General features: G+C 51.1%; 2 protein-coding genes across 2 annotated transcripts; one reads left to right on the top strand and one right to left on the bottom strand.

Moving 5' to 3' along the window:
* Positions 1 to 31,635: 31,635 nt before the first annotated feature.
* Positions 31,636 to 34,272, top strand: LOC125437210 (basic proline-rich protein-like; the record flags this gene model as incomplete). Its single annotated transcript, XM_048504649.1, has 2 exons — positions 31,636 to 32,745; positions 33,778 to 34,272. Coding segments are annotated over 2 exons (1,605 nt in total), but the record flags the coding sequence as incomplete, so codon positions are not given.
* Positions 34,273 to 34,816: 544 nt separating this feature from the next.
* Positions 34,817 to 69,920, bottom strand: NUGGC (nuclear GTPase, germinal center associated). Its single transcript, XM_048504636.1, has 19 exons — positions 69,860 to 69,920; positions 67,803 to 67,937; positions 65,170 to 65,239; positions 60,944 to 61,045; positions 56,610 to 56,715; positions 54,983 to 55,205; positions 50,856 to 51,119; positions 49,314 to 49,505; positions 48,047 to 48,222; positions 47,533 to 47,551; positions 47,116 to 47,209; positions 43,010 to 43,065; positions 41,025 to 41,139; positions 39,140 to 39,192; positions 39,042 to 39,101; positions 38,236 to 38,400; positions 36,524 to 36,681; positions 36,115 to 36,253; positions 34,817 to 34,966 (listed from the first exon to the last, which is right to left on the bottom strand). Exons 3-19 carry the CDS (start codon positions 65,234 to 65,236, stop codon positions 34,817 to 34,819), a joined length of 2,139 nt encoding a protein of 712 aa, XP_048360593.1. The 5' UTR covers positions 65,237 to 65,239; positions 67,803 to 67,937; positions 69,860 to 69,920.
* Positions 69,921 to 71,202: the final 1,282 nt, after the last annotated feature.

Genomic DNA, 71,202 nt, shown 5'->3' with positions numbered 1-71,202 from the left:
TGTGCAAGAGTAAGAAACAAAAATCAGTTGGGCGCATCATGGAGGGTTGTCAGTCTCCAGGTACAGCCAATCTTCCAGATCTCCAGGCTGCAGAGACCCATTCCCCTGGAGAGAATGGTGGTTTAGGGGGGAGGGGGGCTCTATGTCATTATACCCACTGAGCTCTCTCCCCACCCCAAACCCTGCTTTCCCCAGGCTCCACCCCCAAATCTCCAGGAATTTCCCAGTCCATAGTTGGCAACCCTAAAGTCACAAGCTATCCATCTGTCTATCTGTACACGCCACGTTATGAGCCTGCTGAAGCAAGATCTCTGGGGGTATTCAGGAAATGAATCTCCGGTTAACGCCTCTGCCCATCCGGAGTGAAACTGAAGGTGTGATTTTTCTCTGCTGTTTTCATTCTCTCCTTTGCTGGGCTATTACAGGCCAACAAATCCAGTCTGAGTGGTCACTCTCGAGACAGGAGAATAAGCCTCTCAGCCACATCATGACCACCTTCTGCACTGAGACGCTAAAAATAGCCACAGACGGGGCTGCCATGGGGGGAGCGATGGCCTCTTGCAAATGGACACGATGTGCCAACTGACTACGTCATCTGCCGATGTCTTCTCAGCTGATGGGTTCAGGATGAGGGCTTGGAAGAAAAAGATTATGCTATTGCAAAAAGCATACTTTCTGGCCCACGCTTGGTATAGCCCAGGGGTCTGCAACCTCCGGCTCTCCAGATGTTCATGAACTACAATTCCCATCAGCCTCTGCCAGGTTGCAGGTTGCAGACCTCTGGTATAGCCAATGCAGATGCCCAAATGTATTGTTGAAGGCTTTCACGGCCATACAGAACATGGCCATACAGCCTGGAAACCACACAGCACCCCAGATGCCCAAATGTTGTATTTCAGGTTTTTGCCTAACAACTGGGGATTGTGGTGTGTTTGTTCAGTGGGGATGCGCAACATGCTGGCCAGAAAGCAGAGTGGCAGCTGGAAGTCTATTTGGTCCGACGAAGGGAAGGATGTCTAAGTCTCATTCCCCCAGCCACCCGTGCCCCGGAGTGCCCCAGATAGAGGGGAGGCTTGTAAACTCCAGGTTACTCTTCCTCTCACCAGGCCCCTCCTGCACAGACTAGAATGAGTGAGGTCATGGCTCAGTGGAAGAACCTCTGCTTTGCATGCAGAAGGTGTCAGTTTCAATCCCCGGCATCTCCCGTTAAAAGTACCAGGCAGAGGGTGATGTGAAAGACCTCAACCTGAGGAACAATACTGATCTTGATGGTCTAATTGTCTGATTCAGTACCAGGCAGTTTCATGAGCGTTCACTCCTCACCAGCCCCACTCCCCAGCTGTCTTAAAGGCAATATAAAGAAGAGTGCTAATGAATCAGGCCAATGATTCACATAGATCACTAAGACCCAACATCTGTCCTGGAGGGTTGGTGCCTCCCTCTGCTGTTGCTCCCCCTAGCAATTGGAATTCTGAAGTATACTGTCTCTGAACATGGAGGTTCCATTTAGCCGCCATGGCCAGTAGCTATCAATGGACCAATCCTCCATGAATTCACTGAACTCCCCTTTTGGTAACCACCTGCGGCAGTAGCCATCTTTGCATCCCCTTTCCCAGATTTGTTTGTTTGTTTGTTTGTTTGTTGGTTAGTTGGTTAGTTGGTTAGTTGGTTAGTTGGTTAGTTGGTTAGTTGGTTAGTTGGTTAGTTGGTTAGTTAGTTCTCTCTCATACTTGATATACCGCCCCATCCCCCAGGGGCTCTGGGCGGTGTACAAATCAATAACAACAAATCAACAAACCCACAATAAAACAATAAATAACCGTTAAAATCATTCTAAAATATTCCAGTAACTCCAAAAACATTACAATTTCAGTAATTTCAGTATTTTGGTAGCCCAGCTCAACGGCGATTGCTTATAGATATAATTCCAAAGATGGAATGGAATATAGAGGACGGCACCATCAGCGGCACCATATTCTCTAACTGGTAATGCCAGGACACCAGAGAAGCCAGCAGACCTGCTGGTTCCCTGTAGATGTGTCATTCTCCAGCATTTGTAGCCACATCGGCTGCCAATTAGCCCTTCCCAGTCAGCCTGGTAGCAGAAGGATTAGCTGTGTAGTGTGAGCTAAAGGGATTAACTGCCTGTGTACACAATCAAAGTCCATTTATGCTTGCAAAAAAGAGGTCAGAGGCACAGATCAAACCAGAGCGGCTGGTGAGCAGCTGGCAGGGCCTCAGCCGCTCTTTGCCCAGAATAAAATATTCCTTTTATTGAGAGACTTCATTTCGCTGTCAACTGAGAGGCTATCTTTTTTCCCCAGCAGAATCTCACGCAGTTCTTGATCACACTCCCTGTCTTCATCAGAGGTTCTTTCCCCCTTTCGCTGCAGAGATGGCAGCATAGTTCAAGAGAGTCGCTCATTAATCGAATCCTCTCATGTTCCAGTCACTACTGGCAATTGTGAAGGTTTGTGGTTCTTATTTTATGCATCTCAAATAGATTTGAAAAATATGCTGCATGGGGCACCAATATGGAGTTCTCACATACTTTAAAGGACAGCTTAGAGTTCCTTTCTCTTGGACAATTTAATGAATAGACTGAAGAGCAGCTGTACCAGGTAGACGGTATCTCAGACATAGCATTTTACACACAAGTGGTCCATTGAGTTCCTTCTACTTCTATGGCCCTATCATTCTATGATTGGCTGACTGACTTTTTTCCATTTCTATTCTGGTTCATCACATCGGACAGGAAAAAATTCATAATAACATAATAAACTCATGAGAAAAGAACATCCAGGCAGTTTCAACTTCCAGTAGCCTAAATGTTACATCTTCTCTAAGTTGTGTAGTGGTTTTGTTCCTAAAGTATTCATTCACAGGTAAAAACAAACAAAAATCTGTTGACATTTTTTCTTGCAAATTTAAGGCTGACATGACCTAGTGATTTTTCTTCTTCTTTGTAAACGAACTCGTTCTGCAGCTGACCTCATGCAAAGCTTATCGAACAGAATAAGACTTAAGCATACACTTAAGTGTACACTTAAGCGTCCTTATGTGTACCACATGGGTCACAATAACCACAAGCCTGCTTGCCTCCCTTCCTACATTGGCCAAATAGCCAATGTAACTTGCCCAACCTCTAACTGCCCAACCTCAGGCACCCTTTCGCCTTTTCCCTCCTTCCCGCCATCCCTCCCTGCAGCCCGGCTTCTGCCCTCCCCGGAGTCTGGGGAAAGCAGAAACAACTGCCAGGCTCTGGAGACGTGCTTTTATAGGCATGGAGGCTGGGGGCGGGGCTTGGGGTGGGGTCACACCCCCAAGCCCTAACTCAGGGGTGTGGTCACACCCTCAAGCCCCGCCCCCAGGCTCCTTGCCTATAAAAGCACATCTCCATAGGCTGGCAGTTGCTTCTGCTCTCCCCAGGCTCTCGGGAGTGCAGAAGCCGTGCTGCAGGGAGGGAGGGAGGGAGGGAGGGAGGGAGGGGAGGGGAGGGGGTGGGGGTGGGGCTCAGGCTTAGGGGTGGGGCTGCACCCCTGAGCCCCACCCATAGGCACTGGTGGGGCTGTCTGGAGTAGGTTTGTCTCCGGTCACCATTTCCCCCCACACACACACCTCTGGTCATTATATTAACTCTTCCATGCATAATGGGAGGGATTTGAACCCGTTGAACCCACCCCTTACCTACGTGCCTGCTTGCACCTACTCTTCCAAGAGAGCAATCAACTTGCACTTGCTGCAGGTGCAGCTACCCACATCCTCCAGCAAAAAAACAAACATACCACAGCTGTTGCAGGTGACTGCAGCAACCCCATGAAAATCCATATTCAGTAGTCTTAAATGGTACAGAAACAGATCTCTGGGCTTCCCCTTCAAGAAGTCACCCACTAAACTCCCCCACAAAATGAGATTTTGCCTTGCCCATTTAGCCCAGCCCTGTGTGCTAAACTCTTGCACACAAAGCTGGCGGGCAGTCTAGAATCTGAATTACCCTAGTGAGAAATGTATAACTTATTCGTTTTTCAAAAATCCACTAAATATAAATAGTGCTTTCTTTTGGGTAGCAAAAGATTTGGGAAAATTCCCAGTCTAAGATTGATGAGTTCCTTGTCACCTCATTAGTCTTAGTCATTAGCAAGAGAAAGGGAGACGGTGTTTTTGATTTCCTCTGGACAAATTGCCTCCCACCTTAGAACGCCAGAGGTAATAGATGTGGTTGTGCTGCCAGCTGCCTTAGTAAGCAAAGCACACCACTGCTACCCTCGGGCTCATTACAGGGGGAGGCGGAAGAATCTGATTACAACTTGACCCCCTCTCAGTTTGGTTCCATTTATGAAAGACTTTTGGGTCCCACTGAAGGGGAAAGGAATGCCTGCGCTCCCAGCTTGGTACCTGCCAGCGTGGTTCTCTGCTCTGTACGGCTACGGAGACGTGAAATGAACAATGATCCATCTGCTCACCTCCTACCTGCAGAGGGTGGGCAACTTCCTGTTGATACTTCAATCATTCCCCTCACCTCCCCACAACTTGAAGGAGCAGTGGGGAGGGGGAGGAATGAGCAGAAAGCAGTGTGTCTTTACCAAGGAGCGAGGAAGAATTCTCACAGCATTGTGCACTGCAGCCATGTCACTTCCAGGTCTTCACCAAGAAACGATATTGATGTGTTGCATGACGCTCCCCTGCCCATGTCTCTCCCCCTGTGGCTGTGGGCAAGTGGGCAGAATCCTGGAAACTGTACTGGTGCCAGATAGGCCTGTGGGTGCTATTTTTCCTTTGGTTTTCAGGTACGTGGGAAAATGAAAACCCTGAGCTGAGAGTCCACAATGTAATAATAGCAAATAGTTTTCAGTCAAAAGTGAGATGAGCTGGGGATGAAACCAGCTCCAACCACATGGCTTTACATTGGAATGGAAAGACCCAGCTTCTCATCCCAAATATGAACAAACAGAGTCAGCGGTCCTCCTGACCATCTTTCCTACTCTGACTGGCAGGAGCTGTCTAAGGTCTCAGGCAGAAAGTCTGGCATCTTTTAACTAGATTGGACCTGGACGTGCTCCACCTCTAAGTTGCACACCCACGCGCATGCCCTGTAACGTTTACGCTGCCCTGCATGAATCTAAAAGGAATTTCTGGGTGGCACCTGTTGTAGGAGGGCTGTTTCCCACTGCAATCCCTTCAGTCTCTTAAAAATATTGCAGTGCTTTGCCACACCTAGGCCATTTCCCCACTTTCAAAATGACATTGTTTTCGTCTGGTCCAGGACCTTTTTAGCGCGGGGGTTGTGTTCCCCAGGCTGCCCCACGCAAGGCGCCATTTTGAGCAGCGCCAGAAATGACGCGCGCTGAGGGGGCGCGAGAGCAGCAGAGTCAGGGCTGCTGCGTTGTCGCCGCCCCTGTAGTGGGGAATGCCGCTGGACCCCGCGTTACTTGGCGAGAGTAGCGCGCAGCAAACGGTGAGTGGGGAAAGGGCCCTAGTCAGAGGGAAGGAGAAATCCACAGTAATTAATGAACCCCTCTTTTGCACATGTGGAAGTGCTGTGTGCTTGTGCACATTGGTGCAGTTGGGTAATTTTCAATTCATACCCTGTGCATCCACCTGCTCTGCTTCAGAGGGCAGTGAATCCATCAAATGCAGAGGTACATTCTGCTGGGGAGGAGGAGGAGGAGGATCTCTATCCACTTCCCTTGCAGACGTGTCCACATTTCCCTATTTCTCCATGAGGGAAGAGGCTAGAGAATTTGTTTTTAAATGAAAGCTGGGAATTCAGAGAAGCTGCTTAAACTATCAATACAATTTTACAGGGCTATATTGCTATTTTTAGGGCCTTTAAAAAAACCTGAAATCCCTAGGGTTGGGGGAGGGGGGAGTGGTTTAATGAGGTCAGGAAGGCTTCCACTATCCTGACATCCCATTAACTGTGCAAACAAAATTGTTCAGGAGGGGATTTTGACAAAGGTAATAGGTCAATATTGTAATAGAACTGTTCAGGAAGTTGTTTTAATGAAGGGAAAGAAAATGTGAGCTTTACTACTGTGTAGAGTACACAGTATCTGTTGCTGTATGTATTATCCTACTTTGTAATTCCTGCATGTTAATACTTATGCTTTGTTTCAGCTTCATTTCGGACTTCTGCTTGCTTCCAGATTTCTACAGTCTAATATCTAATCCCATAACATTGCTTACTGGACATCCCATCTTGTTGACTGCGTTGACTTACACTGCGTAATCCACCTTGAGTTTCATCACAAAGGCAGACTATAAATAACGTGAATAAATAAAACTACATGCCTCCTTCTCCTTCGCGTGAAAGAGAAGCTGCTGCCGTCACTTGAAAGGACAAGAGAAGAAAGTGATCACAGCAGCACTGGAGGAAGGGTGGAGAGATATTTTTAATTCCAGCCTGAGTGACCTTCTCCCCACTCCTGAGCTAAACGGTGCAACAATCAGCAGGATTAGCATCATTTTTTTTTTGCTCAAGAGTTTTAATTTGTATGCTTGTTATGAATTTGGTTTTCCCAACAACAGGGTTTGGGATCGGTATGGACAACCATCTGTTGGAGCAAGAACAACAAAATCAGAAATCTAAGCAACGGCAGATCAGGAAGCGAAAAGACCTCAGTTTTAAAGCTCTCCCTTCAGTGCCTTTAAAAATCCAATAATGTCCTCTTCCCGGCTGCCATCTGTTGAAATTGATCGCCCATAAACTGTCCTTGTCTGAATAAAAAAAGCCACAAATGTGTTTACACAACTATAGTCAGCATGAAGTCAGGTAATGATCCTCAGAGACTCACTCACTCCTTCCTAAGGGTTCAGTGGTAACACCGTGTTTAATCTAAAGCTGTGATGATGCAAATGTGCTACATTTCAGCATGCACCCCTGCCAAGGGCAAGTGCTCAGAGCAACAGATGAATTTTCATGGGGCTGGTTTATCACACTAATGACCACAGCCCGGTAACATTGTGAGCCGTAAACAGAAGTTTTAGAAACTCCGGAGCATTGTCAGGCATTGTGGGAGCTCTGCAGATCAGAACTGGTTCCCTATGCTCCAGGGGCAGCTGGCCAGAAGAAAGAAGAGCAGGGAGTTTCATCTGAAACCATCAACAATAATCCTCCTGGCCTGGAGTGGGGAGGGGACCGTGGCTCACAAGTGGAGCATCTGCTTTGTTCCAGGTTCAATATCCAGGTTCCAGGTTCAGTATCTGGCATATCCAGAGGTGGGATCCAACCAGTTCTCACCACTTCTCTAGAAGTGGTTACTCATTTTTTCTGAGTGCCGAGAAGGGGTTACTAAAGTAACCTCCCTGCCCAATAGGGACTGGAGGTGCGTGTGTGCGGCGCCGCCACTGTTTGAATCCACCACCATCGGAACCTGTTATTAAAATTTTTGGATCCCACCACTGGGCATATCACCTTCTGGGATTCAACTGGGCAACTTGTTAAGGAAGGTTTTAGGCCTCCAGACTACACCCTTTTCCACCAAAAGAACTTAGGAGACATGTGATTAATTTGCCGCATCTTTCTGGATCTTCTTTTTAGTGGAATGCTCTCCTAGGGTCCTAGTGCCTGCCCCCTTCCAATTATCTTTCAGCGTTTAAGAACATTATGCAAACACTGCTTTCATCAAAACCATTATTCCCTGCACTATTGAACATAGAACTTTGAAAAAAGAGCATTTATATTGCCTTGGACAGCTATTAGCAAGACTTACTTTTTCTTCCCTGCAGCAGTTCCAATTGTCTACAAGCCAGCATGGGCAACAGGTTGAAACTCACACTGAGTGTGTCTGCCACTCTCCTAAATCCACACCAAAGTCAGCTGCAAAGTGAATGCCGCAATTGGTGACTTCCCAGCAGCATGCAAAATTGCAGCCGCTGACATCCACTGGACCATACTCCCTCCTGCACCAAGAAGAGCAACTCTTTGGCCTAGTTAGTTAGTTAGTTAGTTAGTTAGTTAGTTAGTTAGTTAGTTAGTTAGTTAGTTAGTTAGTTAGTTAGTTAGTTAGTTAGTTAGTTAGTTAGTTAGTTAGTTATGCTGCTCTTCCCAATGCAAGCTCAGGGCACCTCCCAACAGTTCATAAATACAACAAAACAAACACAATCTAAATCAAATGGTGGCTATATCATATTAAAGTACCAGAGGGAAGTAAAGGTGGGTGGGAAAGCGGGAGGCCAAAGATGGAAACGCGTAGCTTCCTCAACCATATATCTGGTAAAACAACTCTGTCTTACAGATCCTGGGGAATGTTAATGTCTTGCAGGGCCTCAGGTCCCACTAGACGGAGTGTTCCAGTAGTACAGATAATGCCCTGGCCCTGGTAGAGGCCAGGATTACTAACAAGTTTTTGTTTGCTGACTGCAACAATCTTCAGGGGATGAATTGGGGTGAAATGTGCACAGTAGGAAAGCAAGGGATTCCCAGTGGGACCGGAACGTGGGCTGGAAATCAATGTAAATATGGAAATGTGTCATGAGCATTTCAGTTTCCTGGTGATTCGGGCCTTTTTAAGGCCAGCAATATTGGATATGTTGCAAAGAAATCAATCCACTTTTCAAGGCAAGAGGAGGAAAGCTTCCCAACAGGAAGTGCTTTGCTATTCATGTCTGCCTCTCGTTCCCTGTGAAATTCAGTTGAATATTTGGTCATCGCAAGGGTTCTGCTTAGTATGCATCTAATAGAACCGATGCTGCACAGTCTCTCAGTTAAGGGATTCTCTCCATCCCCTTAGGAGGAAGCAGGCAGATTGTGATGGCTAGAGGGCATCTCAGCTCAAAATCCCACAAGTGCAGTATTTTATTGTGACAAACAGAGAGATTCAGCAGGCCCTTGCACTTCACTTAACACAGGTTGACTCCCATTAGTAATTTCCGACTTAGTACCCAGGAACAGATGGCTCAGCTCAAACACTGCATGAAACTGTGGTTTAATTACACTAACAACAGACCCTTTCAGACATTACAGCCAAGCATTTCAGGAGCTTCCCAAAGCTGCATAGATGATGATGAAGAAGAAGAGTTGGATTTATATCTCCCCTTTCTCTCCTGTAAAGAGACTCAAAGGGGCTTATAATCTCCTTGCCCTTCCCCCCTCACAACAAACACCCTGTGAGGTGGGTGGGGCTGAGAGAGCTCAGAAGAACTGTGACTAGGCCAAGGTCACCCAGCTGGCGTGTGTTGGAGTGCACAGGCTAATCTGAATTCCCCAGATTAGCCTCCACAGCTCAAGCGGCAGAGCGGGGAATCAAATCCGGATCCTCCAGATTACAGTACACCTACTCTTAACCACTATGCCACTGCTGCTCCTTCTGATACATGTGGCTGATGTGTTGTCTAAACAGGGCAAGTAGTAACATACATATTTTGAACACATTTTGGTACTGGCAAACTGACCACTGATTTTTCAAGGTCCTCTGATTATCCCTGTACCAAAGCACACACAAAATACTTCTGTTGCTCCTGTTCAGTCAAGACGGGGGCATGCCTATTGAGGTCACGGTAGGTAGAAATAGGGTTACTATTTCAGATCACAGGGTCACTGGGAACCAAGTGCATTTAGATGTTTGAACAGGACTAAAGATACGATGGTCTGAATGCAGGCTGACCCACTAACTCTGGTAAATAATAATAATAATAATAATAATAATAATAATAATAATAATAATAATAATAATAATAATAATAATAATAATAATAATAATAATAATAATAATAATAATAATAATAATAATAATATACAAATTGAAGAATGGATGACAACAGGGAAAACGTTTCTGATAATGAAAGACCAAGAAAAGGGAGCAATCCCTAGCAATTACAGGCCAATCACTTGCCTACCAACAACCTTTAAGCTTTTTACTGGCATATTAGCTGATGCAATACAAGACCACCTGGAAGGAAAGAACTTGCTGCCCCCAGAACAAAAAGGAAGCAAACGAAACAGTAGGGGAACAAAAGATCAACTGCTCATAGATAAAATGATCCTTGAGAATTGCAAAAGAAGGAAAACCAACTTGCATGTAGCTTGGATTGATTACAGGAAAAGCATTCGATTCACTGCCACACAGTTGGATACTTCATTGCCTGGAGATAATTGGAGTCAGTGAAAACATCAAGAAATTGGTCAAGAATGCAATGCACACTTGGAAAACAGAGTTAATAGTCAATGGAGCAGGAATAGGGGAAATCAACATCCGAAGGGGAATATTCCAAGGAGACTCCCTGTCCCCACTACTCTTCATCATTTCTATGATTCCGCTCTCTATAATTCTGAAGAAAACAGGTCAAGGATATCAGATAGCAAGAAGCTCACCAAAAATTTCACACCTTCTATACATGGATGACCTAAAGCTCTATGGAAAATCAAAAGCAGAGATTGAGTCACTACTGAACACAGTGAGAGTCTTTAGCACTGACATTGCAATGGATTTTGGACTTGACAAATGTGCAACTTTGGAACTCAGTAAAGGTAAACTTGCAACATGTGAAGGTGTGAATATGCCAAATGCCATAGAAATAAAGAGCTTACCAGTGAATGAAAGCTACAAATACTTGGGGATACTGCAAGCAGAGAACATCAAGCACGCAGAAGTCAAAGGCGCAATTAGGAAGGAATATCTTAGAAGGGTAAGAAAAATTTTGAAATCAAAGTTGAATGGAGGAAATACAATAAAGGCAATTAATACTTGGGCGGTGCCTGTAGTACGCTACACTGCTGGCATAATTAACTGGACACAAGCCGAATTGGACATCCTGGACAGAAAAACAAGGAAAATTATGACCATCAATCGAGCACTGCATCCAAGAAGTGATGTAGACAGACTCTACCTAGCAAGGTCAGAAGGAGGAAGAGGACTGCTCCACGTCAAACAATCAGTAGAGGAAGAGAAAAGAGGCCTGAAAGAATACATCCAAGAAAATCAAGAGCCAGCATTGAAAGAAGTCCTCAAGGCTGAGATGCTGAAAGCCAAAGAATCAAAAGAGTATAGAGTCCAACAGTTTAAAACATGAAAGGAGCAATGGCTAAACAAGCCACTCCGTGGGCAGTACTTTAAGAACATTGAAGGGAAGGTTGACAGCAAGCAAACATGGGAGTGGCTCAGAAGGGGAACTCTAAAGAAGGAAACTGAAGGCCTGATTTTTGCTGCCTAAGAGCAAGCATTACGGACAAATGCAATAAAGACACGAATCGAAAAGTCCTACAATGACCCAAAGTGCCGTCTCTGCAAAGAGGGTGATGAAACCGTGGAGCACATCATCTGCTGTTGTAAGAAAATAGCCCAAACTGACTATGTTGAACGTCACAATAGGCTAGCAGCAATGGTGCATTTTGGGAACCTTTGCAAAAAGTACGGGCCTGCCCTGTAGAAAAGACCTGGTAATGCTTGAGCCAGAGAAGACCACAGAAAATGAAGAAGCAAAATACTCTGGGACTTTTTAGAGCCATACAGACAGACAGACAGACTCTGGCACACAACACCCCAGACATAACAGTGGTAGAGAAAAAACATGTTTGGATCATAGATGTTGCTGTGCCAGTTGACAGCAGGGTAGCGGACAAAGAGCTGGAAAAGATCACAAAATACAAGGACCTACAAATTGAAGTTGAACGATTGTGGCAAAAAAGAACAACAGTAATCTCACTAGTAGTCGGTGCTCTAGGAGGAACCCCAAGAAATCTTGAAAAACATCTGGAAAGCCTAAACTTGGACAGAACATCAGTCCACATGCTGCAGAAAGCAGCCCTTCTAGGAACTGCACATATTCTACGCAAATACCTCTAATATCCTAGGTCCTTGGGAAGGACTCGATATTCAGAGATGAATTCCAGACACTTGTGCTGTGTTGTTATGTGTATAATAATATAGCTTTTTGTGCCACATATGTACAAAACAACTACTAATCTATTTAAAAACAAAACTTAGTGCATAGATTCCAAACTGTGGAGAAGGCCTTCAGCAAAAAATCACTGGTTGAAGGGAACAAATCTTACGTACTGGAATCAGAAGACAAGTCTACAGATCACACCTTCCTGAGGGTTTGCAGTTTGTACCTTTCTTTCTCCAGCCCACCTCCAGCATGCAAGGGAGGGGTTTTCAAGGTGAGGGGCAGGGGTGCCATGCAAAGGAAGGAGAGGGAGGGTGGAGGGTGAGGGGTGGCATGCAAGGAAAAGAGAGGGAGGGGAGGGAGGGAGGGGTGGCTCTGAAGCGCCTTCCTGCTAGCTTTCACCAGCCAGGAAGGGCACGGGTCCCTCCCCTCCCTTGCATCCTCCCCTGAAAAAGCTACTGAAGAGTTGTTTTCAAATTTAAAGTATTGTGGTTTGAGATTCTGAAGCAGAGAGGCCAAGGACTGAACATGAGATTTTTCTGCATGCAAATTATATGCTCTGCTGCTGAGCTATGGCCCCTCCCCATTTTGCTAGAGGTGGTTTTTTTTTTTCTGGTCTCTCTTGGGAGCCACGGTTGTTCTCTTCTGCTGGAAGGAAGAAAATGACTGAGTTTCCTGGCATTTCTCATGAAACGAAGTTGATGGATGCATCACCCGGAACAGGGGAAGTTGATGAAATGAAGGCTGATCCTGACTTTGTGTGTCATCTGCTATTTTTTCTGCTCCACATCCAAATCTTGCCTTTTAAAGCCTATAAATTGAATCATCTCTCACTCCCTCCCTCACTCTCCTGCCCGTCTTGAGAATAGACTGCCTGCATTTTAAGCAAAAAGAACAGAGTTGTCCAAAATAGGTGTCATGGAAAATCTCCAGGTATCTGTTCATCTCGAGTACATGCATTAGCTGCTCTGAACTGGCAAATCAAATTATTTGGGACGCCTGTTTCCTGGACCGGGGAGAGGTGGAGAAGTAAAAAGAATGGGATGTTCCATTAATGAAGAGCAGCACCACATGCGCTGATTAATTATGACAGGACAACGGAACCGCCTTCCTGAATTATAAACAGCCGCAGACATCAAGGCCATGGCAAAGCTTTTAAGTCTAATTCTGAAGCGCAAAAAAACAGGTGCGCACCAGCAGCTCGGTCCGAAATCACCCAGGAATCGCTTCCCTTTCAGAAAAACAAAAACATCCTGAAAGCACCAGACCCCAATAATCACATACAAGTAGGGGGAAATCAGTCAATTGTATTGACCATAGTGCCCCTATGACTTCATTCTAGTGTGCTCTTACTGGTCTGGGAGGCGGTGGGCATAGACTTGCCATTTGCCCGCAAGCTCACAATCCAAAACGAGCGCTTGTATGGCTAATGGTATCAATGGTCCAATATTAGTCTACTCATTTTCAATATACGTACACTTAAACAATTATGAATAAGCTTTTATACTGTATAACATAAACAATATCTACATGGGCTTATTACTGTATTATTTGCCCTCAGGAAGCAGACAAGCCCCTGCCCTTGATACCCCATCCTCAATAATTTGAGGAGCAGCGCAAAAAAAGGGAGTGATGGTGTTGATGGGGGTTGAGGCGGAGCGAAGGGAAACCGCACACGGAGCGCACATGTGCCCTGTGCCTCTGCAGCATCGCCTGCTCTGGTCCCACCCCAGAATGCCCTGCCACGCCCCCTTGACGGCCTGGCCACACCTCCACTGCTGCTTAGCCTGGGGCGTCATGCCCCCCCACCCTGTGGGCGCTATGCCACTAGATGGGGGTGCTCTAGGAATTCTTCCTAATTTGTACTATCTTTACCACAGAGATTAGTGGAAATATCTAGTCCATCACCCAGAAATGACATCACTTCCTCCTGCAACTCCACCCACCCCTGTCATCCCCAAATCTCCATGCATTTGCCAGTCAAGAGCTTGGAACCTTAGGTGGGCAGAACAAGGTAAGGTTCCTAATACCCAGGTAAAGTGAAGACCAAAGACAGATGGTCACAGATCTTAAGAGTATTATGTAGTTATCATGTCAGTCACATTGCTAGGACCCCCAGTCCCGCAGGATTTTAGGACTTCACTAAATATGTTTTCCCCAGGGAGGTCCAGCATAAACTTCCCAGGATAAACTTGATGTATCATCTGACCAGTTTTAAGAGCTCAGTGTAAAATGGCAAATTAATCTTGCAAAATTATTGTGCTCATTAATCAGAAAGCTCCACCACAAATAGTTAATATGCCAGAAGACCAGATCTGTTCTAGTGATTTCATTTGCTGCAAGAGGAAAAGACAGTATCTGCTTTATCAGAACTATTGTTTGGGTGGGGAGACAGCAGAGCAAGATCACTCTGAACAGCTGCTCTTTATGGTCCCAAAGCAAATATTCGGAGGGTGGGGTGACACCACAAGCCACCCTTTAACTGGCCTGTTCACCTGCCCTTCATCCTTTCTCCACAACCAGACGCAACAAGTTAGGATGCAACCCTAGCCCAGCAAAAATTCTGATTGGCCACCTGAAATGTGTAGATTTTTTGGCAGCAGGTGCCACCGCAGCACAAGGAACTACATGGCATTATTGAAGTAAAGCCATTATAACGATTTTGTGGCTGACTCCGCCTCCCGTGGCAGACATTTTGAGGAAGCCATTTTGTTGCTGCACCCACTATGCTGTGTCAGAATTCCAAATGCGGCTGCATGCTCAAAAAGGTTGGGGACCCCAGACGAACAACCTGTTGCTTGTGAGCCACCAACTAGATAGTGGTGTATCTAGTATATAAGATATATACTGGGGATAAGCCAAAGGTTCTCCATTGCTGCCCCTTCCAGAAACTGGTATTCAGAGGCATACTACCTACTGATGAGGAAAATAGCCATGATGACTAATAGCTATTGATACACTTATCTTTCATTATTATTTTTTTCAAAGCCATCTAAGGTTATGGCTGTTACCACATCCTGCGGCAGCTGGTATAATAATTTAACTGTGCATATTACAAGCAGGTACTTTCCTTTGTTTCTTACCTGAATCTACTCTCCCCCCCCCCGCCCCCCCAGTTGTAGTATTACAAGAGAAAAAAAAGTTCTCGCTTTCTACTTCCCCTATGTTCTGCATAAATATACAAATATCAGGTAAACTTACCTGAAAAAATAGGCAAACTTATGGATTTCAAAGAAACCAAGAACTTCCTAATTCTATGTTTTTGTCAAAAGGTAAATGTAGAACATGGAGGGGGGGCTGCATACTAAATTTGACGCAGCAGAGGTGTGCTTGACCATTCCCTGCAAAAGCTCTTTCTCCTCAGGCCATTTGACATATTTTCCTCCCCCCTCCCCCTCCCCCTCCCCCCCCCTTCACAACTGACTTCTGAAAATAGAAGCCAGTCAGGTAATGGAAAAAGTGGTTGGAGGAGTGTAGTGTGGAGATAGCAAAGTAGAGACAGCTGACTCAAGAAGTGTTAGGCTTCCTCTCCCTCCCTTTCCATTGTGACCCACAAAAGCCAAAGGATCGTGTATTTCCAAACGAAATTTCCTCTGAACAGACTTCTGGGTAAATATACACACTATCAAGTGATTAAGAGGTCTTCAGTTTTGCCATTTCTTAATTTCTTCAGGTGGGGATGTCGCCAGCTCTTCTTTGCAAATCTGAGCTACAGACTTTTTTATTTTATTTATTTATTTTTATTTTTCAAATTTATATCCCGCCCAACCCCCGAAGGGCTCTGGGCGGCGGACAACTTTGACTTTATTATGGGCACCTCCACCTTCCTGGAGATTCAGGGAAGGGGGAAGAATTATTTATGGTGCTGGCACATCATGATCGGTTTCACTTTTCCATAGAACAAAATTCAATGCAGAAACAGTTTTTTGGAATGATAATTAGGAAAAAGCCATGCCGCATTGGAGATGTGTGAGCCAAGCTAAGCTGAGCCCCTCACAAGACCTTAGCGTCTCTTCAAATCAGGAACTGGCAAGGAGCTCAGTTTCAAGAGCCATTCATGTACTTGTGGTCTTCTTCTCATTGAGTCTTCATACCCTTGGGGTTGGATTCTCTCCCAAACTCACTGTGCCTCAGATCAGAGAATCACCATGGTTTCTGAGGCTCCGAAAGCATGACTTTTCTTCTCCTTTCACAGGGAGAGAGAAGGGAATCAACATGCATTTCACTTTCGTTAGCTTTTCTTCCTCCTCCTGGCTTTCCCCAGCCGCATAGCAGCAGCCCCCCCCCCCCTTTCTAGGTACCACTTCAGAAGGTTCAAAAGGGCTGTTGTTGTTTCATGCAGAGGGTCTTTCATTTGAGCAATAGACCCTTGAAATTGGTCTAAAACTTACTTGAAATTGACCTAACACCTAGCAAATTAATTTTAGACCAAAGAAGGCACCCCCCACAAAAAAGGCAACAGGCAACTCAATCAGCTGGAGGTTGCATTGATAGAACAAGGAAGAGGGGTGGGCAAAGTGAAAGATTAACTCAGCAGGGGATACACTGAAGTTGGAAAAACTCCTGTTTAAACAAAAAGAAACTAAAAAGAAAACCCCCTACAAAGCAAATAGCTGCAAGGTAAGCACTGCATGCATAAATGGCCAAGGTCATGCATATGGACCTTCTTGCAAGATCTTAGCTAGACTGCCAGCAGGCTAAGCAAGGGCTTCCTTAGCCTGGATATTGTTTAACAGATGAGGTACTGAAATCCTCAGTTCAATCTTATGGTTACAAGAGATAGCGTAATGTTTTGTTTTTTTATCCCTTTAGCCTGTGTTTAAGAATGCAGCTCAAGCCTGCCTTTTTGGCTTCAGGGAAGAGAAGAAGAGGCATCTAAGGACAGTTCCAGATGTTGTCAGCAATAATAGTGCTTTGCTGGGTATGATTGACTTGCAGCCAGATCTCAGTTATTCCAATCACCTTGCCGATTGTTTCCATAGCCAGATCAAACCTGCCATCGGGAACAGAGTTCAGGCCTGGCAGCTATACTTATGCGTAACCAGAGATGGAGGGTCTGTGCTGTTCCTGGAAATGGTGCTTATTTCACTTTCCCAGAACCAGCTGGTGCTACTGAGGAAGGTTCTGCTTATTATTTTCCATCCCACTTTTCTCCCTAATTGGTTCTCCTTCTTCCACTTTATATTCACAACAACCTTGTATGGTAGGTTAGGCTGAGAGATTGGGATGCACCCAAGGTTACCTGGTGGACATTCATGGCAGAGAAGAGGTTTTGAACCCAGCTGTCCCAGGTCCTATTCTGATACTCTAACCCATAGGTGTCAAACTCACAGCCCTCCAGATGTTATAGACTACAGTTCCCATCATCCCCTGCCAGCATGATGATGATGATGGGAACTGCAGTCCATAACATCTGGAGGGCCGCGAGTTTGACATCTGGACCCAAACCACTATGCTGCACTAGCTGTTTGCTGACATTTTAATGTGAACTCGTGTTTTATCTGCTGATTTTATTGGCTGAGTATTTTTGCAGCTACTTCACTGTTTTCAAGATTAGTTTTCAGTTCTTGGTACTTAAAGATCACAGTGAGCTATCTTGAGCATTTTTAATGGACAGAACAGCTAGGGGGTATTTTTAAGGCACACACACACACCCCACACACACCAAAAAAAATCTGGAAATACCTTCCATTTCCCTCTCTTTGATTTTGCAAACTTTGACCATCTGGCTTCTCATTGAGACTTAAACACAAAAAGGTTCAATGGGGTCATTTACCAAACATGATCCCAGAACCATGGGCTTATTTACCCACCTTGTCCCTGTTCTCCCGTCTCCCGTGTTTTTTCTCCAAACAGGTAACACGTGACTGAGGGGGCCGTGGGAGAAGAAGGGGAATCAGAGTATCTGTGTGCGTCAGACTCTCAGCTAGAGCCTTTTGCTCGCACTTGGATTAGAAAGGGATTTAGATACTTTTGATTAAAAAAGAGTCATCTCCGGCCAGCATAAATGGCCATGCCACTTGTGCTGTGCAAAAACTAGTCCTGGGCTTTATTTTAGAAGGGTTTGAGGCCTAAGAAACATAAGAAACCAAACCAAAGGAAAGGAACACACCTGATCTTACTTGCATTGACTTTGGGTAACCAGGATTTTCTGAATCCCCTTTTCTCTCCTGAATAAAGAGCTTTTGCAGCAGCTGATAATTCTGGCTTCCTTAAAAAGAAGTCACTCATAAGATGATAGGAGGGTTTGGAGGGGTCTTCCTCCCCACACCTGCTACCTGGTCTCCATTTCAGAGAGAGATAAGTATGACAAGTCAGCATCTAGCTGAGCTTCCCCAGGAGTTGGTTTGCCACGACAAAGCAAAGCAACTTTACCTCTGCATTCCCATAAACTGTTCAAAACCTGACTTGCTAATCCAAGCTACCAAGGGCTGCATCTGTCACCTCCTCAACCAAGAAGGGGGTTGCTGAGCATGACCTTCTAGCTTGGTCAAAGTTCTTCCCAGTGTGGTGTAGTGGCTAAGAGCAGGTGGATTCTAATTTGGAGAAACAGGTTTGATTCCCCACTCCTCCACCTGAGTGCCGGAGGCTTATCTAGTGAACCAGATGTATTTCCACACTCTACATTCTTGCTGGGTGACCTTGGGCTAGTCACAGTTCTTCAGAACTCTCTCTGCCTCACCTACCTCACAAGGTGTCTGTTGTGAGGACGCAGCAGAACAAGGTGCTGAATCCGAACTTCGCGTCTTCCTCCTCATAACAGCGGGCATAGATTTCCTGAGTTTTTAGCCCTCAAAAACTGTCCTGGTTTTACTTTCCCCAACCGCCTAGAACTGAGTTGCAGCTGCCTCCCTTTGACTGATGGCTTAATTGCTGATTAAAAAGCTGTGGTGCAGTTAGCAGTAGCTTCTTGTTGTCATGTTTAATTCGTGTCTCTAATTTACCTTGGGAATAACTCGTATTAAGAGTGTGGGCTGGATATGCCTGTTCTGATAAGAACATAAATCTCCCCCCTTTGGAATGCTGAAAATGTGCAGGTGTGGAACTCCAGCTAATTTGGCTGGCAGCTAATTTGGCTGGTCTAAGGAGGAACCATGAAAGAGATAAAGGGACACTTGGCAGAGGTTTATGAAATAAGGCAAACGGTAGAGAAGGTTAATGGGGAGAATAGTTTCTCCCTCTCACTGAATGTTAGGATTTGGAGTCACCCAGTGAAACGGATGGAAAGTAGATGCAGAATGAGTGGGAAGCGCCTGATCTCACCAGATCTCAGAAGCTAAGCGGTATCAGCACTTGGAAAGGGAAACCTCCAAGGAAGACTCTGCAGGGAAAAGCAATGGCAGCCCAGCTCTGCTTCTCAACTGCCTTGAAAAACCCCTGCTGAGGTCACCATACGTTGGCCGCAACTTGACAGGACTTTACACAGAGAGAGAGATCCACAACAGAGAACCATTAGTGTGTTATGCTTACCTGATTGCTTCCCCATTCTTTCGCAATGATGCGCAACTGATATACTCATCACACTTTGTATGTCAAGCATGCCAGGTAAGCATCAACAGGCGAGCCTTCCTAAAGTATTGTGTGAATTGGTGCTTTCCCCAGGCCACAATGCTGCATTGGCTGCACAAGTTGGGAAGGAACAGGTCCCCGTCCAGAGTCCAAGGCTGCCTTGATTCTGGTTCTTTGAAGCGTCTATTAAACTAGCTGACTGGGTGAAACTCTCTGATTCCTGACTATCTATGTTATAATAAGCCAGCAGCTTTGTGAAGCACGTGTGCAAACAAACACACAAGGCACTACTAAGCCAACTCAAAGTTTCCATCATGGGCTTTCTCTTCCCTTTTGGCCACTCAGTGGAGAAATAGTAAAAAGCTCCCCCCACCCCTCATCCCGCTGGCTGGGCCAGGAGCTGATCTTATCATCTTGTTATTTTCCACTGGTTATAAATCTCTGGCCTGTGAGTGTTTGTCTTTGTATCTCGGATGAAGGATTATGAAAAATGAATACAATTCTCCACATCACCAAAGAAGGAGAACGTGATGGAGCCTGAAAGGAGTGGCTCGAGATGATGGTGGCAAAGAGAAACTGTGTGAATTTGGAGCAGGTCTAATTGCAGTTCTCCCCACAGCACCTGTTTGTTACAGGGTTATGGAATAACACTGCAAGGCCAGGCCTTATAGGGGCAGCACGTTGCATCCCTTACCTATTAGCAGAGGAGTTTGCAAAGCATCTGTATGTACAGTCAAGGGACTTAATCCAACCACAGTCCAGCCTTTGGAACCTGTTTTAAATGCCAGGGTTCTGCCCTGGAAGCAATTATACAGAGAGGAATGACTGTGGGCATGCACAAAGTGCATTTGTGGCAGCTCTGAGAAACCACAGCCCACCTTTGCACTTTTGGGATCATGGGAAAAAGCTGCCAGGTCAAATTGGTGAGAACCCTCACATTTCTCCATTTAGAAATTAAACCCACATTCAAATAACTTTACTTTAAATTTAATGGCTCCCACGTGACTCACTGATGGAAGATATTCTCCAACAATGCTGACCTGGCTAACTGGATAAAAGTTCACAATTTTGATTTTGCTCACCTGGAGAGCCATCCTCCAAGCAGTTTAGAAGGTTGGGGACGTGCTTACCTTTCAAGCCCCGGAACTTCTCTTATTGCAACGAAACACTAATTTTGGATCTCCATTTGTAAAAAATGGTTTAAAAGTAAAGGCAAGTACAAGTATTTCAAAGTCTTGGATGTAATTGTAACTCACCTTGCAAATTTAAGATGACCCCCTTTTTGAGAAGAAAGAAAGAAAGAAAGAAAGAAAGAAAGAAAGAAAGAAAGAAAGAAAGAAAGAAAGAAAGAAAGAAAGAAAGAAAGAAAGAAAGAAAGAAAGAAAGAAAGAAAGAAAGAAAGAAAGAAAGGCCCCTTCCGCGCAAGCAAAATAATGCGTTTTCAAACCACTTTCACAACTGTTTGCAAGTGGATTTTGCCATTCCGCACAGCTTCAAAGAGCACTGAAAGCAGTTTGAAAGTGCATTATTCTGCATGTGCGGAATGAGCCAAAGAAAGAAGTGTTTCTCTTTCTTCCAAAGCACTAGAACTCAAGAGCCAATCTGTGAAAATGGATAGGTGGAAAATTCCACACAGACAAAAGGAACTATTTTGTTGAATAACTCAAAATTCATTTGCAGAACATGCCATTACAAAAGTTGCTGATGGCCCATGTGTTTGTGTAGCTTTGCAAAGGGATAGACGAATTCAGGGTGAGATCTCCAGGGCTGTTAATCCATTATAGCTAAATGGAACTTTCATGTTCAGAGGCAGTTTACCTTGGAAAAGCGAACAGTGAGGATTAACCACAGGGAGGGCAGTGACCTTCCTTCCCTGCTTGAAAGTTCCCTAGAGCATCGGGGTGGTTGATGAAAGAAACATGCCGGAATACACGGAACTTGGGTCTGATCCAGGCAGACTGTTCTTGGGCTTTTAGATTAAAGCAGAGCAGGGCCTTGAACAACGAGTACCCAGATTTCAAGCTCCCTGACCTGGGAGAGTCATTCTGTTCTAAACTGAAGACAGACAGCAGGTTGCTGTGGATTCTCCCCCATGCCCCATCCCCCACCCTCCTAAGAGATGGTACAACAGAGCACTTATTGCACACGGTGTGGTGGTCCATCATTCATTTTTCTCTCCTGCTGTTTCTGCAGGGTTAAAGGGAAAAAAACCCAATTCTGTATGGCCAGAGACATAGGAACAGAAAAGAAATGAGCTTGCATCCCACCTGAGGCCATGCTTCTATTATACTGGCTCCATCACTCCACAGAGAATAAGCAGCTATTCCAGCCTGAGGTTTGTAGGAGCAGTCTGTGGTTACTTAGTGGAGAGGGCGGTGCACCCTGCACATGCTCATGGGCATGCTCTGCTTTCTTATTGTTGCTCTACACATTTCAGAGCCAAGTTCTAGTACTCAAAAGAGGCCCCAGGGCTGAGCCCTGCCTCTGATTTGGGACCATGCCTTCGTACCTTCAATACCTATGGCTGTCCTATCACCTATTCGAAACCAACGCCTCTTCCAAGCGCTCAGTGCCCACTGCGTGTCACACAACAGAAAGAGTTAATCTGGATCCCCTGAGCTCTGGCATGCAGCCCTCACTCTCCAAGCCCAAATACAAGGCAAGTTTGAAAATAGCCTTGGCAAAGGCCTTTTAGTGTGTTCCTTCCCCCACCCCCTTCTTTTCCCCCTCCCATCCTGGCCTCCCACGGGTCACGGCCCAGGGAGGCTGACTGCTGAATGGAAAAACCATTTATCTCCAGGCTGAGCCCTTGATGGTTGTGAGGGGGAGAGCAAGGCAGCAGCAGGCACTCGGCTGCTTGCAGTTTAGCTGGAAAAACTCCGCTCCAGGTGCAAAGGCAGCTGCGTCAGCCAAGGATGCGTCCCCAGGGCTCGACCCACCTCTCCAGATGGGGGGTCCTTCTGGCAGCAAGAATGAGACTGAGCAGGGAGCCAGACTCTGAAGTGACTGATGGACCAGAGGCATGGCTTGGATGGTGAGGATAAGCAGGAAGGGCTTGAGGATCACTCTGCTAGGAGGCTCATCATATAAGGCTGGTTTGTCAAACGAGGAACTGTGAGGAGAGCCACATGTAAGAGTCACATGGAGTTGCCAGCCTGCAGGTGAGGCTCAGGTATCTCCCAGAATTACAGTGGCTCCTAAGGTCAGTTCCCCTGGACAAAATGGCTGCTTGAGGTGGGGGAGGTGGACTCTGTGGCATTATACCGCACTGAGGTCCCTCCCCTTCCCAAACCCCATCCTCCTCAGTTTGATGGTGGAAAGTGCCATCAAGCCACAGCTTGAAAGTGTTGTCAAGCCACACAGTCAACCCTTGGTTTGCCATTGCCTGCCTCCACATGGGTTGAGAGAGTTCTGAGAGAACTGTAACCGGCCCAAGGTCACCCAGCAGGTTTCATGTGGAGGAGCAGGGAATCAAACCCAGATTAGAATCTGCCACTCTTAACCACTACGACACTCTAGTGGCTGTCACCCTCAACAGTATCCACCCTCATATCTCTAGGAATTTCCTAATTCGGAGTTGGCAATCCTGACTAATCCTCTGAATTCGCAGTTGTTGTCCAAGGCTGGCAGGCCTCGTTCAGTGCTTGGGAACTGCACATTTGACAAGTATGATGAGAAGTTGTTAGGCAACACTGGAACTGGGATGGAGAGGCTATCAACAGTACTAAAATAATTAAGTGAATGGGGCAACAGTGGTGGTAGGCTAGTGCTTTAATGACTTGCTTTTAAGCTTCCCAGTGGCATCTAGTTGCTCACAGTAGGGAGAAGGATACCTGAGTAGACCCTTTGTCTGATACAGCTGAGCTCTTCTTCAGTAGTTCCTTATATAGCACCAGTCCACTATACAAGCAAGGTCAGAATTATGCTTGTGTTAGCTCTGACTCAAGTATCAGAGGAAGACATTATGCATCACACTAATGCCATCGGCTCAAACAATAATGACATTTTGAAGATGAAGATGAAAGAATCTGAAGAGGAAATAGTTGAAGGAGGCAAGATTTTTTTTCCGGAGGCTTCTATAGCTACATGTAGTTCTGTTACAAGACCTGGGAGTGACAGAATATAAAAGTTTTGTCAGCTGACCTTGTGAGATCTCCGTGAGGAGTTTAAGGCCTCCTCCTCCCATATATTCTCACCCTTGATCCTCTGGGAGGGCTATACATGCCCACAATGGTAGAAATAGAGGAACCAGGGCAGCCAGCATAATGGGGAGCATCTTTTCTGTCTATAGAACGTCCTTGCTGAGGATTTTTTTTTCTGGTCTCCCCTCCCTCCTTTGCTTTTTAGTGGCTGATATCTTTGTTGTTTTGAAAGATGTTCAGCAATTGTAGTGAATTTGCAGGAACTCATTTGGCACTGCTATTTACATTGCCACTCTGATGAATATTTGATGTGGCTATTTTTTGTTGAGCGCTGTAATTTCGTCATGTTTAATTTTTGTTGATTTTAGGAGTTTTGTTTTTACCCCTTCACTTGTCGTTCCCTTTAAATGGCGTGGTGCGTGTGTGCGTGCGTGCGTGCAGTGCCATCAAGTTGCTTCTGACTCATGGCAACCCTATGAACCAATGTCCTCTAAAATGTCCTATAGTTAACCCCCTTGCTCAGATCTTGCAAACTGAGGGCTGTAGTTCCCTTTACCAAGTCAATCCACCTCATATTGGGCCTTCCTCTTTTGCTGCTGCCTTCAACTTTTCCCAGTATTATTTTCCAGTGATTCTTGTCTTCTCATAATATGACCAATTTATGATAGTCTCAATTTTGCTATTTTAGCTTTTGGAGACAGTTCAGGCTTTACTTAATCTAGAATTCACTTATTTGTAATTTGGGGGGGGGGGTTGTTTTTTAATGACCTAGAATGCTGTTTAGAGTGCAAAGGAAGAGTGCAAACATTTGCATAAATAACTACATATTCCGCAGGGCCTGTAAGACTGTGTTGTTCCACCGGGCCTTTGGAGTGCCCCCCCCACCCCCCCCCCCCCCCACCCCCCCCCCCCCCCACCCCCCCCCCCCCCCACCCCCCCCCCCCCCCACCCCCCCCCCCCCCCACCCCCCCCCCCCCCCACCCCCCCCCCCCCCCACCCCCCCCCCCCCCCACCCCCCCCCCCCCCCACCCCCCCCCCCCCCCACCCCCCCCCCCCCCCACCCCCCCCCCCCCCCACCCCCCCCCCCCCCCACCCCCCCCCCCCCCCACCCCCCCCCCCCCCCACCCCCCCCCCCCCCCACCCCCCCCCCCCCCCACCCCCCCCCCCCCCCACCCCCCCCCCCCCCCACCCCCCCCCCCCCCCACCCCCCCCCCCCCCCACCCCCCCCCCCCCCCACCCCCCCCCCCCCCCACCCCCCCCCCCCCCCACCCCCCCCCCCCCCCACCCCCCCCCCCCCCCACCCCCCCCCCCCCCCACCCCCCCCCCCCCCCACCCCCCCCCCCCCCCACCCCCCCCCCCCCCCACCCCCCCCCCCCCCCACCCCCCCCCCCCCCCACCCCCCCCCCCCCCCACCCCCCCCCCCCCCCACCCCCCCCCCCCCCCACCCCCCCCCCCCCCCACCCCCCCCCCCCCCCACCCCCCCCCCCCCCCACCCCCCCCCCCCCCCACCCCCCCCCCCCCCCACCCCCCCCCCCCCCCACCCCCCCCCCCCCCCACCCCCCCCCCCCCCCACCCCCCCCCCCCCCCACCCCCCCCCCCCCCCACCCCCCCCCCCCCCCACCCCCCCCCCCCCCCACCCCCCCCCCCCCCCACCCCCCCCCCCCCCCACCCCCCCCCCCCCCCACCCCCCCCCCCCCCCACCCCCCCCCCCCCCCACCCCCCCCCCCCCCCACCCCCCCCCCCCCCCACCCCCCCCCCCCCCCACCCCCCCCCCCCCCCACCCCCCCCCCCCCCCACCCCCCCCCCCCCCCACCCCCCCCCCCCCCCACCCCCCCCCCCCCCCACCCCCCCCCCCCCCCACCCCCCCCCCCCCCCACCCCCCCCCCCCCCCACCCCCCCCCCCCCCCACCCCCCCCCCCCCCCACCCCCCCCCCCCCCCACCCCCCCCCCCCCCCACCCCCCCCCCCCCCCACCCCCCCCCCCCCCCACCCCCCCCCCCCCCCACCCCCCCCCCCCCCCACCCCCCCCCCCCCCCACCCCCCCCCCCCCCCACCCCCCCCCCCCCCCACCCCCCCCCCCCCCCACCCCCCCCCCCCCCCACCCCCCCCCCCCCCCACCCCCCCCCCCCCCCACCCCCCCCCCCCCCCACCCCCCCCCCCCCCCACCCCCCCCCCCCCCCACCCCCCCCCCCCCCCACCCCCCCCCCCCCCCACCCCCCCCCCCCCCCACCCCCCCCCCCCCCCACCCCCCCCCCCCCCCACCCCCCCCCCCCCCCACCCCCCCCCCCCCCCACCCCCCCCCCCCCCCACCCCCCCCCCCCCCCACCCCCCCCCCCCCCCACCCCCCCCCCCCCCCACCCCCCCCCCCCCCCACCCCCCCCCCCCCCCACCCCCCCCCCCCCCCACCCCCCCCCCCCCCCACCCCCCCCCCCCCCCACCCCCCCCCCCCCCCACCCCCCCCCCCCCCCACCCCCCCCCCCCCCCACCCCCCCCCCCCCCCACCCCCCCCCCCCCCCACCCCCCCCCCCCCCCACCCCCCCCCCCCCCCACCCCCCCCCCCCCCCACCCCCCCCCCCCCCCACCCCCCCCCCCCCCCACCCCCCCCCCCCCCCACCCCCCCCCCCCCCCACCCCCCCCCCCCCCCACCCCCCCCCCCCCCCACCCCCCCCCCCCCCCACCCCCCCCCCCCCCCACCCCCCCCCCCCCCCACCCCCCCCCCCCCCCACCCCCCCCCCCCCCCACCCCCCCCCCCCCCCACCCCCCCCCCCCCCCACCCCCCCCCCCCCCCACCCCCCCCCCCCCCCACCCCCCCCCCCCCCCACCCCCCCCCCCCCCCACCCCCCCCCCCCCCCACCCCCCCCCCCCCCCACCCCCCCCCCCCCCCACCCCCCCCCCCCCCCACCCCCCCCCCCCCCCACCCCCCCCCCCCCCCACCCCCCCCCCCCCCCACCCCCCCCCCCCCCCACCCCCCCCCCCCCCCACCCCCCCCCCCCCCCACCCCCCCCCCCCCCCACCCCCCCCCCCCCCCACCCCCCCCCCCCCCCACCCCCCCCCCCCCCCACCCCCCCCCCCCCCCACCCCCCCCCCCCCCCACCCCCCCCCCCCCCCACCCCCCCCCCCCCCCACCCCCCCCCCCCCCCACCCCCCCCCCCCCCCACCCCCCCCCCCCCCCACCCCCCCCCCCCCCCACCCCCCCCCCCCCCCACCCCCCCCCCCCCCCACCCCCCCCCCCCCCCACCCCCCCCCCCCCCCACCCCCCCCCCCCCCCACCCCCCCCCCCCCCCACCCCCCCCCCCCCCCACCCCCCCCCCCCCCCACCCCCCCCCCCCCCCACCCCCCCCCCCCCCCACCCCCCCCCCCCCCCACCCCCCCCCCCCCCCACCCCCCCCCCCCCCCACCCCCCCCCCCCCCCACCCCCCCCCCCCCCCACCCCCCCCCCCCCCCACCCCCCCCCCCCCCCACCCCCCCCCCCCCCCACCCCCCCCCCCCCCCACCCCCCCCCCCCCCCACCCCCCCCCCCCCCCACCCCCCCCCCCCCCCACCCCCCCCCCCCCCCACCCCCCCCCCCCCCCACCCCCCCCCCCCCCCACCCCCCCCCCCCCCCACCCCCCCCCCCCCCCACCCCCCCCCCCCCCCACCCCCCCCCCCCCCCACCCCCCCCCCCCCCCACCCCCCCCCCCCCCCACCCCCCCCCCCCCCCACCCCCCCCCCCCCCCACCCCCCCCCCCCCCCACCCCCCCCCCCCCCCACCCCCCCCCCCCCCCACCCCCCCCCCCCCCCACCCCCCCCCCCCCCCACCCCCCCCCCCCCCCACCCCCCCCCCCCCCCACCCCCCCCCCCCCCCACCCCCCCCCCCCCCCACCCCCCCCCCCCCCCACCCCCCCCCCCCCCCACCCCCCCCCCCCCCCACCCCCCCCCCCCCCCACCCCCCCCCCCCCCCACCCCCCCCCCCCCCCACCCCCCCCCCCCCCCACCCCCCCCCCCCCCCACCCCCCCCCCCCCCCACCCCCCCCCCCCCCCACCCCCCCCCCCCCCCACCCCCCCCCCCCCCCACCCCCCCCCCCCCCCACCCCCCCCCCCCCCCACCCCCCCCCCCCCCCACCCCCCCCCCCCCCCACCCCCCCCCCCCCCCACCCCCCCCCCCCCCCACCCCCCCCCCCCCCCACCCCCCCCCCCCCCCACCCCCCCCCCCCCCCACCCCCCCCCCCCCCCACCCCCCCCCCCCCCCACCCCCCCCCCCCCCCACCCCCCCCCCCCCCCACCCCCCCCCCCCCCCACCCCCCCCCCCCCCCACCCCCCCCCCCCCCCACCCCCCCCCCCCCCCACCCCCCCCCCCCCCCACCCCCCCCCCCCCCCACCCCCCCCCCCCCCCACCCCCCCCCCCCCCCACCCCCCCCCCCCCCCACCCCCCCCCCCCCCCACCCCCCCCCCCCCCCACCCCCCCCCCCCCCCACCCCCCCCCCCCCCCACCCCCCCCCCCCCCCACCCCCCCCCCCCCCCACCCCCCCCCCCCCCCACCCCCCCCCCCCCCCACCCCCCCCCCCCCCCACCCCCCCCCCCCCCCACCCCCCCCCCCCCCCACCCCCCCCCCCCCCCACCCCCCCCCCCCCCCACCCCCCCCCCCCCCCACCCCCCCCCCCCCCCACCCCCCCCCCCCCCCACCCCCCCCCCCCCCCACCCCCCCCCCCCCCCACCCCCCCCCCCCCCCACCCCCCCCCCCCCCCACCCCCCCCCCCCCCCACCCCCCCCCCCCCCCACCCCCCCCCCCCCCCACCCCCCCCCCCCCCCACCCCCCCCCCCCCCCACCCCCCCCCCCCCCCACCCCCCCCCCCCCCCACCCCCCCCCCCCCCCACCCCCCCCCCCCCCCACCCCCCCCCCCCCCCACCCCCCCCCCCCCCCACCCCCCCCCCCCCCCACCCCCCCCCCCCCCCACCCCCCCCCCCCCCCACCCCCCCCCCCCCCCACCCCCCCCCCCCCCCACCCCCCCCCCCCCCCACCCCCCCCCCCCCCCACCCCCCCCCCCCCCCACCCCCCCCCCCCCCCACCCCCCCCCCCCCCCACCCCCCCCCCCCCCCACCCCCCCCCCCCCCCACCCCCCCCCCCCCCCACCCCCCCCCCCCCCCACCCCCCCCCCCCCCCACCCCCCCCCCCCCCCACCCCCCCCCCCCCCCACCCCCCCCCCCCCCCACCCCCCCCCCCCCCCACCCCCCCCCCCCCCCACCCCCCCCCCCCCCCACCCCCCCCCCCCCCCACCCCCCCCCCCCCCCACCCCCCCCCCCCCCCACCCCCCCCCCCCCCCACCCCCCCCCCCCCCCACCCCCCCCCCCCCCCACCCCCCCCCCCCCCCACCCCCCCCCCCCCCCACCCCCCCCCCCCCCCACCCCCCCCCCCCCCCACCCCCCCCCCCCCCCACCCCCCCCCCCCCCCACCCCCCCCCCCCCCCACCCCCCCCCCCCCCCACCCCCCCCCCCCCCCACCCCCCCCCCCCCCCACCCCCCCCCCCCCCCACCCCCCCCCCCCCCCACCCCCCCCCCCCCCCACCCCCCCCCCCCCCCACCCCCCCCCCCCCCCACCCCCCCCCCCCCCCACCCCCCCCCCCCCCCACCCCCCCCCCCCCCCACCCCCCCCCCCCCCCACCCCCCCCCCCCCCCACCCCCCCCCCCCCCCACCCCCCCCCCCCCCCACCCCCCCCCCCCCCCACCCCCCCCCCCCCCCACCCCCCCCCCCCCCCACCCCCCCCCCCCCCCACCCCCCCCCCCCCCCACCCCCCCCCCCCCCCACCCCCCCCCCCCCCCACCCCCCCCCCCCCCCACCCCCCCCCCCCCCCACCCCCCCCCCCCCCCACCCCCCCCCCCCCCCACCCCCCCCCCCCCCCACCCCCCCCCCCCCCCACCCCCCCCCCCCCCCACCCCCCCCCCCCCCCACCCCCCCCCCCCCCCACCCCCCCCCCCCCCCACCCCCCCCCCCCCCCACCCCCCCCCCCCCCCACCCCCCCCCCCCCCCACCCCCCCCCCCCCCCACCCCCCCCCCCCCCCACCCCCCCCCCCCCCCACCCCCCCCCCCCCCCACCCCCCCCCCCCCCCACCCCCCCCCCCCCCCACCCCCCCCCCCCCCCACCCCCCCCCCCCCCCACCCCCCCCCCCCCCCACCCCCCCCCCCCCCCACCCCCCCCCCCCCCCACCCCCCCCCCCCCCCACCCCCCCCCCCCCCCACCCCCCCCCCCCCCCACCCCCCCCCCCCCCCACCCCCCCCCCCCCCCACCCCCCCCCCCCCCCACCCCCCCCCCCCCCCACCCCCCCCCCCCCCCACCCCCCCCCCCCCCCACCCCCCCCCCCCCCCACCCCCCCCCCCCCCCACCCCCCCCCCCCCCCACCCCCCCCCCCCCCCACCCCCCCCCCCCCCCACCCCCCCCCCCCCCCACCCCCCCCCCCCCCCACCCCCCCCCCCCCCCACCCCCCCCCCCCCCCACCCCCCCCCCCCCCCACCCCCCCCCCCCCCCACCCCCCCCCCCCCCCACCCCCCCCCCCCCCCACCCCCCCCCCCCCCCACCCCCCCCCCCCCCCACCCCCCCCCCCCCCCACCCCCCCCCCCCCCCACCCCCCCCCCCCCCCACCCCCCCCCCCCCCCACCCCCCCCCCCCCCCACCCCCCCCCCCCCCCACCCCCCCCCCCCCCCACCCCCCCCCCCCCCCACCCCCCCCCCCCCCCACCCCCCCCCCCCCCCACCCCCCCCCCCCCCCACCCCCCCCCCCCCCCACCCCCCCCCCCCCCCACCCCCCCCCCCCCCCACCCCCCCCCCCCCCCACCCCCCCCCCCCCCCACCCCCCCCCCCCCCCACCCCCCCCCCCCCCCACCCCCCCCCCCCCCCACCCCCCCCCCCCCCCACCCCCCCCCCCCCCCACCCCCCCCCCCCCCCACCCCCCCCCCCCCCCACCCCCCCCCCCCCCCACCCCCCCCCCCCCCCACCCCCCCCCCCCCCCACCCCCCCCCCCCCCCACCCCCCCCCCCCCCCACCCCCCCCCCCCCCCACCCCCCCCCCCCCCCACCCCCCCCCCCCCCCACCCCCCCCCCCCCCCACCCCCCCCCCCCCCCACCCCCCCCCCCCCCCACCCCCCCCCCCCCCCACCCCCCCCCCCCCCCACCCCCCCCCCCCCCCACCCCCCCCCCCCCCCACCCCCCCCCCCCCCCACCCCCCCCCCCCCCCACCCCCCCCCCCCCCCACCCCCCCCCCCCCCCACCCCCCCCCCCCCCCACCCCCCCCCCCCCCCACCCCCCCCCCCCCCCACCCCCCCCCCCCCCCACCCCCCCCCCCCCCCACCCCCCCCCCCCCCCACCCCCCCCCCCCCCCACCCCCCCCCCCCCCCACCCCCCCCCCCCCCCACCCCCCCCCCCCCCCACCCCCCCCCCCCCCCACCCCCCCCCCCCCCCACCCCCCCCCCCCCCCACCCCCCCCCCCCCCCACCCCCCCCCCCCCCCACCCCCCCCCCCCCCCACCCCCCCCCCCCCCCACCCCCCCCCCCCCCCACCCCCCCCCCCCCCCACCCCCCCCCCCCCCCACCCCCCCCCCCCCCCACCCCCCCCCCCCCCCACCCCCCCCCCCCCCCACCCCCCCCCCCCCCCACCCCCCCCCCCCCCCACCCCCCCCCCCCCCCACCCCCCCCCCCCCCCACCCCCCCCCCCCCCCACCCCCCCCCCCCCCCACCCCCCCCCCCCCCCACCCCCCCCCCCCCCCACCCCCCCCCCCCCCCACCCCCCCCCCCCCCCACCCCCCCCCCCCCCCACCCCCCCCCCCCCCCACCCCCCCCCCCCCCCACCCCCCCCCCCCCCCACCCCCCCCCCCCCCCACCCCCCCCCCCCCCCACCCCCCCCCCCCCCCACCCCCCCCCCCCCCCACCCCCCCCCCCCCCCACCCCCCCCCCCCCCCACCCCCCCCCCCCCCCACCCCCCCCCCCCCCCACCCCCCCCCCCCCCCACCCCCCCCCCCCCCCACCCCCCCCCCCCCCCACCCCCCCCCCCCCCCACCCCCCCCCCCCCCCACCCCCCCCCCCCCCCACCCCCCCCCCCCCCCACCCCCCCCCCCCCCCACCCCCCCCCCCCCCCACCCCCCCCCCCCCCCACCCCCCCCCCCCCCCACCCCCCCCCCCCCCCACCCCCCCCCCCCCCCACCCCCCCCCCCCCCCACCCCCCCCCCCCCCCACCCCCCCCCCCCCCCACCCCCCCCCCCCCCCACCCCCCCCCCCCCCCACCCCCCCCCCCCCCCACCCCCCCCCCCCCCCACCCCCCCCCCCCCCCACCCCCCCCCCCCCCCACCCCCCCCCCCCCCCACCCCCCCCCCCCCCCACCCCCCCCCCCCCCCACCCCCCCCCCCCCCCACCCCCCCCCCCCCCCACCCCCCCCCCCCCCCACCCCCCCCCCCCCCCACCCCCCCCCCCCCCCACCCCCCCCCCCCCCCACCCCCCCCCCCCCCCACCCCCCCCCCCCCCCACCCCCCCCCCCCCCCACCCCCCCCCCCCCCCACCCCCCCCCCCCCCCACCCCCCCCCCCCCCCACCCCCCCCCCCCCCCACCCCCCCCCCCCCCCACCCCCCCCCCCCCCCACCCCCCCCCCCCCCCACCCCCCCCCCCCCCCACCCCCCCCCCCCCCCACCCCCCCCCCCCCCCACCCCCCCCCCCCCCCACCCCCCCCCCCCCCCACCCCCCCCCCCCCCCACCCCCCCCCCCCCCCACCCCCCCCCCCCCCCACCCCCCCCCCCCCCCACCCCCCCCCCCCCCCACCCCCCCCCCCCCCCACCCCCCCCCCCCCCCACCCCCCCCCCCCCCCACCCCCCCCCCCCCCCACCCCCCCCCCCCCCCACCCCCCCCCCCCCCCACCCCCCCCCCCCCCCACCCCCCCCCCCCCCCACCCCCCCCCCCCCCCACCCCCCCCCCCCCCCACCCCCCCCCCCCCCCACCCCCCCCCCCCCCCACCCCCCCCCCCCCCCACCCCCCCCCCCCCCCACCCCCCCCCCCCCCCACCCCCCCCCCCCCCCACCCCCCCCCCCCCCCACCCCCCCCCCCCCCCACCCCCCCCCCCCCCCACCCCCCCCCCCCCCCACCCCCCCCCCCCCCCACCCCCCCCCCCCCCCACCCCCCCCCCCCCCCACCCCCCCCCCCCCCCACCCCCCCCCCCCCCCACCCCCCCCCCCCCCCACCCCCCCCCCCCCCCACCCCCCCCCCCCCCCACCCCCCCCCCCCCCCACCCCCCCCCCCCCCCACCCCCCCCCCCCCCCACCCCCCCCCCCCCCCACCCCCCCCCCCCCCCACCCCCCCCCCCCCCCACCCCCCCCCCCCCCCACCCCCCCCCCCCCCCACCCCCCCCCCCCCCCACCCCCCCCCCCCCCCACCCCCCCCCCCCCCCACCCCCCCCCCCCCCCACCCCCCCCCCCCCCCACCCCCCCCCCCCCCCACCCCCCCCCCCCCCCACCCCCCCCCCCCCCCACCCCCCCCCCCCCCCACCCCCCCCCCCCCCCACCCCCCCCCCCCCCCACCCCCCCCCCCCCCCACCCCCCCCCCCCCCCACCCCCCCCCCCCCCCACCCCCCCCCCCCCCCACCCCCCCCCCCCCCCACCCCCCCCCCCCCCCACCCCCCCCCCCCCCCACCCCCCCCCCCCCCCACCCCCCCCCCCCCCCACCCCCCCCCCCCCCCACCCCCCCCCCCCCCCACCCCCCCCCCCCCCCACCCCCCCCCCCCCCCACCCCCCCCCCCCCCCACCCCCCCCCCCCCCCACCCCCCCCCCCCCCCACCCCCCCCCCCCCCCACCCCCCCCCCCCCCCACCCCCCCCCCCCCCCACCCCCCCCCCCCCCCACCCCCCCCCCCCCCCACCCCCCCCCCCCCCCACCCCCCCCCCCCCCCACCCCCCCCCCCCCCCACCCCCCCCCCCCCCCACCCCCCCCCCCCCCCACCCCCCCCCCCCCCCACCCCCCCCCCCCCCCACCCCCCCCCCCCCCCACCCCCCCCCCCCCCCACCCCCCCCCCCCCCCACCCCCCCCCCCCCCCACCCCCCCCCCCCCCCACCCCCCCCCCCCCCCACCCCCCCCCCCCCCCACCCCCCCCCCCCCCCACCCCCCCCCCCCCCCACCCCCCCCCCCCCCCACCCCCCCCCCCCCCCACCCCCCCCCCCCCCCACCCCCCCCCCCCCCCACCCCCCCCCCCCCCCACCCCCCCCCCCCCCCACCCCCCCCCCCCCCCACCCCCCCCCCCCCCCACCCCCCCCCCCCCCCACCCCCCCCCCCCCCCACCCCCCCCCCCCCCCACCCCCCCCCCCCCCCACCCCCCCCCCCCCCCACCCCCCCCCCCCCCCACCCCCCCCCCCCCCCACCCCCCCCCCCCCCCACCCCCCCCCCCCCCCACCCCCCCCCCCCCCCACCCCCCCCCCCCCCCACCCCCCCCCCCCCCCACCCCCCCCCCCCCCCACCCCCCCCCCCCCCCACCCCCCCCCCCCCCCACCCCCCCCCCCCCCCACCCCCCCCCCCCCCCACCCCCCCCCCCCCCCACCCCCCCCCCCCCCCACCCCCCCCCCCCCCCACCCCCCCCCCCCCCCACCCCCCCCCCCCCCCACCCCCCCCCCCCCCCACCCCCCCCCCCCCCCACCCCCCCCCCCCCCCACCCCCCCCCCCCCCCACCCCCCCCCCCCCCCACCCCCCCCCCCCCCCACCCCCCCCCCCCCCCACCCCCCCCCCCCCCCACCCCCCCCCCCCCCCACCCCCCCCCCCCCCCACCCCCCCCCCCCCCCACCCCCCCCCCCCCCCACCCCCCCCCCCCCCCACCCCCCCCCCCCCCCACCCCCCCCCCCCCCCACCCCCCCCCCCCCCCACCCCCCCCCCCCCCCACCCCCAGACTCCCCCTGATGTCATTGCCCAAATAAGGAAACTCCCTCCACCTCCCTGGCTGGGTTTGAGGAAGGCCAGACAGCTGAGGAGAATGGAGGGAGCTCCTTATTTGGGCAATGACATCAGGGGGAGTCACTGCCCAAATAAGGAGCTCCCTCTGCCTCCCAGCTTCCCACCTTCGGCTTATACCAGAGTCAATACATTTTCCCAGGTTTTGGTAGTAAAAATTATAGGTGCCTACTTATAGAAGCATACAGTGAAGCTTATACTACAAGTATATACGGTAATCCTTTTAACATAAGACTTTATGTTAACATAAGCCTTCACAAATGTAAGACCAGTGCTGAAGTCCCCATCAGGTTCTGCACAACCCCCAACTGAAATCTGCTTCAGCCACTTTCAGAAACCTCAAAGAGATCTCTCTGCAGATTAGCATTGCTGCCAATCTGCACTAATAAATTACAGATAAAGTCAAACTCCATATTTAGCTATTGCACTGGAAAATCTCTTACCTTTATAGTGAGGCTTGAGATCACTTTGGATGGACTTACTAAGACTTTGATAAATAAGTATCTTGTTCTGCAGAATCTGTTTTTCTAGTTCTTTCAAGATTGCATTTACCTGAGGGAATTAATTTGTTTTAGAATTTTTCAGTCCTTTTCTCACAGAAATGATCTTAGACTAGGGTTAATAAAATAGGAGCCCAGTGGTATCTTAAAGACTGACAAAATTTCACCCAAAAGTTTATGCTGACATTGATTTTTTCAGTAAGTCAGAGGTCCCCAATATGGTACCTACGGGTGCCATGATGACCTCGCTGACTCCTTTTCTGGTGCCACCCAAGTAGTTAGTTAGTTAGTTTTGTTTTTACCCAACAAGGTTTCTAATTGGCTGTGCAGATTTTTTAAAGTGTTGCTCTGGCAGCAGGTCAAAGGCAGGCCAGCATAAAGCGAGTTACAATAGTCAAGTCTGGAGGCGGCTGTTGCATGGATCACTGTGGCCAGGGTAGAATGGGAGAGGTATGGGGCCAATTGCTGTGCCTGCCACAGATGATGGAATGCCACCTGGGTAGTCTGAGGAACCTGGGCCTCCAGCGATAGCGCCAGATCCAAGGTTACTCCCAGGCTTTTGACAGACGAGGCTAGGTGTAATACCTCGCCGTCTAGCATAGGCAGGCAAAAGTCCACTGGTTGTTCCCCCCGACCCCGCCACAAAACTTCCATCTTTGCAGGATTTAACTTCAGCCGACTTGGTCTCAACCAACCAGCCACGGTCTCTAAACAATGCTGGAGAGCTCCAGGGGCCAAAGATGGGCTGCCCTACATCGTGAACACAAGCTGAGTGTTATCAGCATATTGGTGACACCGCAGCCCAAAACTCTGGACCAAACTTGTGGCCAGGTGCATGTAGATGTTGAAAAGCATCAGGGAAAGGATCGCTCCCTACAGCACCCCACAAACTATGGGGGTGGCACCTGGAGATCTCTCCCCCCAACGTCACCAGCAGTCCCCAGTCTCGGTGAAATGAGGCCAGCCAGCACAAGGCAGACCCCCAAACTCCAATATCGGCGAGGTGGTGGACCAAAAGGTCATTCTACTACATCGAACACTGTGGTGAGGTCTAACAACACCAACAGTGCTGAACCACCTCTGTTCAAGTGGAGCCAGAGTTCATCCACGGCTGCAACCAGTACCGTCTCGGTGGCCAGCATGGAAACTGGACTAGAAGGGATCCAATGACCTGCATTTTCCTTCACAATATAAACTTACTTCTTGAATGAACATATGAATCTTGCTACTATCAATTGGAAGGGAGTTGTCTTTTCCAGTTTGGTGTATCTTTCTCTGCACCTCATTTTTAAATATTTTCAGGTGAGACCACAGATTGGATCTTGTGGTGTTTTGGGTCCTGTTGGAATAGCAAGGTTAGAATTAAGAACTTATTTGTGCACTTCATCCTCTCATGCTCTGAACAACAGATGAGAAGATGCCCTACCAGGGTGGGTGGGTGGATGGGTGGGTTGGTAGAAAGAACGAACGAATGAACGAACGAAAGTGGGCTTTTATCTTTTACAACATTGGAAAGGGTGGAAGGGCCACACATATCCTAACAGACTGCAGGATAAAACATCATTCAAACAATATCCTAATATATAGAACAGGTACAAGGTTCTATTACCTGAAGATACCTCCAAAAATGCTGTAAATTTCATCATAGAGGGGCTTGGCAAGGCTTTCATTGAAATCAATGCGTGCAAATTTCTTAGAGGCATATATTCCATCCTTCAGGAACACTGCTTTGAGGGTCTTGTGATAACCTCGGTATCCATCAACTCTCTAGAAACAGGATATTAATGGAGGGAGTTAGATTAAACTCCCTGTTAAATGCTACTTACTAATTTTTTAAAAGTGATAAAAATTCTAGAAGATACAAGGAAGGACAAAAAAATTCAACATCGATTTTCTTCAACTGCATTTATATCATACTTTCTTCCTACATGTCAATAAGAACAGTAAAGGATCAGCTTTGGCAAAATACCATTCAAAGATTGAATTCAGAACAGCATTTCCACAGGTACAAAAATTTCTGCCGGTGGGATTAAGTTTTTCCTCCCTCCTGCAGCACCCAAGATTTGGCAGAGCATTTTGAGCTGCTGCAGGAGGGAAGAGGCAGGGAAATTGTGCTGCACAGGCAGAAACACTGTTCCCTGTGGAAATCCTTTCTTTTATTATGTTCCTCTGACCAAAGGTGGGAATGCTATTCTTAATCCAAGTGTCACGGGCTGACTGTCAAGGACGGACAGAAGACAGGGTGCAGCTGATAGATATTTACTGCAGGTTAAACACAGGTCAGACATGTCTCTTAAGGCACCTGACAAGGCGCTGGTTAGAGTTCAGTCTGAGAACCAGTAAGCAAGCTCACCAGTTCCCCAGGTTGTCACAATCCAAAACACAAATCCAAAAAGCAGGTCCAGGGCGAAGTCCAAGGGAATTAGATTACCCGGAAGAAGCCGAAACTTTTCTACGAACAATCCGCGCGAGACCCAAAGCAGAGCAACCGTCAGCTGTGAGTGGTCTCTTATCAGCGTGGGGGCGGAAACGCTGGAGGAATTTGCTTTAGGGAGCTGATCCTGCTCGTAACTTACAAATGACGAACAGCCAGTCAACGCTCAGCTAATTCAAGGCGTAACCGTTGGCGATGCTGCTCTAAAGGGATGGGTGAACCGGGAGGACTGTTTGCTTGGTGTGCTGAGGGTGGACTCTGAGTAAGTCCTAACTTCGAGGGCCCCGCAGAGGACTATGGATCAACTGCTGGTTCGTCCTCTTCTGATGAACAGCTGCTCTCATGCCTCCACTTCTGAAACACTCCTTCGCTGTCACTGGGGGGGGGGGGGTTAACAGGGGTGTGTGGTAGGCTCCTGTCATTTTCGCTGTGCGATACAGAGGGAGAACCGATCATGACACCAAGCCATTCACCACATCTTGTTGAAGGCTTCCACAGCCAAAATCAACTGACTGTGTGGGTTTTCAAGGCTACCACGGTTTGGCAGTTTTAGACCTCAGCCACACAGCTCAGAAAATTAACAACAGCCATACCCTATCATTTGAGCAGTTATTTGCAGTTCAGCATGTTCATTATAAATGATAAGGCTTACTTTCCTCATTTCAGAACTTGCTACAAATAATATCATGATTTTGCAATACTTCTGAAAACAGCAAATTAAAGCCAAGTGTTCCACAAGAGTTACCAGACTTCAAAGGGCATGTTCTTTGCCAACTTTAGGCCCAGTTTATCACATATCATTTCAATTGCTGCATCCTTACAATGGACGTTTGTCAAATGATCCATTCAGGACCAGGATACAATACTGCCAAAAGGATTTTCCTTACTGTGAGCATCTCAATGACAGTTTTCTTATATCTCTTTTTGGCTTGTTCCACGCCTTTACACAGAGGCTGCAGTATCTCATTAAAACATTTTTGAAGGCCATTCTCCAAAGAGTCGATTTCCTTCTTTATTAATTCTTCCACACCAATTTTCCGAAACACCAAGTCCTACAAGAGTAACAAAAAAAAAACCCCTCTCCATCAAGGTAATAATTAATTCATGGTGATGCAATGAGCCCAAAGAGAATTCAGTTGTGCGGAGTTGGTGGGAAGAGTACAGAAAAGAAACATAAGGGAATTCACCAGGTAATCTTTGATGGCAGGACTCTTATCTCGCCAATCGGAGGGCCATCAATGTCTGGAGGCAGCACCAGCAAATTTACACTCCCAGGGGGAATTACTATGGATGAGGGGTAGAGTCGCCAGCATGGAGCCTCCACGGTGACCCAGACATGGCACAGAAGCACCAGGTCAGCACCTCTTGCATCCCCACCAGCTCCATTGTGTAGTGGGGGTATTCCAGAGGAATGGCAGGGAGTGGAACGCCAGTGCCTGGGGCTTGGAGTTAATGCCACCTTTCTGAATGGTGTAAGTAGTAAGCCTTATGGAGGGATTTTCAACAGCAGGGTGGGTGGGTGTTTGACTTTCTGTGCCACTGAAAAGCCCTCTTGGAGAGGACAGATTGGCACCACAGCAGCACCATCCCCACCTGACAAGAGCTCAGGATTGCACACTTAGACTCTTAGCTGATTAGTTCTACCTGGCTGTTTGTTTTCTGATTCCTAGAGGAAGCTCTATCGCTCAAGTACCTCTGATGGTTGTGAGAGAGTTGGTACCAGCGTTTTTAGCCAGCTCTGAGAATTGCCCCATGCTTCAGCTCACATAATCTTTCACTCAGTTTCCTGGCTTCTCCTTCCAGATAGATCATCTTGACATAGTCTCTCTCCAGTTCTGGTATCTCTGAGACATTAAAATAAATAAAACATACAAGCAGCAAGAAATATTCTCTATCAATTTTTTTTACACTTGAAAGATTCTTCCTCCCCTTTAAAGCATTTCTCTTCTTAGGAATTCGCAAATTGTGACAAACTTTGGTAACATATAGAAATGGAGACTTATTTCTGTTTGATTCTATAAATCTCACATAATAGCCTTCAAGTCAATATAAGAGCTTGATGATAAACTAGGATGGCGGTATGCTTCTGAGCCTTGTCAGCCTCAAATTTACTTCTGTTTGATGATTTCTAAACATGATTAAGCAGTAACATGATGCCAGCCACAAGATGGCAGGTGAAATGATTAGGAACAAGGTTCACCAGACCCGACGGCCACACAGCCCTGGAAAGCCCACTACAAACCAGATGATTACAGTAAACTTCTGCAATTCCAGCACAAGGAGGCAACATCAAGGGAAAGACCTGGATTTTTATGTCCCATTGGTTGGCTCCCTCTAGGATATCCAGTAGGCCCACTGTGCAATATAGTCTGCTGGACTGGATGAAGATCCAGTGGTCTGATCCAGCAGGAGTTCATCATGTCGCGTTCTTATGCAATCCTATTAGATTGGACTTTGCAATCCTATTCAAGGTCCACTCACCCACTTTGCCCCATGTGGACTGCTCATCAGGATTATAACTCCAGACTTTCTCACCAGACTTCTGAGTAATTAGGAAAAAAGCAACAAAGGGGAATATCCCTGACTGCCCTGTGGTCAGCAGGGAGCTTCCCTGATCACCCCCTTAGAGTGTAAGGACTGAACTGCCTGGAACAGCAAATGGAAGTGTCTGACGAAGGCGGCATAACTGGTACTCAGAGAAAAAACTAGGGCACCAAAACAGTCTCCAAATGGTAGCCCAGCTTTACCTATCTTCAAAAGAAAGAAACCCATTGTAATCAGTAGCCATGGCTTCCCAAAATGACGAAAAGCAAGTTGGGGACAGTCTATGAGAAAAGGAAACCAACATGTTGTCGAGGAAGTTGGGCAGAAGTCCTTCTTCTGAAAGGCTGATTCCCAGGAGAAGACATCCCCTGACTTCTCTCCCACTTTTAGTAAACATTTGGCATGGAGTTGAAGGAAGACAGGGCAGCTTTGATCTCAGTTGTGAAAGCATTGGAATCCGGGCAGCTTGTACTGCCAGCTTTTAAAGGAATGGAGAAGGAAAATACCTCTGCTTGTTATTTTAGGATTTGGGTGAGGTACCCAAAGACTTTGACATGGATGTCTCCATCTGGAATTTGCAGAGCCAAAGATATGTCAAGCATTGCTAATTTGCTGCTTGCCAAAACTGAACCTTTTCAAGAGCCTTAGGATTGTCTGGCAGAGGCACATCATTCCCAGGCAATTTGGTAGTGATGTATTGCCATAAAGAGAGCCACCTTCATTTTCAAGGAAGCACTGGAGTAAAAACTTATGACCAACTAAGCCAATTTTCTTCCCCTCTTTTCCTGAGGGGAAGTTCCATACAGGACCACCTACAGGTCCTATCCTGCCTGGCCTTCAGTTAGGAGAAAGGCACAGGAGTTTCGGAAGAAGATGAAACTGGAACCAGGCAGCAAGTCTTATGACTAAAATGTTAGCCATATTGAAAGTATAAGTCACACAGTCACCATTTGGGCAGGAATCTTCCCTTCCAAGGGGAGTGGGAGGGAGTGCTCTTCAGAGCTGCAAAGCAGAGAAAAAGCTTGGAGCCCTTTCCATGGCAGGCCTGCACTAGCACAGTCCCAATGTGGGACTGCACAGAAAACCCATGGAGATGAAAAAAGTTTCACTATCTTGTCAGGGATTTCATCACCTGTTTCTTCCTGACTGAGGATCCTTAACGGAGATTCTTTCCAGAATTCTCGGGCACTAACTGTATAAACCAATTTTGGCTTGTTAAGGACTTCTGCATCAGGTGGCAGCTTTCTCTGAAAGACACAAATTAAAAGATTTTTACAAAAATGTTCCCTCTTTTTGCTGTAGCACCTACAGCAGATCTCGAACAGAAAGGAATAATCCCTCACCTGTCCTTTCCTTTTTAGTGTCAAGCAGCCCTCTACTCTAGCACAAAATATGAAATGTTTGCTTTCTCCCATTTTCTTTCAAGTTTTAGTCTTTCTAAAATACGAAATATATGCCAATTAAGACAGAAAAGAAAAAAAGTAATGTCGGTTGCTTATAATAAAACATCCAGAGGAAATTTTATTTCCATATCTCTTGGTAGTTTCCAAAACTTTACTGAAAGCATTTCACATAAGTTCTGTGAACTTATTAGAAGCATTAGAAAAAAATACTTTAAGAGCTCTGATAGTATGTCTATTCAATCAAAAGCACCATATTTCATGAATGATGAATCCATTGAGGATTTTAACTTTTTCTGACTTGTCAGCAATAGCCAATTTAGCCAAGGCAAAAAGGATCATAACCAGCTCTATATTTGTCAGGACCATATATTATTTTACATAGCCCATCACATTAAACTCTGTGTCACAATCACAAACAAGGGGGCCAGAGGGGCCAATGGCAGAGTAAAAGGAGGCCATCTCATACACCTGCTAGAATTGGCAGAACCTTTTAAAGTCTTATAAGACCATGGACCAGAAGAACCTCTCCAAGAATAGGGTAGGCAACATGAACCATTTATCCAGCTTATCTTATGGAACTGAAATCTCTTTTTACATGGTTGTATTTACAGAACTTGACATCTGTGCAATATATATTTAAAAAATTAAAAGGAAGACCATGGTACAGAAGAATCTCTCCAAGACATGGGCTAGGGTCCTCATGTGCTTTGGTGACCAGCCCACTTATGTTCAAGAACTATATGTGGCACTTCTTCCTGATAAGACTAAAAAATGAGACTCTGGTGAAGTTCTTCCTGCCCTTGTGGGTCTTTGATTATGCATGCCCATACTCCTGCTTCTTCATTACCCAGAATAGGCACATGGAATCCTTTAGGTCCTGCACCAGCCCTAAACTTGCTGCTACAATATCCCAGAGATGTCTCAGGGTATCACTTGTTGCTTGTGCTGCAAGAAATCAAGCAGCTTCCTGCTGCTGACCTCCTGACAGCCTCTGCCACAGCCTCCTCAGCTACAGGAATCAGAGGCACATCACAACAGGAACCCCTATGCCATTCATGCAACTGGTCTCCTCCCTGCTCCAGGTAAGTCCAGAGGAGTTCATTCCCATTCAAATAAATCAGAGCCACAGTTTGTCTTGGTCAAGGTGGTTGGCACTATCCCTTTCTTTAAGGAATCATTCACTAGCTCCTGGACCCAGCCAGGAATGCTCCTCCAGCTAGCTGTGATAAACTATGGCAGGTGGGAAACTAGGAAATGGCAGGTGGGAAAATTGAAAAAAAAATCAGGTTTCAGGATTTTTAACCTGAACATTTTCAGAAACAGCCAAATTAAGCTGATTGGTATTGGCTTTATTCGGCTTTACCAAAAAATTCTGGGTTAAAAAAACCTCTGAAATTTACTGAGCACAAGATGTTGCGCTTTCCCCTCGTAATGACCTGTTCATAGCAAAGGAGTTCCAGAAATTTCTTTTTCTAATAAGCCATAAGCCATTTGTTCAGCACAGAAGACCAAACATGAGTGGGAGCTACAAGGTTCTAGGACCGTGGTGGCGAACCTTTGGCACTCCAGATGTTATGGACTACAATTCCCATCAGCCCCTTCCAGCATGGCTAGTTGGCCATGCTGGCAGGGGCTGATGGGAATTGTAGTCCATAACATCTGGAGTGCCAAAGGTTCGCCACCACTGTTCTAGGACTTCATGTGGGGAACTTACCTTCAGCTTCTGCATAATGCTTTTCTCTTTCTTGTTCTTCACATCTTGGTTCCTCTCTAAAAAATGGCATCATGCTCTATTCTTAATCTGTGTTTGGAAAAGGGTGCAGCAAGAATCACAGGTAGTGCACAGTTATATATCTAACCCGTGAATCCAGTGGTGGGATTCAAATAATTTAACAACAGGTTGTTTACAAGCACCATGTTAACCGGATTTGCCGAAGTGGTGCAAACCCGCTGAATCCCACCACTGACCGAAACCTATACCACTGAACTGATCAGGTGGATTGTCTGTTATTTTAAACTTTCAGGAAAAGAATTTCCCTGTGGGTCACTTTCCCCCAGTACTACTGATGGCCAGGACAAAGAACTGCCAAGACCCAGCAATTCTGCCAGTTTGTCTCAGATACTGCAATGGTAATTGGCAGCAGTGTGTGAGGGGGGCGGGGGACACCAATTACCATTGCAGTGTCCATGGACGTAGGTAAGGGGGGGTTCTTGGGTTTGAAACACCCCCCTCCCATTCATGTCCGAAGCTCCGCCCCTCCGTTTGTGGGTTTTTAAACATTTTTTAGTGCTTTTCTTGGTTTTGGCCTGCAGAGGCGCATTGTTTGAGCTTAGCGGTACCCAAACTTTCGAGGGATTGTTGGGGGGACTTTCTCTGATGTATACCTACCTGGGTTTCAGGTGAGGTTTGGTTTTGGGGGTCCAAAGTTATGGACTCCCAAAGGGGGTGCCCCATCCTCCATTGTTTTCAATGGGAGCTAATATAAGATGAAGGCTACATCTTTGAGGGTCCATACCTTTGAACATCCTGAACTAAACTTCACCAAACCTGGGATGTACTATCAGGAGAGTCTCTTATTGACACTTCACTCCAGGAGCCTTTTGTGAAGTTGGTCCAGGAGATCAAAGCTATGGACTCCCAAAGAGATGCCTCATCCCCCCATTGTTTCCAATGGGAGCTAATAGAAGATGGGAATTGGCACCTTTGAGGGTCCTAATAACTTTGCACCCCCCTGAACCAAACTTCAACCAAACCTGAATTTGGTAATCATTAGGAGAGACCTTCTAAGATAGATACTGAAAGTTTGGTGCTTCTGGCTTAACAACTGCACCCCCTGGGACGGCAGGCACCCCCCAAATTTCCTCTAGATTTTTCCTTTTAAATCCACCTTAGGCATGGATTTAAGGGAGAATCTGAGATCCTCAGTTAAGAAAGAAGAAGAAGAGTTTGGATTTATATCCCCCTTCTCTCCCATGTAGGAGACTCAAAGGGAGCTTTACAATCTTAGCTTGTCTCCCTTGCTCCCTCACAAGCACACCCCTGTGAGTGGGTGGGGCTGAGAGGAAACTCTGAAAAAGCTGTGGCTAGCCCAAGGAGTCACCCAGCTGGTGTGTGTGGGGAGTGCACACTGGGATAACTCACAATTCCCCAGATAAGCTCTCCACAGCCTCAGGGTGGCAGAGCAGGGAATCAAACCTGGTTCCTCCAGATTAGAATGCACTATGCTCTTAACCACTGCCTTGCGTGAAATTGATGCTGTTTCAAATTTGGGTGGATAATCCACCCAAAGCTGCATCACTTTCAATGTTGTTAATCTAGGGACCCCAGATTCTCCCTTTAAGGTGGATTTCTAAAAGAGAGGTTGGGCTCTCTAGTTTTAAACAATCCATTGAAAGTGATACTGGGTTTGGAGTGGATTCCAGCATCTGAGTGGCCCTGCCAGGCATAAAGGTACACGCCAGGCTCCATTTTTCCCTCTATGCCTCAAGTGCCCGAGGGAGACGGGCAGAGGAGGCGAGGAGTCTACCATCCCCTGACCTGGGAGAGCCAAGCTTTTATAGTAGCTAGGCCGAAGTGGGGCTTGGGGAGGAGAGTGGGGTGGGGGTGTGGCCCCACCCCGAACCTCCCATAAAAAAAAATCTATACCCTAAGGTCCTTGGCGGCAAGTCTGAGACAAAATGACCCCCCTCGGGAACTTGATAAGGAATTGGTAGCAGGTGTGGGAGGGGACACCAATTTCCATTGAGAAAGCAATTGGGAAATTCAATGCCCATTGTTGGTGCTTTTTTTGTGAAGTGCTCTGTTTGTGAGACCGCTTGGGGAGTCTCTTTGACTCTGGCTTGCTCCAGAGTGATTTTCATACTTTCTAGTCCCGCTCCTGAAACTGCACATACTGGAAGAAATTTGAAAAAGTTACAGAATAAATGGTATCTACTCCATTTGGGAAAGTATTATTAATAAAGTAACATAAAAAGAATACTAGCAGCAGTGTGCATGTTCCTGCCTAGGGACAGTGGGGTGTACCCTATAAGTCCCCAAAGGCTGCATTCATTTGGTCACAACATGGGGCCAACATTTGAGATCTTGTGTAAGTTTTAAATGTTTTTAAGTGTTTTTTCACGTTCTGGCCTGCAGGGGGTGCATTTTTAAAGCTAGTAACACCAAAAATTCTGAGGTGTACTGTCTGTTAACTATTCCTAATGATGCCAAATTCCAAAGTTTGGTGAAGTTATGTCTCAGGGGGACCAAAGTTATGGTCCCTCAAATGGGGTAGCCCCCATCTCAGATTAGCTCCCATTGAAAACAATGTGGGATGAGGGCAGTGCATTTGGGAATCCATAACTTTGCTGCCCCTGAACCAAACATCTGAAACTTCGAGGTGGGTACTCATCAGAGAGCAATCTCTGGATGATGCCCTGGAAATCATGGTGCCAATTAGCTTTTAAAAATGCGCCTCCCTGCAGGCAGACAAAAAAACAATTGCATACCCCCAAAAAACAAATACCTTGCCCATTCACATTTGTTCATATTTGGGCAGGACTTGTAATCAGACAATTTTTTGTCCTGAATGTGCTCCAATTTGCCCAGATTCAGCCCGAGATCTAAGCTGTTGTTTTCATCTGAATCTCCAACCCCTCAAAAAGGTGATGCTGTTTTCAGGGTGGGGAGAATCACCAAACAGCATCACTCTTCTATTCTGTTTTGTTTAACCGGGGACCCCAGATTCTCCCTTTAAGGTAGATTTAAAAAGAAGAATCTTGAGCTCCCTAGCTCTTAACACCACCATTGAAAAGTGATGCTGTTTGGGGAGTGGATTCCACTGAGAATGTTTTGTGAGAGATGATGCTGACATTTGTTCTGGTAAAATGTTCTATTGCTGGGGTGATTTGTAGACAGATTTACATGCTTAATACCCACTCTCTGCAACTGACTTGGAGTTGTTTTCTCAGGCTAACAACCTACCTCATAGGGTTGTTGTGATTAGAAAATTAGGAAAAGAGTTGGTGGGGAGTCATATATGTTTTGATGGGAGTGGGAGGTGTTTTGTGAACTGGTACAAAAATCATTGTTTGGTCATGGTGGGGGAGGGTGGCCTGTCATGCCAGTGGGGGGGGGGCCAAACTCGGAGGTTTTGTCCCCTGGCTACCGGTCTGCCACAAATTACGCCCCTGACTAGTAGCAAAGCCCATTGCAGGAAAGAGGCAATGGTTCCTAGCAAAGGGTCAAAGAGGAAGCATCTCTGCCCACAATGGGCTACATTAGGGTTGAAGCATCCCCCACCCCACCCTTCTTCACAGTGCACCACTTACCTGAGTCTGGTTCTGTGGCTTAAGGGTGGGAGAGGTGTGACTTGGGGTAGGTGGGAAGGTGAGGATAGGGGTAGAGGGAGAGGAATGGCATGGGGTGGGGTGGGGGAGGGTGGCAAAGTGAAGGTTGGAGTGGGGGAAGGGTGGAGAGGAGTGGCTTGGGGTGGAGGAGGGGGAGAGTGGCAAGGTGAGTGTTGGGGTGGGGGTTGAAAGGTGTGGCTAGAGTTGGGGGAAGGACAGCAAGGTGAGTTTGGGGTGAGGAGTATTGAAAGGTGTGGTTAGGAGTGGGGGAGGGTGGCAAGGTGAGTTGTGCGAGAGGGTTGAAAGATGTTGCTAGAGGTGGGGGAGAGTGGGATGTAGATGATTGGGGTGAAGGGGGGCAGGGGGCATTTGCCAGGCCCTCCGCAGCCCAGCTTGACTTGGGGATGTGGGAGGGGGCGGCATTTGATGGGCCCTGCATGGCCCGGCGCACTTGGGGGTGGGAAGGGGCAGTGGCAGCGGCATTTTCCTGACCTTCCGCGGCGGCGGCATTTTCCTGACTTGGGCTGGAAGGGTGGGACAGTGATTGCCGGGCCCTCTGGATGCACTGGGCTTGGGCATCCAAACCCTTAGACAATTAAATATAAAGATGATTAGCTAACTTGTGCCCCCCATTTTGTTTTTCATTTTAGCATTTCACACTCTTCCACAAAGGACTGGCAATGAGACAGAAAAGAGAGTGACAGGGGTTTTTTCTTTTTAAAATTTTCACTCAACCCAGGAACTGACACAAGCTCTATCCTTCAACCATCAATGAAACAAAACTTAGATTGGCTGTATTTACAGTAATTCATCCTACAAGTAAGAGCAAACAGATTGCTGATATGAAACTTTTGTCATGGAAGAGTTTGAAACAACCACATGGGTCAGGTTTTCAGAATTTATACTTACATTTTCATTTTTTCTTTCCCTGGAAATAAAAAAGATTTACTTAGAACAGCATAATAAATTAATTTCAAAATGTTTGTGGCAGAAAGCAGCCACCATACATTAGAAAGAACAGAGCCAGGGTTGTTTATGCATAGCATTCAGATCAGAATTGCAAGAAAATTCACAAAAATGAGAATTGTAAGTGACAATTTTCCTAGGTGGATAATTTTAAATTACAGTTATGTGACGTTAAATTAGACCAGTGGTTCTCAACCTGGGGGTCACGACCCTTTGGGGGGTCGAATGACCTTTTCACAGGGGTCGCCTAAGACTCTCTGCATCAGTGTTCTCCATCTGTAAAATGGATAAATGTTAGAGTTGGGGGTCACCACAACATGAGGAACTGAATAAAAGGGTCGCGGCATTAGGAAGGTTGAGAACCAATGAATTAGACTATGCAGTTCTTTCCCAGTGTCAGTGGAGAGGTTTGCACCGTAGCACTCATCATTTCAACAAGACGGATCTTTGCAAATACCTTCTGTATTCATCAAGATCTATTTTATCTGATTTGCTGACCACCAGGGCAATGTCAGTGCACATCCCTCCTGGAAAGGCCTTGATGCTTTCTTCCAGTAACTGGTCCTGGGTCTTCTCTCCAACAACACGCTCAATGTCACTGACAATCCAGATGACTGAACATTTGTTAATGCTCTTTTAAAATAAAAGGGAAATTCATTGCATCAGATAATGAACTCTCAGAAAGACAATCCTATATCTTAGGTCTACAAACTTTGGTCAGAATCAAAGATCTCTGTAAAGGAAACTTTACAATTTTGACTGGAAGATGATCATTCTTCATTTGAACTATACAGAGATGGAAATTCACCATACTGAGGCATCGTTAAAGGGATACAGATAAATGTAACATAGGATACCATATAGGGGAGGACCTAAGGGCTTATTTTCAATCCTTGGCACCTCCAACTAATGACTAGGGAATGACTCCTTGACTACTGCTGCTAACAAACTTTAACTGGCTGTTGTGGATTTTCTAGAGTGTGGGGCAGTGGCATAGTGAGAAGGGGCCAGGGGGCATCCAACCCTGGGCACAAGAAATTGGGTTCATGTGGGGGGCAGAAACCGCCCCACACACAGCTCCCTCTCCTCCCTTGCGCTGCCCTACCCCACCAGCTAGGCCCCGCAACCCATAGCAGGCTGTTTTTGCAGTGGGGCGGGACTCCATGGAGCGGTGGGGTGCCACAGGGGGTGGGGCCCGGGTGCCATTTTGCCCCAGGCACCATTTCCCCCGCCCCCATCCCCCTGGTGTGCGACCATGGTTTTGGGTCACACAGCCTGGAAAACCCACAACAGCCAGGTCATTCTGGCTATGAAGCTTTCTACAATACAATTTCTCTTATTTGTTTGTCATACACCACATGGTAGTACTCGAGCAGGAGGCAGGACAGTTTGGGAAGACATTGCCTGCCTCTGAACATGTGTACTGTGATATCTTCAATTTTTCAGAACCGCCCTTCCTGCTTCTCCTATTTTTGAATTTATTTTTTGACCCAAATAGAAGAGTTTCAAAACAGACCTCAAATTCCTACAAAGAAGAAAAGAAACATATTGCTGGCTTTCAGGTAGAAACTGGGTAAAGAGGAATTAACAACATTTCTGTTAGCAATGCTAAAGTGGGAGAGAGATTTTGAACTAAGTTGTTGGGGGCTTTTCTCAATGAAATCAAAGGATAAAAGACATGTCAAATATCAGAATATTTTCACACCTTCCCTGTAAATAGTCACCTCTTTCCACATTTCATCCCTTTTGCTATTGAAGTCCCCTGTACCAGGAATATCCAAAAATATGATGCCTTCTGGAAGGATTTCTGATCTTGGAATAGTCACTTCTACATTCTTGATCAGCGGCCAGAGACAATCAGTGCCTTTATCCCGAACACGAATATACTTATCCAGTTCTTTGGAGAATTCCTCTTCCTGTAACACAAAAATCAATACACTGAAGAGGTTAAACTGGGCTTCTAAAGGGATTTCAATCCAATGTACCCCCTGCTGTTAATGTTATGAATATCAAGAATGGCCAGCAATCATGTATTTTTCTTCCTCATGTGATTGTTTTTGCATGGAGTTAAACATCAAATATTTTGTTGATCTAACCAACTAATTCAATTCCCCCAGGGGAATTTCAGGGGGATTTCAGGGGAATTTCTGGGGGAAAAAAACCCCTTTCACATCTGATATGAGAACACAATAGGAAAACCTTCAGTGTACATGAGCCTCAAGATTCTCCACCCACCCTGTTTTAATTTCTTTTTATTTCGAGGAACATAGGAATAACACAATACCTTTTAAAAACCCTTGAAAGAAAACTTCCCTGTATTTGCAAAGTTACTTCCAGAGGATTCCCGCCCCTGCCAAAAAAGCAGACTGAACTATGAGCAATTCTTTTCTGTTTTTTAAATAAAAACTTTCACCAGCATGAGTAACTCTGCACAGGAATACCAGGTGTTTGAAGAGGCAACTGTAGACAATCTCATAGATTTCCCCTATTTTTTAAAATGCAGGCTAAGTGCAAATCTAGACATCATGACAGCTGTGAGTCTGACTTCTGGCTGCCAGTACCATTTTAAAGAAAATTTGAGCCATCTAAAAAAAATTGCAATGGCCCATTGGGCTCTTCTCCTCCCCCTCCCCCCAAATCCCCCATGCCTTTCAAATATTGAAAGAGAAGTGGATGGGGCTGATTCGCTTGAACAGGTATGGAGAGGAAACAAGTTATCCTGGTCCCGGTGTGCTATGGGCCTGATCAGAGTCAGGACCTCACCAAATTTTTTCAATGGCCAAAATCTTCCAAAAATGGTGCTAGTGGCCATGAGTTGACTGCCATAATATCTACTGGGACTCTGATGTGTGGGGGATTCTTTTCTCTTATGCTTATTCCTGCAATTGCTGCAAGGAGCTGGCCCTTTGCTGTCATCATCAACAATGAATAATTGACTAGAAGACCTGCAACTGTACTGTTTGCCTTTCATACACAAGAAACTGCTTGTGCCAATAGTGTCCTGCCCAGAAAGTTCATTTTTAAAAAATACAAAGGAAGAGGCTGTTAGAGGTCTGTGAACAGATACAGGATGACATCATGTGGAATGTCATCATGATGACATTTGCTATTTTAAACCTCATGTTTCCACATGACATCATGTGGCAACATGAGGTTTAAAATAGCAAATGGGTCAAGTAGCTGAAGTATGGACATTCCTGGGTGCAAGAACAGTCCCCACTCAAGACATCAGACAATGAAGGCAAATGGAAGAAGACAGCACTCACTTTTTGTTTCTTGATAGAAATTATTCTTCTGGGAGGAATAGAAACCTTCCATGCAGTCCTCAATAAGGTTTCATAATCCTTTTTTTCAGCTCCCTCCCCATAAAGAGTACGGAGCTTTTCAGCGGCATCGTTCACACATTCATTACAGTCATTGTCATCTTCTTCTTCTTCGTCGTCGTCGTCATCATCATCATCATCATCACCACCATCATTTCCATTCTTGCTCAAAACCTCCACAAGATTCTTAAGCTCTTCTTTCCACTCCTATCAGTGAGGTATCAGGTAAAGAGGCTTTTAAACTTAGAGTAGATATTGACATACATAGAAACAGGAGAGATTGTAAGCAGTTTTGCTGTGCAACAAATTCTATTTCTCTCCACCTTTATTCATAAACAGACACATGTACGAGACTCCAGAGTGAAACCAAAACAGGAAGTAATTGTGCATGAATGTACAGCGCTAATTCAGAGCTAGATTGCAGAAAAATGAAAAAAGGGGGGTTAATCTTCAACTCCTGCTTGGCTGTGCTAATCAAAACCACTCTTCTCATTGCTATCAATGTTTTAAAGGAAAAAGAAAGGGTTGGCTAATCCTAGTGCAAAGAACTCGGTTTCACTTAGCCAAACCGAAAGGAGGTTGTAGTTTGTTTTTCAGATATTAAACACATTTCTCTCAAACGTTGAAATTAGCTGGAAAGAGGGAGCTTTTGTCAATTGTTATTCATACAAGGGTCAGCCACTCAACCTGACACAATTTGATTTTGAGAAAAGGCATTCTTCATTTGCAAACTTAAAGCCAAGTTTATGCTGGTTTACTTCCAGTTAACCTCTCCTCCCACATCTTCCCATTAACATGCTGCTACTAGAGCTCCGTGCTTCCCCAACCAAGATACGCAAAAGATCTTTCCAGCCTCCTGATGCTGGAAGCAATTCTCCCCAAATCTTTTGACATGAAAGATACCTACTTAAGTAGTGTGTGGGGAAGGATGACACATCTAGATGTGAAGTGTCTCTCTGAGTGAAATCAATGTGACCCAAGGTGGCCTTTTTTCCATCATCGTCAGGCCAGTCTCGGTGGCTGGTCTCTTTACCTTTCCTAGGCTGACCTGGTCACAGTGATCCATGCTACGGTCACCTCCAGGTTACACCACTGTAATCTTCACTCTATGGGCACCTTCCCTTGTGGCTGATCTGGAAGCTGAAACTGGTCTAGCGTGTGGTGGCCCAGCTCCGCACAGGTGGCACAGGGACCACATCTCCGCCGTGTTGTGCCGCCTGAACTGGCTCCCAGTGGAATAACACGGATCACACCTTTCCAAGGTGTTGAGTATTGACCTTTAAAGGCCCTTTGCGTGACCTGGGGCCCTCATACCTCTCAAGTCCATCTTGCCCTCAAATGTGTCCCTATTTGGCCCTCAGCCGTTCTGCAGCAGAGGCAAATCTGCTGGTGGTCCCCAACCCTTCAATGATGTGGCCGACGCCTTGAGTCATTGTGGCTAATATATAAGACCATGAAATAATTTCTGTTGTTTCATAGGTGAATTATAACTATAATGTTCTTTGAAATTGATAATATATTGCTGCTTGTAGTTAACAAAATCCACTTCAAGAAATAGGTTATGATGGCACTACCTCTCTTATAGTTGTGCTATAAATTTTGTAGTATTGACCACAAAATTTTAGCTTAAGGGGGCATGTGGAGAAAAGCCTAACAGTATCTGATTCCAACAATGCTTTGAAATCATTTGCACCTGATGATTGCATGCTGGGAGAAATTTTCAGAGAGCAAATGTTCTATCTGTGGAAACAACTGCTGGCAAGTGAGAGACTGATGACCCTCAGTGATGATGATGGTGAGAGGCCAGGGATGTACTCCAGAGAGCCATCAGTAATCAGAGGAGCCAGACAGGAAAGCCTGGAGATGGACGATTCATCAGTGCCGACCAGCACAGAGGGATAGATTAAAATGCTTCAAACCATTATGAACACTCAGCAGACCACCATGAACCTGTTAGTACAGGACAGACAGAGAGAGGCAGATGCAGCGTGGCTAAAAAAGCGGTTTCCTCAGTACCAAGCAGGTGAGTCTGTACAGAGCTTTTTAGCTTCATTTGAAGCTGAATTAAAAGATAATGAGGTCCCCAAATAAGAATATATACAAGCCCTATGGCCGTGTGTGTCTGCCAAACTGGCACAACTCTTGGGCGAATTAACTCTCAAGGGGGAAGCTACTTTTGAGAACTTTAAGAAACAAGCCTTAGCCTGGTTTGGGAAAACAGAGACTCAGTTGAGAGACAAATTTAGGAGAGCTTTTCCCAGGGTCAAAGAAAATTATACTGCTTTTATGGCCCGACTCAAGCATACTGCTCAACAATGGTTTAGAGCTGCCAATGTGAAATCAGTGGAGCAAGTGTGCCAATTAATTGTAAAAGAACAATTTTTTCAAATTCTTCCAGAAGATATTTCTACTATTGTCCAGTCTAAGGACGGCTTTGATTCATCTGAATTGGCACCCTTTGTCAATCATATGGCCAGTATAAAAAGTAAAGAGGAAATAAAGGTTCGTTTCACCCAAGGAAAGCATGTGTATTTTAAAAACACTTATAAGATTCCTGAACCAAACAGTAGGGCTTTTGCACCAAAGAGAGACTCGCCTTGGAAACCTAGTTGGCCAACGAAGCCATCTACATCTAAAATGATTGTTTGCTTTAACTGTAGCAAAAAGGGACATTACCATAATAATTGCCCTGATTTGAAGGTGGTAATGAGAAAGGCAAGACAACCATGACCTGACACTGAGATGAAAGTCAAAAGACTCCGAGATCACAGACACCAGGCCCAGTCTGCTGATTCAAGCGTTGTGGTGAGAGCAAGAAAATCACAGCTTGTGAACATCGATCATGTTATTTCAGAAAAATCAGAGACAATGAGTGGGGGCTTTCCGCACCATGAAAGTTCTTCTTGGGGGAAAAGTTTGGATGGATGGTTGTATTGATACTGGCGCAGACTTGAGCTTAATAAATAGAAAATTGTTAAATATCATTGATCATAAGATTGGGGGGAAAGTGCGCATTACCCCTTCTAGGTATCTAGATTTGGCACTGATTCATATTGAGACACCTAGAGTTAAACAAAATTCTGAAACACAATTTATTATTGGGGCTGATATATTGTATTTGTCAAGTGAAATGAAATCAATTGTTACTAGGTTCCAAAGAAAGAAAGGGAAAAAAAAGTCGAGAGGGTACGAAGGACTCCAAAGGTGTAAAAGATCAAACTTTGCCAAAGTCAGCCTGGAAAATTAAGGTTCAGTTTGGTTCAGTCTCTGTTTTATGATACTGTCTAGTTCCAGTTCTTTTCATTTTCTATCATGGTTAGGTCAACAAAGTTACTTTCTTGTTAAGTATCTGTCTCCCCTTCCTTCCAACAGATTTAAATGATCCATTTGTATCCTGGGACTTATGCTCTAGTTCTCCATATGTAAGGAACATTCTTCACATGACAGGCCTGACATGAGGACTGACCGGCATAATCATGCAGCTCAAGATGCATAACCTGGTGTCATCATACCAACCATTCAGGCAAAAAGTGCAAGTGCAAAAAAGAGTCAACAGCCTTCCTAACAATTAAGTTTTAACTTCCAGTCCTAAAACAAACTGGCCTGCCAAGACTCTTAAGGCAATCAAGGACAGCTGTGTGTTCCCTTGTTGCTGCCCTAAAGTCTAGCTGGAGTTAGCAGAAAACGAGAATACACCCTGGAGTGGTTCTCAAGTTGCCTTTTAGGCATCTTCTGTCTTTTTTGGCTGAACCTTTTGCTGTTTAAACACTTTAAAATAAAGCAAGTATGACAAAGTCTCCTTCAGTCTCTTGTGTTTTCTAAATCCAAAGGAGTCTAAGCCAGGTAGCTCTGTCCTTGCTGTTTTTCACTGCTCAAGGAAACAGCATGTAATACAGACATGTCATGAGCCACAGGAATGAGGTCTTCCTCTGAGAAGGTTATTTCACATGTATCAGATCTGGATTGCATCCAGAATTTATAGTACAGTCTGAGATCTCTTGAGATCTAAGGACTCCCAGTTACCTAATTTAAGTCAGTTTCTTTGCTTCATATAGAATAATCATACTCACATTATCTGAGAGAAGATGAACTGTGGCTTCATACTGGTCAGCCCTACTTGTCTTTACCTCTACCACACACGAAGTGCAAACACTGCTCCCAGACACCGGCAGGAACAGCTTCTTCCCTAGAATGGCATTAAGCAGGGATGTCTTCCCTGCCCCTGTTCGTCCACAAAGCCCAATGCGTATGGGGTCCAAGGAAGTCTTTTCCTGCAAGTGGGTCAGACGTGTCCTGTGGAAGAAAAAGTGATTTTACGTAGACACCAACAACAGTAGCTCGTCTATGATCACACTGAATCAGCCCACCTTTATTATTATTATTATGGTAGATTTCACAGCTGCCAGATCTTTAGCTGGTTGTTGGCCTTCATTACAATTCGAGCCTCACCCAGAGGCCTAGGAAGTTGTAATGTATCGGCGTAGTATTCATGCTGATCCCAGCAGGGCTGCCTTCTGAATTTGAGATGTTAATTTTGTCAATTCAAAGATGTTTCAAGTGCTGCCCTAGTGCTTTTGGGATGGCGCCCAGCGTGCCGATTACCACTGGGACAAACTCAGCTGGTTTGTGCCATAGACGCTGAAGCTCGATTTTCAAATCATGGGGGGGGGGGTGGGGGGGGTGGGGGTGGTGGTGGTTGTTGTACTATCCACACCCAAAGGGTACAGATACACATAACAGTAATAACATTAAAACAAACAGAAGTTCAATGTTAAGCTAAAGAAGCATGGCAAAGCTTAGGTTTTGACAGCCTAATTAGTAACCAAGAAAAACATGTGAGACAGTATACTTACTGCTCACATAGCACAGGAGTTAAGTTTCAGACATATATGTATGTGTGTATATTCTCAACATGAAGAAACACAAAAACAACAACAATAAACATACACACTTTCACACCTCACCGCACAGTCCAAAGCATAATTATAAAATACCAAAAAAAGAAAAGCAAAAAACAAAGTAAAAGAAAACAAGAAAATATCCAAATAACAACTTCCTGCTGTCTCTGTATTGAATTCTAATCCATTCTAGGTTCATGTATCTAATTAAAGTAAAACATCTTATCAGTTACACTCTATATCATCTCTAATATACTATTTCAGTCTGTTGTTCTCTTTTAAGTCTCAAATCCCGTGATTATAACTCTTCTACCATATTTTCTCAATAGATAATCTGTAAAAGGTTTCCAATTTCTCTCTTACTGTCTTTCATTAAAATTGTTAGTTTTGTTATTTCTGAATATTCTGTGACCTTCTGTATCCAGTCTTCCTTGGTTGGTACTTTTTCTTTTCTCCACTTCTGAGCATACAATGTCATTGCAGCAGTACATATATACATAAAAAGCAGTCTATATTGATTTGGGATATCATCTCCAATTAATTGCAGAACGAAGTTAAGTTTCAGCTTAATTAATATTTCCACTTAATTTGGAACATGGCCTAATTTCTAAGTGGCTTAGACCTCCTAAACTAAAAGGCTTTTTTCCATAAATTCTTGATCCTTGGTTCAGCCAGGGAAAAGAAACGGGAGATTAGAGGCATCAGTTTGGTCTTGAAAAATATACCGGTAGTTCTAATTTCTGCAACCACGTTTAAAGATGTATCTGAAAACTGAACAGAAATTAGGAAGAAGACTCACTTGAGATAGAGAACTTCTAGCGGCATATCATCTCGAGATAAAACTTTGGATAATTTCTCATATGTCCTATTGAGGATCTTCCTTGTCTGTGATTCCAAATTTTCATCTAAAGAGCAGAATGACAGAAAGAATTTATAATTGAATTATTCTGGACAGATGGATAGCATAAGTGTACAAAGTCGTGACAATTAAGAGGTATGTCTGGCATGTTACTGCTGTGAATTGAATTATTCTGGACAAATACAGGTTAGAAACAAATTAAGAAATTTCCCACAGATAAAAAGACAAGACACATAGCAAGACATAACCATTCACTTCCCTGTCTACTCTCAGATGTGTGAGTTTCAACTTAGTATACTCCCCCACATTATAAACCATTCTGTTATATATTCGTTATGACTGTTTCTTAAGTCAACACAATTTACATATTTAGCCCATTCATTTATATTATCCTAATATTATTTAACACAATTGCTCCTAGTCTTCTATCCCCACCCCTGTTAAACTTACCCTTAAATTGTTTTAATACATAAATCAAGAAAGGAGACCAAGTCATAGAGTTTGCAGCAATTCCCAGAACTACTCCCTGTCACTTCTGGGTAGCTCTTGGAATTATTAGAAACTCTATGGTAAGAACTTCCTGTAAATAGATGAGACTTTATTTATTTTTCCCCACCAGTTTTCTCCAGGGGGATGCTACACCCCCACAACCCTCCCACCAGTTGGCAAGCAGTACCTGACAACCCTAGAAAGACCTCTTAAGGGGGACCTCTAATTCAGCTCCATCTTTATTTCCTATGTCAGGCTTCCCCACCCCCACGGTTTGTGATATTGGCCACAGTAAAATTAAGATGGGATTCCAATGAAATTTCACACAGTTTAAAGGCACTTTGAGCATGGCAAAAAGGAAACAGCAGAAATGCATCTACTCGAAGGTAATTAAGTCATCTATGGTACTTTCCCACCTAAAATTCCAGCACCATCTCAATGATTTAATGTGATACAAGCCCTAACACATGGAATGTCATCCACTGTCACTACCACGACCACCCCCCACTCCACCTGAGAGTTCATCAGATGAGAACCTACTCAAGGCTCACAGAGAGGACCCAGCTGTGTCAACAGAGCAGGAAGATTTACAGTCACAGGCACCTGGCTCAGAGCTTATCAGAAGCAAGTCAAGTATTTATTGTTTGAGCCATTGGCTATAACAATACAGAAATACATGCAGTTAAAACAGTAACTTAGTTAAAACAATAATTTAAATTAAAACAATAATTTAGTTTTACATTAAAATATAAATTATTAGTGTTCGCAATCTCTAAATTAAAATGCCCCATCAAGTACGTCAGATGTTTTTGCAGCTTCTTCAGCTCATCTAAGTTACTCTCCAGTACTTTAGAACATCAGTTCAAACAGCGCTTTAAATACTTTGCTCGTAGTTTCCTAGCCGCCAGGGCAAAGAGAGCCATCTTATAAGAAACATAGGAATCCATATCAGATAATAAGAAAATCAGTTTCTCTACATCAGACAAAAAAGCTGTCCTCGGTAGTATTGGCTCCAAAAACCTTTTCCTTATTTCAGAATATAAAGGACAGGAGAGTATGTAATGGAAGAGATCCTCAGGCTCTTGTTTTCCACAGATACAAAAGCGCTGAGAAAATGGTACTCGTGTGTATCTGCCACTAAGCACAGCTGAAGGCATTGATTGAAATCTAATAGAAGTATAAGCTATTCTTAGATTTCTTGTTAGTGTAGTGGTCAGATATGTAGCTCTAGTATGATCTCTTTTAAATAGTTTATACCATGGAGCAGTTTTTGTCTGGACTATTAATTGTCTGTTTATTCTGGCATCTTCTCTGTACACCCAGTCTCGGAGTTCAGCATTGGATGTTGAAACTCTTAATAGATCATCTGGAATAGTGTACCGAGATCGAATTTTTTCGAAAAAGGTAGAGCGGTTTTTATTTTTTGTCATCAGGAGAGTAAAAGACTGATGACCAAAGGTTTCCTTATTATCTGGGCTGTTTTTTTTCCAGGCCTTCAAGATTGCAAGATGGGCACGTGATTCAATTGATGGTAAACCTAACTCTGCCCTCATTAGTGCAGCCGGTGTTCCCTTTGGCAGCATCAAAATCCGTCTTAAAAAAAGGTTCTGAATGGATTCCAGTGTCTTGAGTATGAGGTCATTCCAGCCCCAAACTTCTATTCCGTATAACATATGTGAGATGACTTTACTTTCGAACAGTTTTATAGCTGGATCTACAAGACAACCACCTTTTGAGTAGTAGAATCTCATAATTGCCCCTATTATTTTTATAGCTGAGATTCTTAAAGTTCCTAAGTGCACTTTCCAATTTAAGGTCTCACTAAAGTTAATTCCTAGATATTTAAATGAGCTGCATTGCTCTATAGGAATTCCTTGTATTGTCCAGGAGTGTTTTTTCGGTTTTTTCCTAAATACCATAGCCTTTGTTTTGATATAATTGATGGAAAGTGCTTCCTCCTTGCAGTATTCACCCAAACTATTGAGCAGTCTTTTTAATCCCAATCGGGTTTGAGAAATTAGGACCATGTCGTCTGCGTACAATAGGATGGGAATTTTCTGTTGGTTAATAGAGGGGGCTATGTATTCTGGTCCTGATAACCTTTGTACAATATCGTTTATATAGAGATTAAAAAGTAGTGGAGCTAGGACACAGCCTTGCTTTACACCTCGTTTAATTGATATTTTGTTTGTTAGGGAGCCCATCGTACCAACTCTAATCCTAGCCTGGGTGTCTGTATGTAATTCACGAAGAAGGAATAACAAACGTTGATCGATTTTTAATTTCTCTAGTTTTGACCAGAGTCTGTTTCTGTCAATTGAATCGAAAGCCGTGGCCAGATCTACAAAAGCCACATATAAGGCTCTGGTAGGGCTTTCTATTCCTGAAAATGCCAGATTGTAAAGGCTTTGACAGTGGTCGATGGTAGATTGTCCTCTTTTAAAACCTGCTTGATGTGGATATATTAGATGGTTGTCTATAACCCAATCTTCTAATTTTTGATATAAAAATTTGCCGTAGATTTTTGAGGCTGTATTTAATAAGCTTACTGGTCGATAGTTCTTTGGATCGGTTTTGTCACCTTTTTTGTGGATTGGAATCACTATACTTAATTTCCAGCTTTTGGGGAAGATACCAAATTTGTTAATGTGAGTAAATACCTTGGCTAACACTGGAGACCACCAACTGGAAAAAAATTTAAATAAGTCAGGTGGAATTAAATCCTCACCTGGAGATTTACCAGATGCCAAAGATGAAATTAAGTTCTTAACTGTTTTCTTTATCAGAAGCAACCATTCTTCTGATTCTCCAGACACAATGCTGAGGCTGGGAGATGCTGAGAGAAGACGTTCAGCACTTTCGCAGAGCCAGTGCTGAGTAGCAGAGTGTGCAGAGTCTTTGCAGCAGTCCTCCCATTCAAGCAGCCCAGATGGATTTAATGAACTGCTGTGAAAGCCGAAGTCATGGATGCAATTTGCTGTTTTCCCTAATGCTGCCTGCACTCCACTGCTCTGTTTCCAGACTCTGCTTCAACCTCGAACCGGATTGTGACAACCTTGATATTGGTTACTCCCCTCTGTGCAAGTTTCTTGGCCTGTGGCTATCTGGTTTGCTTGACCCTGCTTCCTGGACTCTCTCAGGAAGCTGACTGCTGACTAGCTTGGACTGGCGTAGTGGCAGAGGCATAACTAGGGAAAATGGAGTCCGGGGCAAAATCTAAGTTTTCTGTTCCTCCTCCGGCTCCATTTTTCCAAGATACGCCTCTGCCAGCTCCCCACAACACCCCCCCCCGCTCTGCTCCCCATGTCCCCCCACCCAGCTCCCCACACCCCACTTACCAGTAGCCAGCAGGGAGACTGGGGAAGGCCGGGGCACCACAAGTAGGGAGTCACAAGACCAGGAAGATTTTGTGTGCAGAAATCATGGGGCACAATCAGACAAAACAAAACAGATCCACGATCTGACCTCCCAATGTCTTTACTTTTAGTGAAAAGCATCTGTGGGCAGGAGTGATTGGAATTGAGGTGTCAGCATCAGGTGGGAGTCCTTTCCCCCCCCCCCCTGTGTTGACAACCTGCCCACTCCAGTTCCACAATTGCTTTGAATAAAATTAACTAACCTGGTTTCTTGGTCTGAACAAATTACACACTAAGCAATGAAGCATTCTCATATCTCGGCCCAGAGGAAGGATAATGGCTCTGGTCCACTTATCCGCACCCTGTTCCTTTCCCTTGACCACCATCACATCAAATTGGCCTTTTGTTCACCATTCCCTTCAGACTTACATTTCTTCAGCTTCAGTTTCTCCTCTAGATCAAAGGCTTGGTACTTGCCACCTTTTTTCCGTCGCTTACAAGGAATTTCAGATGCGCTTTGTTCCTCAGCACCTTATCAGGTTTATAAAAAGTGTTACAGTTAGCAAGACTTCAGTAACAATGAACACAAAAGACAAAGACAAAAGATTTATATTTTTTAAAGGGAGATTATGGATTGGCATTTGTCATTGGGTCACATCTACACCCCTAACGGAAAACATCATTTGACTGAAGGAGGGATAAATCAGAAGTGAACTGATAGTGGTAGATGACTTAAATGCAGCTCTTTATCCAGTGCTGGACACATTCAACAGCAAAGCAACACAAATATGGTCATAGTATGAGAAATACAATATAATAGATGGTGTGGAGGAATGGCTCCTCCCTGCTTTTTTCCCCTCCCCTTCTCCAATCAGGTATCATAGATTTGGAGGGTTTAAAAATTCCAGAGGGACATCAGGAAGAGCTACCTGACCTAGGAGAAAAAGATATCTTAACCCAGCCTGACTAGGTCAAAAGAGGGTAGGCCCAGGGAACTAATAAACTGTTGGGAAGAGAGGGTTCCGCTGGGTCACTGAAGGGACCCCACTGCCTGGGCGCTAGAGACAGCAGCCATTTTGAACCATGTGCTTGCACCGGGAGCTGGCACAGCCTGCTAGGTAATGGGAACTCTTTGAGAATTGTAACCTTCCAAAATTTAAGTGCCTACCCTATTTTGACATCTGCTAGGGTATGTTTAGAGAGAAGGATAGAGGATTTGCGTTTATATCTCCTTTGTTTTGGGAACCCTTGCTCAATCTCGATCTAAAACATACTTGTAACCATTTTAATTTTTAATAAATACTTTTAAACCTTAGATGTGAGGAACAGTTCTCTGTACCACGAATGCCTCCACTGTCTTGGGTGTGCTATCTAAATAGGAGGGGAGAAGGCTGGCAGCTGGCAAGCAGCTTTTCTTCCAGGACCTCCAATCTGCCCTGTGGAACCCAAGACAGGGGAAACTGAGGCCGGGGGCAAAATCTGAGTTTTCTGCCCCCCCCAGCTCCATTTTTTCAAGATACGCCTCTGCCAGCTCCCCACAACCCACCCACCCGCTCTGCTCCCCATGTCCCCCCGCCCAGCTCCCCGCACCCCACTTACCAGTAGCCAGCAGGGAGACTGGGGAGGGCTGGGGCACCACAAGTAGGGAGTCACAAGACCAGGAAGATTTTGTGTGCAGAAATCATGGGGCACAATCAGACAAAACAAAACAGATCCACGATCTGACCTCCCAATGTCTTTACTTTTAGTGAAAAGCATCTGTGGGCAGGAGTGATTGGAATTGAGGTGTCATCTCCAGCGGGTAGTTCCTCAAATGGTCAGGTGGTGGTAGCAGTTTACCTAGAGCAGTGGTTCTCAACCTTCCTAATGCCGCGACCCTTTAATACAATTCCTCATGTTGTGGTGACCCCCAACCCTAACATTTATCCATTTTACAGGTGGAGAACACTGATACAGAGAGTCTTAGGTGACCCCTGAGAAAGGGTAATTCGACCCCCAAAGGGGTCGCGACCCGCAGGTTGAGAACCGCTGACCCAGAGAGAAAGCAAGCCCTCTCCAGGAAAAGGTGGCAACCCCTGGTAGAGGCCTGGAAGCAGAATAGGGCTTGCCAGGCAAAGCAAGCCTGTTCCACCACAGATGGTTACAGATGCTGAACCCTAAAATAAGAGACTACAAGCTTTAGTAGGCATTCAAATTATTCCAGGATATGCGTTTGTTAAGTGCTGTCAAGTCACTTCCAATTTATGGTGACTCTATAAATTAAGGACCTACAAAACATCCTAGCATTAGCAGCCTCACTAAGGGCTGTGGCATCCAGGATAGGCTCCATTATTTCATCAGTAGATTTGCTTATAAAAGAAGAAATATCAGAGTCATGATCTATAATAGGGTCCTCAATGCAGTGCTTATGGGCACTATGCCATTCACCAACACATTTCCTGGTTTGACTGTGTAGATTTTAAAAACATTGTTTTAACAACAGCTAACACCATAGTGTTGGTTTAACACTCCCTCTCATTCCTCTTTCCCAATTTTTTTTAAGTTTCCCCTCTTTTCCCCATCACTGTGTGTGTATGACTCCACCTTCTGCAACACCCATTTCGTGACTGGCTTTACTTTCTATGGCAACCATTTTGTGCAGTACCCTCCTTCAGAATTCCAAAGATACCCTCCTCAAAAAGGTTGGGGACTGCTGATCTTTGTGCACTGTTTTTATACTAAAGGCTTTAAGAAAGGAAAAACTTGCCAGTTAAATGGCTTTTTGCTAAAGGATGAAAATGCAGTCAAGCATTCCAGAACAGAAATATGGTCTGGGGATTGTTTGGGGGTTTTTTTTGGTGTGTGTATGTACTTAAACATTACAGAGGATATTCTCTTTCCTATAATGTGACCATTTTCTAAATAGAAAAATTTTCTTTAACAAATTAGAAGTCCTGAGGTAACTAAAGAAGACAATACGTTTAAAATATATATATATTTCTCCCACATTGTCATGATCTGGCCAGTGGTGGGATCCAAAAATTTTAGTAACAGGTTTCCATGGTGGTGGGATTCAAACTGTGGCGTAGCACCAATGGGGCTGGTCCGGGCATTTCGGGGGAGGGGCATTCCTGGGTGGGGCTGTGTCAAGGACGCAGTCGCTGCGCCGGTCCTTGGGCGGGAAATGAATGCACGCAGGCGCAGGCTGCCACGCACGCCGGTGCACCTCCTGCTAGGCTGCTTCAAGTTCTGCGCACTACTGCTGAGAGGAGGGGTGTAACTAAGGCAAAAATCACGTGGCAAAATCACCAATTAGTAACCCCCTCTCGGCACACACAAATAATTAGTAACCTACTCTCGGGAACCTGTGAGAACCTGCTGGATCCCACCTCTGGATCTGGCCCTATTCCAGTCTGATCTTGTCATGGCTCCCAACCGGGAGATGAGATCCCCTGTCTGGGGCTGCTGTCTCTTGCTTGTTTTTTAGTTTCGCTTTCAGGCATGGGCTAATTTGCAGGCACCCCACTAGTCACTTATCTCCAGGCTGAAGATGAGCCATTGATGAGCATCTTTTGTGTGAGCACCCTTTAGTAAGCTGCAGAGGATCCATCTAGTCCTGGTGCTTTGTCCCTCTTGAGCTTTTTAATAGCAGAGTTTATTTCTTGCATTGTTATCAACTAGTTCAGATGTAAACCCTTTAATGGTACCTCCGCTATATAACTGTCTAGACCTAGATAATCTCTATACTCTTCTTTATGAAGATTTGGGGGGGGGGGAGATCCCATATTTATTCTTGTATTTCTTTCTTGGTGAACACTGGTGTCTTTAAGAAAATGCTGAAATCCTTCTTTTTCCCTTTTTTTCTTGAACAATATGCCAAATACCTGCCAGGTTCATTTGCCCCTTCAAAAGTCTCTGTTTTAAAAATCTTAATTTTATTTTTGCACTTAAGACAACATATTTGTAGGCAGTCCAACTTCCCCTGAAGAAATTATAGATATTACCTTTGAAAAACAACAAATCACCAGAACCTGATTGTTACCCTAGTGCTGTGGTGGCGAACCTTTGGCACTCCAGATGTTATGGACTACAATTCCCATCAGCCCCTGCCAGTATGGCCAATTGACCATGCTGGCAGGGGCTGATGGGAATTGTAGTCCATAACATCTGGAGTGCCAGTGGTTTTTCCATTGCTTTAGTACAGCAGTCTTTAGTATGCTTCAGTAGAAAGATGAGATCTGCAAGAGTTCATAAATAGATGCAAACATAGTTTGCCAAAGAACAGAAAGATTTAGATAAAACTAACAGATCTTTATAGTGATATTAGCCAAGAGACTTAATAGCTTTCTAGGCACATATATAAAATCAGATCAAACAGGATTTCAATAAGGAAGACAAGTATGTAGAATGACAAAAGTATTATTAGCCTCCTAAATCTGTCAGTGTTTTACCAAACAAAATGGAACTATATAGAAGAAAATAGGCCAGTCATCAAGGGGCAGAATAGAAATCCCAACCAGCAAGATTCTCCAGTTCCAACTCCCCAGGAAGGACCAAAACCAGTCAATGCAATGCTAGATAGACTGAAACTTGCTATGTGGTCCAAAACCATTTTAATTTCCAGGACATTTAATTTGCAGAAAAAAACTTTCTAAAACATTTCCATTATGGCATACCTCTTGAGCACTGCAGCTGCATATCATCGTTCTCAGAGGTAGAAGTAGATGGATTTTGAGATGCCATTGTCTGCATATAGAAACAAAAGAAAAGACACGCAATTAATTATTGCTATGGATTCTAGTTGACCCATCTTTTACCAAGCTGATAATTGTCAAAAATTCTTAGCTTATATGAACTCAGTGGACAGTAAGTAGTCTGGGAATTAACAGAAACAAAATTTGGACTAATAATGGAGAAATTATTTTCCTGATGATCACTAATTGGCTTGCCATTTGCCCACTAGCAGCAAGCTATCCCCTGTCCTCACCTTCAATCTTTGGCCTTTCATAATCTGAGAAGCTGAAGAAAAATAATGGTGAGTGTGGCACTGACCGTGATCCTCTAGGAATTTCCTCCAGTCTCTAAGGTCTTTACCACAAAGAATGGCATCACATCCTCCTGAAACTTCCTCCTCCCAAAGTATTGCCCCCAAAATCTGGTATTTTTCGGCATAAGGATGGGAATCCTATCTGTAATCCATTTTCAGAAAATGACAACCCTCAAAACTACTAGAAGGGTGAACAGTAGACAATAGAGAGATAGACTGGGTGGGTCGGGGCAGGAGGAAGAGAGATAGCTGGATATCCAGCTGAAGATAGCTGAAACAGGAGTGCAGTGGGGAGGGAGTTGCACATAGCATTACTGAGTCAAACACTGCTGATTAGAAACTAAACTTGAAATCAATAAATAAAAAGACTTGTCACTAAGTTAATGAATCAAGATCTCAGGAGACATCACTTTTGGGCAGGGTGCACTCTTTTTATTTACTTACTTACTTATACTTATTTACTTACTTACTTATTTATTACATTTTTACACCACCCTCTCCCGAAGGGAAATAGCATTATTTTGGAAATAGCAACCCAGTCATGCATACCTCTGTAGCCACGCATCGGTGAGAAGTAGGTTTTTTTAAAAAACCGCACCTCTGTGCAAAGGTGCCATAGCAACTCACATTGCTTCCGTGGGCACCATTCGCTGCCTGCACAGAGGCATGCAAACACACCGACTGGACAGCGGGTCACTTTATCCCGACTGCAAACTGCTGCACTTTTGAGTGCGGAAGGGGCCCAGGAAACGCAGCCATTTTCTTAAAACCAGTAACTGGGAGAGCTCAGTCTTCATTATCTGTTATACCTTTTTCAACATAAAGATGACAGAAGATTTGAGAATTAATCTGTCATTCCCTCTACCATCTTTGTTCTAGTTTGCTCTGTTTTGGTCCTACCCTGTTTCCCCGAATATAAGACATCCCCGGAAAATAAGACGTAGTAGAGGTTTTGCTGAAGTGCGAAATATAAGACATCCCCCAAAAGTAAGACGTAGCAAAGTTTTTGTTTGGAAGCATGCCTGGCGAACAGAATACAGAAATATAAGACATCCCCTGAAAATAAGACATAGCACATCTTTGGGAGCAAAAATTAATATAAGACACTGTCTTATATTCGGGGAAACACGGTAGTGCCTTGAGACAAAACTAGGTAGGCACCAGGACTCAAATGGAGCATTCTAGAACAAAGACCATCTAGGAAATGGCAGACGAGTTCTCAGATCTCCTATCATCTTTATGCTGAAAAAGATATAGAAGAGTACAGTTTAAAGGTTGCTCCAGAAAAGAACACAAAGAGACGTGCTAGATGTGCCTCGTGGTTGAATAAATGCCACCGTCTCAGCACACCCACCAAAAAAAGCCATCAGGTGAAGCTCTGATAGTGCAGGTGCACAAAGAAGAGCCTCACTCGGTAACTTAAGGTTCCAAGAATGCTCATTTTGGCAGCCCTAGATATAAGAGATTGCATTTCCCAGCTTGAAAACCTTATGATAACTGTAGGTTTCTTCCAGCATCTCTGAAAACTGTAAAAATACAGAATACTTCGCTATGTGTAAATATATTATATTACAGAAATAATACTATAAATCATCACATAGAACTCACCCAAAACCTGATAACTCCCCAAAAGCACTTCTGGATGAGTCTGTTTCAGCAAGCAAGTCAGACAAATAGGAACAAGACTGCCAATCTCCACGTGGGACCTGAAGAGCTCTCAGAATTGCAGCTAGTCTCCAGATGACACAGATCAGTACCCCTGAGGGGGAAAAAATTGCTAGCCTGGGAGGGTAGACTCTATGGCATTGTACCCCACTGAGTTCCCTAAACCCCAAGGTCCCAGGATCTACCACCAAGTCCAACAGGAATTTCCCAAACCAGAGGTAGCAGCCCTAGATATAAGAGATCACCAGATATTGTTACCAAGGTGTGTCATCCTTGGCCTTACTTTGCAAATAGCAGATCCCCAAAAGAGTCACCTCCAATGGTGGGATTCAACAGGTTCGCACCACTTCAGCTTGAAAACAAACAGTTAGCTGGTTGTGGTGGGTTTTCCACCACAAGATGCCAGTCACAGATGCAGGCGAAACGTTAGGAACAAGATCCACCAGACCACAGCCACACAGCCCGGAAAACCCACCACAACCAGTTGAATCCGGCCATAAAAGCCTTCGACAATACAACCAGTTATTATTTGAATCCCACCACCGGAACCAGTTGTTAAATTATTTGAATCCCACCACTGGTCACCTCCCTACTAACCTTCAAGAACTGCTAGTCCAGTTTCCCTACTAATCTTCAAGAACTGCAAGTCAGTTTCTCTTTCTCTTCCCAGAAAGAAGCAGCACAGAGCTCCGCCTTCAGGATGCGTCTGCTTAAACTTTTTTTTTAAAGGAACTGAAACAACGAGAACACTGTGGTATAAGGCTAAATATTAACTTCCTTTTCCTCCCTGGCTTGAAGCTTCATACCCTAGTGATACGAGACTCCAGGAAGCAGTCTGATTAATATAAGGGTGTAGCCGAAATATGGAGGTTCTTCCCTTTGGGAACGTTTGTGTCTCTGAAAAAATTCACAGTTCTGTGCAGTAAGAAAAAACTATCAGTCTGCAGAAGGCAGGTCTGCCCAATGCTTTCCAATGGGAGGAACACCAGTCTTCCAAGCAGATAGGATTCTTCTATCAAGTGTTTGTTTAGCTACAGAGATAGCTCATTGGAAAGGTTTCAAAAAGGAAAAGTATATATTTCCAGAATCAGTAGGAACAGTTGAGTACAACTATGTAGTTTTCTGGCTGAAAAGGTACCCAGGATTGAACCCTGCACAGCAAACATCCTGGGGCAACCTTCAGCAAATGGCAGCAGAGGGAATCCCTTCAGCTCAGTGGCATAGCACCCACGGGGAAGGGGAGCACAATGCCCCAGGCACGCACCGGTGCAGGGGTGTGGCCGGGGCATGGAGGGAGCATTCCAGAGGTGGGGCGGAGGCAGGTGCCACTGCAGAAAGGGCACAAAGCGCACCCACGCCCTGGGCGCAGTTTCCCCTCACTCTGCCCCACTTCAGCTGTACACAAAATGTCAGGCACAAGCTGAGGGTGAAACTGAACAAAGAGCAAAATGGCCAGGAGGGAAACATAAGGTGCCTCCTGATCTCTGCATTCCTCACAGCCAGGCAGGAGACATCTTGCAGGCAGCTTAGGGGGGAAGGCGCACTTTAAAGCATTTCTAAAAAAAAGACACCTTGAGCTAAAGTAAGGTGCACTGATATGTCTTGGGGGAAAAACATGTGTAGAGTGCCTTCCCAAGATGCCTTTTTAGCTTCCCCACTATGTCTTATTTGGGCTGTGCAGAACAAACCCCTGACGCTCAATCCGACTCTTCCCTCTCATGTCATGTGTTTTCCACAAGTGCTGTCCCAGGTCTCAGACATCCTTCTGTCTCTGACACCCTCTGCCCTTGACTATCCATCCTCACTCATTCTTTCCCTCTCTCTAGGAGAGAAAATGATCAAACTTTTAAACCATTTTACCTTTTCTACCATACGATTCCAGCTAACTGCCGCCTAATCAGCTTATTGTCAATTTTGAGAAAACTCTATGCTAAGCACCTTCTAGAGAAATTGTCTACATAGATCTCTGAAAATAACATCATAGGACCAGAACAAATAGGTTTTAAACAGGGTAAATCAGCCCTAGACTGTTGCCTAATACTGAATTCCTTAACATCAAAGTACAGAAGGGCAAAAGAAAAAACAATTCAACCCTGTACGTTGCCTTCCTCGATTTAAAGAGTGCTTTTGACTCTGGCTCATTCCGCACATGCAGAATAATGCGGTTTCAAACTGCTTTCAGTGCTCTTTGAAGCTGTGCGGAATGGCAAAATCCACTTGCAAACAGTTGTGAAAGTGGTTTGAAAACGCATTATTTTGCGTGTGCGGAAGGGGCCTCTGTTTCCAGATACCTCCTTTGGAGGAAGCTGGCTGGACTGGGTAATAGATAATAGACTCCTCTTTTTAATAATGGCTCTCCACTGTAATATCAGTTATCAAGTGAAGTGTACCAATGAAGGCTTACTCACTCCAAAAATACCAACAAATAAAGGAGTTAAGCAAGGGTGTATTCTTGCCCCAACTTTATTCAATCTCTTTTTAAATGATTTAGTCCCCACATTAAAGGAAGTAAACGCCTCCTGCCCTACCCTCGACCAAGCCAGCATTCCTATTCTCCTATATGCAGATGATGCCATTCTGATATCACGCTCAAAAGCAGGTCTGAAGCGCCTTCTATCTCGAAATGCTGAATATTGCAAAAACAACAATCTTACCCTTAACACCTCTAAATCCAAGATCTTGGTTTTCACAAACAAATGGAGCCCATGCAAATGGCTACTTAATAATGAGTTCATATCTTGGAGTGAATTTTCACCATCGGGTTGGTTGGGCCACCCATAGAAGGCTGGCTGTTACTACCAGCAAAATAAATACTAGGGCTATTATGCTTTTAAAAAAAATAAAAGAGGGCACAAATACATTCCAGTGACACTAAAGGCATTTAATACCAAAGTGTGCCAACAGTTCCTACATGGCACACCTCTCTGGATACAAGCCCGGAATAGTGACGCGTGTTCAATCCTGTTTTTTATATTGACAACTCTGCCCCTTGAGTGTCAGTCACAAGACCACGCGATTCAGTTGCAAAAAGGCAAATGGTTGAAAAATCAGTGAAAGTTTATTACCAGAGCTCTTAACAACTAGGCCTAGTTGGGTCCAGGACGAATTTTGCAAGCGATACATTCATTTTTATAATGATACGTCAACAAGCAGCATTGAATTAATGATTGGCTAATTAGTATTTCACTCTTCCTTCCTCTTGTCTATGTCTTGTCTAAATTTGGATGCGTTCCGGTATACGTGGTTGGCGACCAGCTCCCTGGGGAGGGGGTCAGGAGGAGAAGAGAGAGCAGGTGGCTTTTCTGAGAATCACAAGAACACAACATCAAAGAGTATTTCTAAGAGAAACTTTGGTGGTTTTAGCAAGTTTTTCTTGGGTACAGGATATAGATAAGCTTGGTCTCTGCAAGGCAAGCAGTTTGCGGTTAAGGCATCTTAGCATGTTTGCAAAAAGAATGCTTTTCAGAAAATAAAATGCTTTTCAAAGTTTTTCTCTGTAGGTTTAAGCTTCAGTAGAGAGGCCTTTAAAATCACAATTTTGGGGTTCACCTTACAATATAACATCTTAAACTTTTCCCCACTCAGGGTACCCTACTGGTCGCATTGTGTGTGTGAAGCTGGGCAACATTTGCCAGGCTCCTGAGCCTTGGTGTGTTACATTTCAGTTTTGGATTCGCCTGTGCTTTAACCACAACAACACTAGCCTCTCAGCTAAAGCATTATCTTTTCTACACAACACAGACTGGTGAGCCCACATTGAAGCTAAATTATGTTATTTGGGCCTCCCTGTTGATACCCTAGTCATGCTTCCTTCTAATGAACTGCTCTGCATTATTAAAAGTAAGCTGTTTGAGCAAGAGCACCAGAACTTGGTTTCTCGGGCAAGTAAATTTTGCTCTCCCATTTCCTCAGGCATTCCAGTAAGAACATTTGGAATGGCCAAATATTTATATTTAATACCTGAGCCTAAACTGCGCTGTGCTCTTTCACTTGCAAG

Source organism: Sphaerodactylus townsendi, linkage group LG01, assembly GCF_021028975.2.
Source record: "Sphaerodactylus townsendi isolate TG3544 linkage group LG01, MPM_Stown_v2.3, whole genome shotgun sequence".
Lineage (NCBI taxonomy): Eukaryota > Metazoa > Chordata > Lepidosauria > Squamata > Sphaerodactylidae > Sphaerodactylus > Sphaerodactylus townsendi.
Note: the sequence above shows the minus strand (reverse complement) of the source record. Positions and strands in the feature narration are given on the sequence as shown.

What these genes read in the sequence shown, in the direction of transcription:
- NUGGC (XM_048504636.1), bottom strand. Translation starts at nt 65,236, where the DNA reads ATGGCATCTCAAAATCCATCTACTTCTACCTCTGAGAACGATGATATG. An exon ending in GAAACTGAAGCTGAAGAAAT is followed by an intron (nt 56,716 to 60,943) that starts GTAAGTCTGAAG and finishes TCTGCTCTTTAG; the next exon opens with ATGAAAATTTGGAATCACAG. An exon ending in GGGATGAAATGTGGAAAGAG is followed by an intron (nt 48,223 to 49,313) that starts GTGACTATTTAC and finishes TTATTTTAAAAG; the next exon opens with AGCATTAACAAATGTTCAGT.